The 60,107-nt window shown below is 32.3% G+C and overlaps 3 protein-coding genes across 5 annotated transcripts; 1 reads left to right on the forward strand and 2 right to left on the reverse strand.

Annotated features, from left to right (window-relative positions):
- Nucleotides 1–1,931: 1,931 nt before the first annotated feature.
- Nucleotides 1,932–10,511, reverse strand: LOC133700824 (single-stranded DNA-binding protein WHY2, mitochondrial). The gene is made up of 8 exons (XM_062124509.1): nt 10,351–10,511; nt 8,596–8,696; nt 8,419–8,504; nt 8,246–8,338; nt 7,875–7,969; nt 7,656–7,729; nt 3,648–3,736; nt 1,932–2,238 (listed from the first exon to the last, which is right to left on the reverse strand). The coding sequence occupies exons 1-8, from the start codon at nt 10,383–10,385 to the stop codon at nt 2,122–2,124; spliced, it is 690 nt and encodes a 229-aa protein (XP_061980493.1). The 5' UTR covers nt 10,386–10,511; the 3' UTR covers nt 1,932–2,121.
- A 15,718-nt stretch (nt 10,512–26,229) lies between these two features.
- LOC133701905 (MMS19 nucleotide excision repair protein homolog) lies at nt 26,230–42,280 on the forward strand. Of its 3 annotated transcripts, XM_062126085.1 has the most exons (19): nt 26,230–26,394; nt 26,647–26,709; nt 26,797–26,851; nt 27,178–27,275; nt 28,716–28,871; nt 29,033–29,092; nt 30,143–30,331; nt 32,168–32,224; nt 34,285–34,371; nt 34,935–35,655; nt 36,608–36,987; nt 37,300–37,373; nt 37,844–37,949; nt 38,118–39,004; nt 39,962–40,037; nt 40,125–40,236; nt 41,173–41,249; nt 41,439–41,519; nt 41,768–42,280. In XM_062126085.1, exons 1-19 carry the CDS (start codon nt 26,323–26,325, stop codon nt 41,858–41,860), a joined length of 3,444 nt encoding a protein of 1,147 aa, XP_061982069.1. In that variant the 5' UTR covers nt 26,230–26,322; the 3' UTR covers nt 41,861–42,280. The 3 variants fall into 3 exon arrangements, with proteins under 3 accessions (XP_061982069.1, XP_061982070.1, XP_061982071.1); XM_062126086.1 differs by lacking the exons at nt 26,230–26,394; nt 26,647–26,709 and having other exon boundaries at nt 26,836–26,851; nt 28,720–28,871; XM_062126087.1 differs by lacking the exons at nt 26,230–26,394; nt 26,647–26,709 and having other exon boundaries at nt 26,836–26,851; nt 28,720–28,871; nt 30,174–30,331.
- Nucleotides 42,281–50,757: 8,477 nt separating this feature from the next.
- On the reverse strand, nt 50,758–57,836 carry LOC133702417 (protein PAF1 homolog). The gene is given in 14 exon segments (XM_062126769.1): nt 50,758–51,351; nt 51,437–51,580; nt 51,705–51,776; nt 51,861–51,929; nt 52,080–52,166; nt 52,613–52,718; nt 53,439–53,558; nt 53,663–53,739; nt 53,826–53,857; nt 53,860–54,005; nt 54,098–54,205; nt 55,236–55,304; nt 56,593–57,437; nt 57,614–57,836. Coding segments are annotated over 13 exon segments (1,983 nt in total). The 5' UTR covers nt 57,408–57,437; nt 57,614–57,836; the 3' UTR covers nt 50,758–51,213.
- Nucleotides 57,837–60,107: the final 2,271 nt, after the last annotated feature.

Raw genomic sequence — 60,107 nt, forward strand, 5'->3', positions numbered from 1 at the left:
TTTTACTGTAAATTGTAATAATAGTTTTACTTTTCATTTCTCATCTTTTTACAAGATGTTTCTTTGACTTTCTTTTTTTTCCATAACGAATGGATGGCGCCTGCGCCATTAAAGAGGCGCGTGTGACACTTCCCGGTGGTCAAATCTGGCCATCTCCCGTCTCACTGGATGCGCAATTGTATCCTCTCCCATATGGTATGGCACGTGTAGACAGTTAATGATTGGATTGCCGCCGGTGATCGATTATTTGTGTTTTTTCTTTATTTTCTCTCTCGTGACAACTAGAGTGCACAATTGTTCTCTTTGTTTGTTGTTTGTCAAATCAGACATGTTTGTCATACTCAAATATCTTGAGTCTGACATGGTTACGAGACCCACGTATCTTGGGTCTGGCATGGATGGCAGACCCAAGCGCTGGACTTAGCAAGCATGCCAGATCCATGCGCCTGGGTCTGCTAGACACGCGTGCCTGGGTTTGCCAACCTGTGTCTAGGTCAAAAATTTTAAAATTTTTCAAAAGAACAGTTGGACTATAAAAACAAACGGTGCCTCATTCAAATAGAATTTTTCATTCATATGCAATAGAATTTAACTACAAACTCTTTCCAACTTTTATAAATTTCTTATATTTGAAGAGGAAAGAATGGGAAAAAAAAATGTTGAGTTTTAAGTGATTTATTTCAAGTCTTAAAAAATAAACTTTTCTTTCTTGTATGTATTGTGGATGAAAATATTAATTTTGTGCTTAGGATTTGCATAATATTTTGAATTGATACATCATGTTGTAGGAAAAGAAAATATTGTATATATAAAAAGACTTATTGTCTTTTTTACTATCATAATTTGTGCAATTTTGTAGATGATTTCTTCACCAAAATTAGAGATTAATAAAAAAAATTGAGTGAACTTTAAGGATGCATGTGGTTAATGTTCCAAAATAAAAGAAAAAAATATAGAAAAGATAAAAATATATTTGGTTAAAAAGGCAAAGATAAAAATACAAAATAAATATTTTTTAGAACAATTATAAGTGAATTCCTATATTTAAAAAAAAATATGCATGGATCTAGCATAATTGGCAAGTCGGGGCGCTTGAGTTATGCCAGACCTAGACGCTTAGGTCTGTCATGATTGTCATATCTAAGCGCGTGGGTCTGACTTTTTTCTTAACAATACATTAGAAGTCCACAAGGAATTATTAGTTAGATATCCTGAGACCATTCTACTTATTTATATGAGTATTTTGATCCCCAACAAAACCATTATCTTTGTCTGACTCATGAACATTATGCAAATCTTAAATGTCAGACCCAAAATACTTAGGTCTGACAACCATTCCAAGCTCAAGCGTCTTGGGTCAGCCAACCACACCAGGTCCAAGAGCCTTTAGTCTAACAACCTTGCTAGCAAAAGTATCTTGAGATCTGATCCGAGCTACTTGAATCTAGCATTCAAAAATTGATGCATGAGCATGGCATTGTTATCGATTTCAGACACTTGATCAAAAATAAAATTCAAAAATATTCAAAAATTACAATTCAAAAACAAACCTAAATCTATATTTTAAAATTTTAAAAATCAATTAACTACTTTTATTAAACAATAAAAGAAAAAAATGAATTATAATTAACACTCTCAAGCTCACTTAATATAATTGTTAAACCTAAAACACTCAAGTCTAGCAAAGAGTCAAGTAAAAATTTCAAAATTAATCCATTTAATTAGATTTAATAACACTATTAAAATATTCTTCATACTCTTTATTTTTTAAAAAAATTAATATTAACCCAATTATACTTGGTCATTAATGACATGGAGCAGACTAACTGACCAAATGCCTTTTTATCTAACCCCCCACGGGTAGAACTACTAAAATTGGAACGATCAAAATTAAACTGCGTCATTTACCAGAAAAAGCACATCTTGGGACATTCATAAACAGCAATTCTAATAAATTTCCAAACAGTAAATCACAAGGAAGTGAACAGAGTTTTCGATTGCATAAAACTAAACACAGAAAATGCACTACAAAGAACAGCATGCAACTGTCCTATTAATATGCAAATCTGAAGGCCGGAGCATGAAGTGGTGCAGACAAAATTCTGGTGGACATGTATGACTTCATTTATCCCATTCTAAATCAGGCATTTGTGGATCCACTTTTGACAGCTTTGGTGCTAAGGTTCCAGGCAGTGGAGTAGTCAACCGATCCCAACCCATGATGTGGGGCAATGCAAACTGCACAAGAAACAACCAAGGAAGATCACACAAGAAAACAACGCAAGGACATAAGTTTACATGCTCCAGTAATTCTGCATTACAGTGAAAGATCAGACAATAGTCAATGTACATATACAGAAGACGTTTGTGTATGGATGCATGACAAACCCTTCAATTTAAACAATTAACAAGCAATTATGAGATCAGATATTGTCTACCTGAGATTTTAGGTTTAAAAAAAGCAACAGAAAGAATCAACAAGAAACATGATTGCAACAGACAGCATATTCAGTTAGGTTAGTGGAGAAAAAAGAGGGGAGGGGGGGCACCTTGTTTTGAGGATTAATTCGTACTGCACTAAATTGTCTGTCATCACATTTCTCGCAGCTTAATACTCTCAGCATTTTTCAATATCCATCAGAATGCAGAGTACACATTATTTCCTCAAGGGCAATGCTCACAGCTCGCTAACTTAAAACTACAGATATCATTCTTTTTCTTTAGTTGCCCCCAAAAATTATCATACAATCTCTAGATGCCACTTCTGAAGGTAAGCTACCGCCCCATCTCATATTTATTATATGCAAGTTATATGCAAGTTATATGCAAGTTTCTGTAGCAGCATAATCCTGCGCTAATGGTACTAATGGTTTCTTTCTCATCAATGAACATATAGACTTAGGACCAGGAAGCCATTTGGACACGTGTCTTTTATGCCAAATATTCAACACTCGGTAATATGTGGGCACCAAATCAAAAGAATGATCCAGAGATGCATCTATCAACTCTGGTAAGGGATTTTTTATCTTTGTCTAATGGGCATGTACCCACACTTGCAGCAACATTAGAAAAGGTGAGCTTCTTCTACTTGTGATTTTGACTGTATCCAGCAACTCACAAGAAAAGCAGGAAAAAAAATGCACCGCAGTGATTATGAAGAAGAAAAAGGAAAAAGGAAAATTCATGGTAAATTGTCCTCAGTCATCTATAAAACCAGGCTGCAGTTAACAGTGACAAGAAAACTTTTTTTTCCAGCTCTTCCCACGGTGACAAATAAAAATGATGCTTGTTACATAACTAGTATCACCAAAACATGCAAAGAAATTTGTCTAGCCCCAGATGTCTGTGCCCTCTATTTTGGAAAAGAAGAAAGCGATTATGCTATTAGTACATATCTTCATAAAAACATAACCAACTGCCTCTTTCTTTGCATTCCAAAATCTCCCTATCAAACTACCAGTCAGATTGCAAATTTTCTAATTTCTTCAGATTTTTTATAATCTACTATTTTATAGTTATGAATTCATACCAATTGTCAAAGATAGCCATTTTCTAGTATATTTTCCTCTTCTGCCTTTTGTTTTCCTAAAACGAAATCCAGCTAAATGGTAGAAGCAGAAATTAAAGAAAAGAGTCAATTGTCATACACTGCAAGCTGTCTTCAGAACTGTAAATTCAGCAGTCGTGACAGGAACAGTAAATCGTTCGGTAGTTTTCAGGATGTTGTTGACAACACCTGCAAACAGTAATTGCATATGATATGATGTCAGGTGGAAATTCTACCCAAATAAACTTTAACTTAAAACAACAAATTAAGAAGCCACACAAGACAAGAAGGAACTATCAAATTAAGAAGCCACACAAGACAACAAGGAACTATCAACATCAAGTTATCATGATGCACATGCAAAAGAAGAGACTAGTGTAGGCGAAAATTTTCAACTCCAGAACTCTAAAACCAAAACTAATGCAGCAGAAGTGGCATGGGCTATTCTGAAAAAATAGGTAGGTTAGAAACTCTTCTCATCATTTGGTATCAAAGCAAGTTCTAGTCCTTCTTTTCCCATTACTCATTTATTCCCTAGACTTCTCTCCATTCAAGATCCTAGAATTCATATCTAGGCTCGCTATACAGATCAAACCTATTCTAGGCAGCTTCAGTCACAAGATTCGATCAATTTGTTGTGTTGTTGTGACCAGTGCAAATTTAATCACTTTTGCTATATTTTTGTTCAAGATTTTGAGCTTAAAATGGCACAAAGACAAAGGGGTGGAGCAAGGTGGAGTCAAATGGATGTTTGAAAAGGAGTTGAAACCAACCTTTAGTAAGGAGAATGGTGGACAACAAAAAGATGATGATAGTGTTCACAAGATTGTTGAATTATGAAGACAAGTTAAGCTACTTACAATACAACAAATGTTCCCTCCTAGCAAGGTTGATCGTAAACTTGAGGATTCTCATTTTTGAGTTTGAGAATCCTTCTAATGCAATGCAGTTTGACAAACCTAATATTAATGGATCCAAGCCACAACTTGAACAAAGCTTCAAGGTTGAACTTCTAGTTGAACCCGGATGACTTTGTAGATTGATTGAACATTGTGAAATGAGTTTTTTACTACTGTGATGTAGTTGATAAAAGAAAACTTAAACTTATAGTTATCTTAAACTTATAGTTATCTGCCTCCATGAAAGTGCTTCAGCTTTGTAGGAGCTTTTGCAAGTCTCTCGTCAAGGAGTGGTAAAGGTAAGAGTAATAATTGGGAGAAGATGAAGAAAAAGTCGTGTGAGCAATTTTTCTCTTTTAACTATAGTCAAATCCTCTACAAAAGCTTGCTAAACATCAAGCAAGTAGGAAGCATGGAAGAGTACACCAATGTATTCTATCAACTCATTTCTAGAGTTGATTTGAATGAAAATAAGCAACAAAAGACTATAAAAATAAGCAACCATTTGTTGATAGAACAACTTGAAGATAAACAACTCATTTCTATAAAAATATGCCTTTGAAACATTCTACAAGCTTTGCAAGACAAGAACATCTTGAATTGAGGGTTTAATCAACTCAAATAATAAGCAACCATTTGTTGTTTATTTTCATTCAAATCAACTCTAGAGATGAGTTGATAGAATGAATTGGTATACTCTTTCATGCTCCTCATTTGTTTAAGGTTGTGTAAGGATTTGTTAAGGGTTTATGTTCCTACCAAACTAAAGCACTTTCCTTGAGGCAAGTAATCACAAATCTATTAACATCAAACCTGCCAAGCTACATTGCACCAAAATGATTCTCAAACTAGGAATGCGAATCCTAAAATTCATAATCAACCTCACTAAGAGAGACCATTCATTGTATAAGCCCTACTAAGGAGCTTAACTTTCCTTTGTAATTCAGCAATCTTGTCAATTCTACCATCATTTTGTTGTTGTCCACCATTCCTCCCTACTTAAAAGGTTGGCTTCAATTCCTTCCCAAACATCCATTTGACACCCCTTTCTCCACCCCTTCATCCTCTCCCATTTTGTGTCATTTTAAGCTCAAAATCTTGAACAAAAATCCAGCACAGGTGATAATCTACTGATCAAATCTCATAACCGAAGTTGTCTAGAACAAGTTGAATTTGTATGGGAAGCCTAGATGTGAATTCTGAATGGAGAGAAATCTAGGGATCAAATGATTAATGGGAAAAGGAGGACCAAAATTTGCTCTGATACCAAATGATGTAATCCTAGTTTGGAACAAAGGAAAGTTGGAAGTAGAAATGCTAGAATTGATAGGAAGTGAGAAAAAATACAGAAACTTTAGAGAGAAACTCTTTTCTTACAATTGAGATTACCATATAATATTCAGGATTGACCAAGAATACAATCTAAGACCTAATTTATTATGTTTTCTACAGCTGTAAACAACCAACAACAATAGTAAGGGGGGAAAAAAAAGTACAGCCATAACTTAACATTAAAAGAGATAAAAGTGAAGAGTTACGGCTCAATCCAGCCGTAAACCCAATCACATTCAACCCACAAATCCTGCAAGGAATCAGCAAGGAATCATCAATTTAGTCCACATTTCAGCTGCACACCATTCTAGATCTTGCTGGAAATCAGCAAGGAAATCAACAATTTAGTCTACATTTCTAGTTGCACATCAGCTTTAAAGGCTAGTATAAAAAACTAGGTAGGTTAGTCAAATAAATAAATAATATAAAAATGGTTTGAAACTAGATGGGATGAATAAGAAAGAACTATTGATTAATAGAGAGGATAAATAGCATCATTAGACTCTTGCTATGAATCACCTACTAAGTTACTTCCGCATGAAGTACTTTAAAGCTAAGTGATTAAAGCAAATAAAATCAAGGTGTTACCTACCTTGATTAACTATTTCTCATCAAAGCTACATCAATCAATCAACCAGTTGGCTATTTCTTCTATGCATTTCAAAATGAAGAATATAATGTAATGCCATCAGGCTTACAAAGTATAAGTTACAGAATCCCACTGGATGCCACACCCTTTCAAAACCAATTGAAAACAAAACAGTCATCGATTCATTACACGGTGCTTAAGACACGTCAACTGGGAAAAGTCCACATTCAAAATATATGGTCCAAGAATGAAACTCGATTAAGTAGCCTGTGATATTGCCAATCTCAATTAATTTCAAAGAGAGTGCTGCATTCAGCAAAGTTTGAGAGTGCAGCCACTACAATCAAATGCTAGTGAGTGCCTTAAAGCCTACAAGTTATCAGCCCTTGTTTCCCATCCCATAATAGTTTCATCAAGGAGTAGGGTACCCATCAAGGATATTCACAAGCATTCCTCATTAGGTAAAAAAGATACGTGTCTGAACTTAGAATAGGATTTTATTCTTTTCAATAAATTCCAAGATTTCAAAGCTTAGAACAGGGTTTAATACAAAAGCAGAGTTGACAATGGCATAATGTCTGTTTTTCTTTGTTCCAAGCTTCTTCTCATACATTTTAGTCATCTAGAACAATTTGCTTCTAATTTGAGATCTCATATTAAGAGCAACAATGTTCGCAGATGAATCAAAAATTTGCAGCATGAATATAGTTACGTAGAAATTTCTTAGTTGAAACAAATTATGCATAGGACTAAATAAGCATAGGTTAGCTTCAACATGATTGTTAGTAATGGCAATGATGTTCCATTTGAGAACATGGTAACAATATCCAAAATGTAATAGAAAGTGGAAAAAAGTAGTCAATAAAGAGAATTTCAAAGAGAATAGTTTTCACACATCCTTTTATTTAAATCCATTTTAGGCTTAATTAAATTACAATAAAAAATGATGGCATTAATGATTCTAAGAATCACTTCTGTGGAACTGTAGTAGATACTTTGAATGGTAGACTAACAAGGTTAGCTCACAAGTCAGCTGGCAACAGCTAAGGAAAGGGGGAATCTCTAAAGCATATAGGATTTCCTTGATATAACAGTACTCGTTCAACTATGAATAAAAATTTTATGTAGTTCTTAAACTTGCACAAAATATTTTATGTTGGTCCATTAAAAAATCTATTTTTGGATTTAAAATATTTAAGAAAATCCCAAAAAATCTAAAATGAAGACAAGACAAAAGGAGATCAAAATTTCAAACCAAACAAGATCATGAGCAGGATCAAAAGCTTACTTAATGAAACGAAATAGCCACTACCATCTGCGTGTGGCTTAATTGATAAGTTCTTTCTCACTTGGCCAGCATTGCTGTGGAAAAAATTAGCTGCTTAGAAATGGATGGTATCACAACAGAAACAATAGCATAACTGTCTTGAGAAACAGAGCATGATCTTGAACTAGTTGTACAGATTACCCACACACACATGTGAATATGGTGATGCAGAAAATTAACCTTGACAACATTGAGGGATCATGGAAGAATTCACAAGAATCTTTGGGACCCGTGCTTATCAAAGATCCCACTTCTGTTGCTGATAGAGCAAACTTCTACAAAATATCAACAGAACTTGTCATTAAGCTTCATAGAGCTTGCAGAGATGCAAATGAGGGTGGGGGGATTTCTAGGTCATCTCCTGATGAGTCAATGGCTAAAACTAGACTCTTTACTATGCTCAAATCTGGTATGAGTGATTTGTTTTTAATAGAGTTTGAAGAAAGAAAGATGAATGGGGAGGTCAAGTCTGTCCTGTGGTGAAAAAATCACATGGCATGGGAATCATTTATGAGTAAGATAGTAGTGAAGGAAAAATCAAGAAAATTTACCTGTCTCTTTTCATAGTCATACTTACGCTCACCTATAGCAGGCAAGAAAGTTAACATCATAGAACCACGTCGGTCAACTCTAAGATTCCCAGACTGTTAAGAAAGAAGAAAGATGAGGAGCAACCCTACTTGAGTTAGACAGAAGTATATGAGAAACATAAGGTTAGACTTACACCAAACTTAGAGAAAGTTGGAAGAACAGGTTCAATAGAGAGCGCAGCTTTACCCTTGAAAACAGAATAAGGAGCAAATACACGATCTGCAAACTTTCCAGTTTTAGTTGCATAACAAGACATAGTATCCAAACTTGCAAGACACCTAGGAAACCATTTGTATGGATGCCTCGGTACCTTGAATAGAACTCTTCCCACCAGTAGAAATGCCAGCCTGGAAAGTTAAAGCATGCAATGCTGAACCATCTCTAACATCAGTACCTTTCCCAACTACATTCCTGTTTAGACAATAAAAATCACCATAAAGTGCAGAAACCAATACAACCAATAATGCAACGAACTCAAAGAGTTTGAAACAACTCCAAAACACCATCAGATCCATGTATTACTTCAGACAACATGTTCTGTTTAAAGGATATTTAGCTAAAATCAAATTGAATAAAATATATATAATAAAGAAACAAAAACCTAAACATTTCAAAAGTTAGAAACAACTTCTATATATGGAGCAGCATTATAAGAAATTAGCTACCAGCAAGAGAATGGTAAAAAAAAATTAACATAAAAAGATTGGAAACCATGATATACATTGTACTTTCAGCAGGTAAGGTATCAAAATGTTTATAAATCCTCTTTATCCAGAAATTAACACTAGGATTCCAAAGATGGAGTAAAGAAACTCCAAAAACACAGGGAGAGATGAGGAGGGGAACCTTCTAAAAGCACCATTTAAGTTGACATTCAGATGCAGAAGTTTCAAGGCTTCCAATAAAGTAAAGATTCATAAGCCAACTTTTTAGTAGCACATCCTTTATCAGTTAAAAAGGAGGAAGAGCAGGACAGGAATTTTTGATAGGGAAGAGAGAAGAAGAAAGCAACTTCCTAACCAAATTCAGATGGAATAGCATTACTCTTACAGCCATATATCCAAAGCTATTGAAAATGAACGGGAAAAAAAAAAAGAAAAGAATTATGACCACAATTACCTCAATATTCTAGGATTAGTGAAAGAATAGTTTTCAATCAAAGGGACTACAACAGGTGCATGCTTAAAATTACAAAAATTCTCTCCTGCTGGTTATTTGTGTGCATTGTACTATACTCATGCATATAAGTACGAAAAATGTCAATCAAGTTAAATCCCACTCCAAAGTGGCACTCTCATGGACTGAAGCCAAGCTGAAAAATCTTCGTGTGTTTCCATAAGTTTTTCCCCTTTCAAAATCACTGCCAAAGTATTTATTAACATCGAGAATTATGTTAACACAAAGGAAATAGAAAGTCCTAATAACGTTTTCAAGGTCTAAGAATTATGCCTTCTAATAATGCTGGGGTTCAACGGCAAAAAAACTTAACCTTGTTCCCCACACACCACTACTGCTAAGATAATAATATATTTCATACAATGTAGAATTTCTTGTTCAAGGTGTAATAATAATGGGAAAACGAGGATATAGATTTCCTCCTATAGAACTTCTACCAAAGAGATCGTGCAGGCAAGCAGCGCTTTTTAGTAGATGGGAGAACCCAATTTATTTTTATTTTATTTTTTAAAAAAAAAAAAGTAATCAAGAAATGAAGAGCAGCGCTTTTTAGTAGATGGGAGAACCCAATTTATTTTTATTCTATTTTAAAAAAAAAAAAGTAATCAAGAAATGAAGAGCATGATTTATGACAAGCCAAACCCAAAGTCCACCTCAAAGAAAGATTGAGAACCAACTAGGCATTCCATTTAAACACAATCATAAAAGGCATTGAGTAAAAGTTAGTCCAATCTTCCACATTTCAATCTAAAAACACTAAATTTTTTTAATTTGCGTGAAAAAGCAGGGAGGAGAGCATTTTATGAGGGATGGAGAGGAAGATGAGAATGGAGCTAGCTAACTAGGATTTTATTATTTTCAGTTATAATAATAATAATAATAATAATACCTGTTGGAGTTCAGAAATCTCGATAGTTTCATCATCTTTGATGCAGAGAGTGAGAAAGGGGAGGGTTTCGTAGAGTGTGGATGAGTTAGGGTTCTAGAGTGAGGTTGGGCAAAACGAAGAGAGTGGAAGCGGTAGCAAATGGGCCGCGCGGGTCTGTTTTCAAAAACTTATTTTTTTTATTTGTGATCATTGGAATAAGTATTAATAAAAATAGGTTAATTAATTATACAAACTCTTTATGTAAGTTACGTTTTTTTTTTACCTCAATTCCTTTAAAATTATACTTTATATCTAATATTTTATAAGTTAATAACATTTTATAATCTCAATTACTCGCGCAAAGAAAAAAAATTAATAAAAATAAATATATCATTTACCTAATTATATTATATTATAATTAATTACTAAAAAGTTTTTATATTAAATATTATAATTTTACCATCAAAATAAAAAAATAATAAAAACCGGAACACTATCTCATTTTTTTTTCTCCTTCCTTTCTAGGCAAAACAGACTACTTGATGTCAATTAAAAATATTCATGAATCTCAAATCTAGAAATTCATTAATCTCATATCCATGTACAATCTCACATTCTCCATCCCCTATGAATAAATAGAGCACAAAGATGAAGCTAGAAAACAAAATAGCTTCAACTTGTTTCATCAAAAATATATTTAGATTTTAGTATTGCTAGAAATTATATGATTGTTAACTTTAGAATTTTAGAGAATTAGTCGAGTGCGTATAAACTGCCTAGACATTCACAATTAACAAATATATATATTCAAACCCAAATAGCTCTAAGTCATCCAAGTCCAATACAATTTGCTCGATCATGCTAGTGAAGTTAGAGAGAGTAGGAAGACACAATGACTCGTGTTTGATGGCATTGGTGATGGATAAAAAGGAAGACCGGTCTGCTGTTGGACACATGTTGGTTATTGTTGTGGGGATTAGGGTTAAGTTGTGATGGTTGTGTTGATTCAGTGATAGAAGAAGAAAGATGAAGAGGGGTTGGTAGGTTGGTTCAATTTAGGTTGATTCGATGGTGGTGGTGTGTTGATGTCGAGCTGATTGGTTGATGAAGGTGGGTTGGTCGATGGCGGGTGGTTGTTATCTGTGGGTGGTGGTGGTCACAGCAACGTCTACTCCTCTCTTTAATGCTCTCTTGTATGAAAACAACAAGCATCATGATTCAAATATAAGGATATCACTTTTAATTCATGCTATATTTTTGCTCAAATCTTTGTTACTTCCATGGCGAATACCATTGGAATTGACCCAGCATCGTTGGCCCTTTAGAAATCTCCCATTATTTTCTTTTAGAATCATTCATGTTTCATCTGGTGAAATAAAGAAAGAAAATTGGGTTGTTAAAAAGAGTCCAAAACCCAATTACGGATGTTTAGGTAGAGATACAATCGTCGTTGTGGAGATTGCTTTTATTAGTACATGTTGAAAGCTTTAAGTGTGTTTGGTATTGTGATAGCTTTAGTAGTTGTGGTTTGAAAAAAGTTGTTTTATAAAAAGTACTTTTAATTGAGGTTGGTTTGTTAAAATATATGTTTGGTTAAAACTGTAATAAAATTGAGGTTGAACAAAAAGTTGTTTAATGTGTTTGGTTAAAAATACTTTTGAAATTGAGGTTATAAAATAACTAAAAAAGATATATTAATATTGATGGTTTTTAATTTCAATATTATAGACTTAACTACTACCATTACATCATGAAATAAATAATACTTTATATAAAATATTTTTTATTATTCCATTAAACTATCTGTAATTCCATCACGTACGAAAATCCATCCGACAAGGACTACAGTTTCCATGGCTTCCTGAGCATGCAACAATATCAGGTAAAATATCATCGGAACAAAATTAGGATTGCGATCAAATTCTGCAAATGCTACATCATCATGCGATTTCCTTTTAATGTAATTATGTAGTGGCATTGATTAATGTTAAACACTATTTTTGTTAATAAAACACAATATTTGAGAAATTGTTTTTGGATTTTTTTTATTTTACTGGGTCGAACCGGTCCAACGCATTTAGGTTTGGGTTAGACCCGGTCTGACCATGAACAGTAGAGACACTCTCCACTGTTCACTTTACAGAACAATGGAGAGCAGCCCAAACAAAGAAGAAGGGGAAGGGAAAAGGGAAAAGCAACGCGGCGTGATGGACTGAGGGACGGTGGAAAAGCCGGAGGCCGGTCACTCTTCACTGTTCACATGCAACATGAATAGTGGAGAGTGAATTAATTCACTCTCCACTATTCACGTTGCAGAACAGTGGAGAATGCAGAAAACAGACGAAGGAGAAGGGGAAGGGGAAGAGCAGCGCGACGGTGGGAACGACGGAGGCAGTGGTGAAAAGGAGTTACTCTCCACTGATGGACGACGGTCCTTCTTTTTTCCTCTGTTTTTGCTCTTCTCCTTCTCTCTTTCTTTCGGCCTCCTGTCTGCAAAATAAACAGAGTAGAAACGTAGCATTGCGAAAAGCATGTAGAAATAGCTTCTACAAAACTAACTTTTGAACGCATTTTATGGTGAGGCCAATGCATGAAAATTGCATTATGTTTTGTAACCAAACAAGATGAAATCACGATTAAATAAAAAAGTTGTCGCAAATGCATATATAGCTAAACCGGCTCTTAGTAAAAGATTCTATCATGGATTTATTTCTTTTTTTTTTTTTAAGGAGTTCATTGTTTTGTGGGTTGTGGAATGAGTGGTTTCTGGCTCAAAAATACATAAACCTGACAAAAAAAAAGTTAAGGATCAAAAAATCAAACAACTTTCAAAACACAAGATTCTCGCCAAAATTCCTAACTTTTATATAAAAATACAAAAGATTAGGTTTTGATTTTGGTGAGATATTTTGTTCTGAGAGAGGAAAGAAATAAATTATGCATAAAAAGATAAATTTTATTGAACTAATTTGTTATTTGTGGTATTTCTGATATATTGTATATGAGGGTAGTTTTTTTATGAATTTAAAATTTTAATTTAACTTATATATAAAATGTAATTTTTAAAAAATAAAAATAACATGAGAAATGAGTGAACTACACTAGACTTAATGTAGTTTAGCTAAAAAAAATAGTTTAAATTAAAAAAATGTTAAAGTAATAAAAGTTCTTATATTATGAATTATCACGTAAGAAATTATAGATTGTGTTATTGAATATATTATCCGTTACTTCACAAACATTATTTTTTAAAACTTATCCGTTACTTCACAAATATTATTTTTTAAAACTTTAAAGCTTTCCTTATTACTTGGTTATAATATATAATGTTGGTTTAGAAGCTACAATTCAACGTATATGAGTGTCTTACTTGATAAATAAATTGGAGTTTGTTGTCGAGTATCCAATGAGATTATTTTTGTTGTTGTTGTAAATGGATATTCGAACCAACTTATATAAACCTCGATCTAGCAGATCTTTTTCTTCTTCTTTTAGGGGGTGGGCTAATCTCGACTCAATCAGGATGAGCTTGGCCTATATAGCTAGGCCAGGCTCAACCCATATATTTTATAATATATTTAATTATAATAATGTATATTATAATATTATTAAAAAAATTCTAAAAATCTCTAAGGGTCATTTCAAAAAAAAATTGTGATTTTCTCTCATATTTTTCTATCAATTTTGCATAATATTGGGTTGTTATATTGTAAGATACATATCTAATTTAATAATACTTGGTTTTCTCCAAAATAGTTCTAAAAAATTTAAAAATTTTAAAAAAATCTCAAAAATGTTAAATTAATTTCCCCTTTTAAAAAACAAAAAAAGATGTTTTGTTTTCATGCATACGGTCAAATCTTAAAAAGTATGTAGTGGCAAATGGCATGAAAGAAATGGAAGGTGACTTTGCGGAGGGGATGGCGCTACTATCACTGGCCTGGCATGAGGCGGGTGGAGGTGCTGGTGACTTAAGGCTGAGTTAAAGGAAGAAAAAACCATTGCAGGAGAGCCGAATAGGAAGAAGAAAAGGTTGGCGGCGGCGGCAGTGGTTTTTGTCGTCAGCGAGGAGCTGGGTTGGTGGAGAAGATTGAGCTGCTTTTAGTCACAGCAATGCTGTGGAGGAATGGCAGAAGGGGCAACAAATAGAGAAAAAAGAGGGAGAGAGATATTGGCTGAAAAACAGAGAGAAAAACCTGATGGCCAAATTAGATCTGAATTTCTTCATGCTCAGGTCATGGAATCCACCCCTACTTATAGGGGCTGGAAGAGGGAAGTGTTGTCTTTAATGGTGCCAAATCTCATCCCTTATTTCGGTTGAAAAGGATCACAATCGTTGGTTCAAAGTAGGCACCATGAACTGTCAAATATATCAGTTAAGGTTGCTTGAGTTGGTCGCTTTAGGCCAACGTTGCAGCCGTTGTAGTGTCAATCGGTCTGAATGAGCCATACCTAGTTATAGAGAAATGTCAAGTGATCATTTTAGTTCGGGTGTTGTCAAATTTGGTGGAGATGTGAAACATTAAATGCACCTGAAAAGTAGACACCCGAGTAGATTTTTTAGGCAACAAAGAATTATACAATGAACCAAAAGATGCACATCGTCTAGTTCTTTTTTTTTTCAAAACAGCACCATTTTAACCTTGAATTAGGGATTTTGGCCAAAGTGCAATGTGGTCCTTCGGCTTTTGATTTCCTTCAATTTTACCCTAATTGACTCCAAAACTTTTGATTTAATGCAATTTTGCCTTTGCCTAACTTTAATTTTAACCCTGGATTTTAGAGCCTTTTTCACTTTGGTCCTTGGTCTCGGATTTATGCAATTTTACCCCTCAATTGACCATTAAACTTTCAATTGTCTTCAATTTCACCCTTGATTTCAATCAATTGGGTTCTCATAATTCGGCGCCTTTTGCAGATTGATCTATAGCTGTGAATGACTTCAATTTTACCCCCAATTAACCCTAAAACATTGATTGTCTTGCAATTTTACATATGATTTCAATCAATTGACTTGGTAAAAATTAAATTTGGTCTCTTAAAATTTTAATCTTCTCAATTAAGCCTAAATTGGACTCCAAAACTAAATTTTTCACTAAATAAGCCCCTAATAAAATTAATTTGACCCATTTAAAGTATAATTATGTCCTTGCATCTAATTAAATCCTTCAATTAGATCCAAATTAATTCTTAAACATAATCAAACTTTAATTTGGGACATGATTAAATCAAATTGACCTATTAAAAATTTAATTATGTCCTTGAACTTAATTATTATGCAGATTCGTCCAATAATAATTTAATTTAACTATGAATTTGCATTGTTTTCTTTAGTTTTGGGTGTAATAGGGTACAATTAGGCCTCATATTGCCTCTATAATTGCAACTTTGTACCTTGCTAATTTTGCAATTGTGGTTTTGAAACAAACTTGGTTTTTGAGATTTCAGTGATTTTGCTAAACTTAAAGGGTAAAGAGTTATTTCTAGGCTTTTAATCTTGAGATAAATGTGGTCAGCCCTTGATAAGAACTCTCTGAGAAGGTTTGAAGGGTAAACACATGAAAAATATAATGGTTTTGCAAAATGGGTGTCATAATCAAGACTGATTAAGTTGACCACTTTCAAATAATATTGATTGTAAAGCTTTGCATAAGGTGAAATGAGATTTGAAAAGAGTTTCAAATCATATTCAAATAATCAATGACTATAGTGTTGAGAATGAACATAATTTGAAAGAGTAGACATATTCCATACTATAATGTCTAAATCAAAACATTATTGATAAAATAGATAATAATTGAATTGGAAAATTAGTTACTGAAATGTTAAGTCAAACTACTTATGACTTTCTTAATATTTTAAAGATCATGACATCTTATAAATATTGCACTTGATCTTCAAAAATAAGTAAATTAATTATTGAATTGATAATAAATTAATTTATTTAATCCTATTTTATTTAGGATTATAATTTAAATTTAGGACAACTTATTAGGAAACCTCATGGGTCACACACATAAGAACCATTGGTTAGAAATTAAAATGAGATAATTAATTAAGTGTGACTTGATTGTAAATAACTTTTAAAAATTAAGGATTAAAATATAATTTATATAAGGAATTACAATTCTAGACCTAGAAAAATCAAGTAGCAACTTGATTGAATAAATTTTTAAAATTATCCTGAAATAATATATATGATATTGTTCAGGGAAAAATTGATATTTATTTATTTATAAAGTTTTCAGGTTTTTTTATAAATAGAATGTTATGCCTTTTATTTTTAGTACAATAATAAATTTACACAGAACACCTGAAAAACATAAAAGAAAAAAACTAACACTTAAAAGCATAACAATCCCTTTCTTATAAAAGGGTTTAAGAGATTTATCATTGTTGGTTCATGTGAATTATCATTACAGACTGGAAACTTAGACAGCTTATAGTTTGCGACAACCTGGCTTTTAAGCAATTATTCAAAGATAAAAAGAACATCTGATTTTTTTGCGATCTTCGTATAAAACCTAAATAACTCTAGATCTGTCTAACGAGATCTTGAGACTTCTATTTTTTTCAGTTTATCATTTTCATTATATATATGTATTTCGGGGAAACCTAGTAGTGGTATTAGAGCCATCATTAGATAATTAGGCTTGTTGATTGCATGTTTTAATTATTATTAGCATTAATTGTGAATTAAATTTATGTGCAAAATTATTTTTTCTCTCATGATGTTTTGACCCTAAATAAAAAAAAAAGCTTTTAGGTGGCTGCAACAACTATTAGTTGTGGCGCAAATGTCGCTAGCGCGTTTAGTTATGTTATGTGCACACCCAATCACTACTGGCAACAATAGTGTGAGGTGCTGTTAGGCAGCCATGCATGAGGCTATTGTCTCATGTATGGTGATTGTGTAGCGCAACGCAGCGACATCCAATCTCTATAAAGTGCAATGACAACAATTGCTATCACTGTTGGGGCTGCTCTAACGGTGGGCAATGTGCCCATTGTCGACAACAACCAAGGGAAAAAAAGAGATGAAAGGCAGAATTATGATTATGGCACTAGGTACTTATCTAGGTTTTTAAGGGTAGAATATAAGTCTACCTCTACACCTTATAACTTATTGTAGTAGGGTTTTTGGGGTGTAATTTATATATTTACCCATGAAATTTATTTTTTTATTACAATCTAGTATATAAGATAGAACTATGATTCTGCCCCTTCATATATAAAATATTAATTTTATATTTTAAAATTGAAATCTAAATTAAATTAATTACAGAATTAATTGTTCTAATTGGATTGAATTAAAAATATTGAATTCATGATTTTGATTTTTTTTATCCTAAATAGAGTCGTATTTAATAAAAATATTTTAGAATGTTTTTCTAAATAAAGAGAGTTTTTTAGCAGGAAAAGTTTATTTAATTGTTCCTAAAATAGTTTAGGATGTTAATAGGAGTTTTTATATGATTAATTTTCTTGTTAGACTTTTAAAAATGGTTTTCCAAGAAAATTGTATTATATAAAATTTATTATGTTTTGAAAATTATCAAATTAGATCTCATTTGATATTTCTAAATGTTAGAAATATTATTTTAAAAATTGCACTTAAAACCATTAATTAGAATTGAAGTATGAAATATATTTATTTACGCATATTAATAGATTATTATATATGATGAATGGTTATAGGCATTTGAAGACCACTATAATTGTGTTTTTTTTTATGGTTGAATGGTTGTGATATTAAATAAGGTTTGTGTGTACTACATTTTCTATATTTTTTTCTATGTTATAAAATTCTTTTCTTATCTATTTTTCATTTAATGTAACTTGATATTTCTTATACAATTATATAAATGTTATATAATTTAGAAATATAGGAATTTAGAAAGGAAAAACTATTTTGTAATCTAAAATGAAGAAAGAATGATGGTAAAGGCTACAATTATGGTGCTTGCAAAGAACTTATGAGAATTTGCAACAGTTACCTAGATTTTGACCACCTAATTCCCTTAATGGCTCAAGAGAATTAGTTTAGATATGTCCAAAATCATCCAATTAGAATGGTATATTAAGGGTGTACATTTATGTCACTAATGTTATGGAATGAGACTTAATTAAAATAAAAAATCTCTCATTTATAAATTAAGTACACAAAATCAAAGTTCTATTCATAGATAACTTGTTGAACTACTCAAGATTATCATTAATTGAATATGTTTAATGTTATAAAATTAGTTCCTATTTAACTAACTTATAAGATTTGGATTATGTTAGCTAACATGTCACTTAAACTTCAAACACAACATGAGAATATAGATGCTCATATAATAATTATGCATCTAAAAAAGTTGTTTTATGCTATTAGATACATTAAGAGATATGAGACTTCTAAGGAATTATTCCGCTGTAAAATGACAGAGAGTTCTTTAGTGAATACATGTGTGTTAAAAATGATTGGTTATTTTAAAAAATTAGGCTAATGACACTTTTTTATGGACCATGAGTTAAGTATTGACGTAGTCTTACAGTCCAATCATAGAAGGCTACTTGGAACATCAAGAATGACAAGGTAGCTTATCATCATTGTGGCAATAAAAGCTATTATAGAAGGAACTGCAAAGATTATCTTGCAACCATGAAGGCTAAGAAACTTATCAAAGCTTCTACTTTAGGTATGTTTATTTATTGAAAAAAGATAAAATAGACCTAAATGTAGGCAATGAAGTAATGATTGTTGCATTAACTTTGCTAAAGGGGCTGATATTAAAACTTGATAATTGTTATTTTGTTATAGCACTTTCTAGAAACATCGTATCCATTTTTTAATGGATTTAGATTTATTATTAAAGGTAAATATTATTCCTTTTATAATAATGATATTTATTACAGATATGATAATATAAATAGTTTGTATATACCTGATTTTGAAATGCCTAAGTTCAATATAAATTGCAAGAAAAATAAATTAGATAATCAATAACCATATTATTTATAGCATTATAGATTATGTCATATCAATGAAACAAGAATCACTAAGTTACATAAAAAAAGGATATTTGATCCTTTTGATTAGTTATTAACCAAATGAAACTTGTAAGACTTATTTATCAAGTAAGATAACCAAAACACCCTTTACTAGAAGAGTAGAAAATCTAATGAATTGTTAGGTCTAATACATACAAATATGTGTAGGATAATAACAATTTGTACCATAGATGGATATACATGTTTCATCATTGATGGCCATATTGGATATGATCATGTGTTTTTTTTATGAAAATCTGATTCAATTGAAAGGTTCAAAGAATTCAGAAATGAAGTTGAAATATAAATTGACAAGGAGTATTACGATACTTTGATTAGATCAACGCAGTGAATAATTCAGCTAAGTTTTTAATATTATCTAAAAGAGAATGAGATTCTCTCATAATAGACACCTCCTAGAATACTAAAAAATAATAAAGTTTCTGAAATGAGAAATTGTACCCTATGGGATATGATACAGTCTATAATGAGCTATGTAGACCTTCCATCTTGTTTTTAGGATTATGGCCTATAAATTACTACTTACTTCTTAAAAATGGTTCCATCAAAATCTTTTGATAAGAATCCATATGAGATATGGAATGGTAGGAGATCAATCTTATGATACTTAAAGATTTGAGATACAACACTTATATAAAGCATGTTGTATCTGAAAAGTTAGGGGATAAGTTAGGGGATAAGTTAGATAAATATAAGTTTGTAGGATATCCAAAAGAAAATATTAAATATTATTTATATCATCATATTGAGCAAAAGAGTTTTTCTCAAAACATGCTACCATTTTAGAGAAGGAATTTGTTCTTGAAAGGAGTAGTGAGAGGAAAATAAAACTTGAAGAAGTTTCAAGAACTACAAACTAATATCTAAATTGAAACTGAGCCTTAGGCTATAACATTGGATATTCAGCCTAAAGCTCAAGAAATATAAAAACTTTGTTGATCTGGTAGGATATATCATGCACTTGTGAGATTTAGACTTCTCATGAAAGCTGAAAAATAACTCGTTATTCATACTTGATGAACCTACCAATTACATGAAACCAATATGGTATTAATTTTAAGAAATGGTCTGGGGCTATGAAATTTGAAATAGATTACATATACATTAATAAGGTATAGACCTTGGTTAATCCACATGAAGAGATAAAACTCATTACATGTAAGAGGGTCTTTAAGAGAAAGACTGATATAAATGACAATGTAAAAATGTACAAAGTTAGACAAGTTGTCAAATGTTATAAACAAATAGGTTGACTTTGATGAAACCTTCTTGTTGGTAACTATGTTCAAATCCGTAAGAATTTTACTTGCTATGGTTGCATACTATGATTATGAGACTTGGCAAATAATGTCAAAATTATATTCCTGAATAAGAATCTTCAAGAAATAATGCATGTGACAACCTAAAAGTTTTGAATCTAAGCAATTTACCAAAAAAATATGCAAGCTATAAAAATCCTTTTATGGACTTAAACAAGCTTCAAGAAGTTGGAATGTCCATCTTGATGAGATAATCAAACAGTTTGATTTCATAAAAAATATAAATGAACATTATGTTTATAAAAAAGTTAGTATAAGTGGAGTTGTTTTCCTAATATTATATGTAAATAACATATTATTAGTAGGAAACACAATTTCTTTACTTCAGTTGGTAAAGATTTAGTTGTCTAAGAGTTTCTTCATAAAAGATATGAGAGAAGCATCATTTATACTAGGAATAAAGATATATAGAGATAGATCTAAAAAGTTGTTTGAATTATCCTAATCCACGTGTATGTGTGTGTGTGTATAAGATGCTAAAACGATTTAGCATAGGAGAATCTAAGAAAGGATACTTACCTATTTTGCAAAGAATACATCTCTCTAAAGATATATGTCCTAAGATATAAATTGAGAGAAAGATGATGGAAATGATTCCACATACTTCAGATATAGGATTTATAATATGTGTGATGTTATATACAAGACCAGATGTATCTTATAATTTGAGTTGATAAGATATCAATCTAATCTAGGTGAAAATCACTGAAAAGATAGTTTAAAGCACTCTTAAGTACTTGAAAAGAGCTAATTTTCTGGTCCATGGAGGAGATGAACTAGTAGTTCATGGTTATTTAGATAGTAGTTTTCAATTAAATATTAAAAATAAAAAAATCAAATTTGATTATATTTTACTCTAAATAATGGTGTTGTGAGTTGAAAGAGTTCTAAATAAAAAACCAAAGTAGATTCTGTAATTAAAATTGAGTGTATCTTTACATTTAAGGAGACAAAAAAGGTTGTTTGGATTAAGAAGTACATCATTGAACTAGGTATGATTCAGCATTGTTGATCTAGTAGCCCTATATTGTAATAACAATGGAGTTATTGTACAAGCAAAGAAATCAAGGTCTCATCAATGATTAAAAAATGTACTTAGACAATTTCATTTTATTAGAGAATCATAGAAAGAAAAGATGTAAAGATAGAGTGAGTACTCACTAAAGAGAATCTTATAGATCCTTTAACTAAGACATCGTCTCAGTAAAAGCATTATCGTCAAGCAGAGCGATATGATTTTCGATACATGAGTTATTATCTTTAGTGCAAATGAGAGATTGTTAGTGTATTTACTCTATAGCTAATTGGTTGGTTGCACGTGACATTGACTTTGTTCATGTAACTAAGACATTGTCTCAGTAAAAGCATTATCGTCAAGCATGACGATATGGTTTTCGATACATGAGTTATTGTCTTTGGTGCAAGTGAGAGATTGTTAGTGTATTTACTCTGTAGCCAATTGGTTGGTTGCACGTGACATTGACTTTGTTCATATAAATATATTTATTTTTAATAAAAGTTTTATTTATCTTTAATATTCATTAAGTATTTGATTAATGAATATAATATTTGATTAATGAATCTAGAGTAAAGATAAAGTCTTTAGGATAAAAATACTTTGCAAAATAAACTTAAAGTTGTTATAATTATAAGATTCTTAATATATCAAAGCATTATTTTAAAATATTCCTGGTCAAAGATTTATTAAGACTGAATATTAATAATAGTCATTGAGACTATTACTTATTATGTTCTTTTTTGATGAAAGAAATCATTTTTTTCATAAGCTGAGGTATGAAGGATATTTAGAACTAATAAATAAGTTCTTATTTGATGATATGTACATTGAACTGACCTGCATAAGATTTTCATATAGAGAGATCACATGTGTTTATAGAAAGATTCATATGGCGGTTGTGTAAGTGGTCTTTAAACTTGATATCATTAAGTTGTCTTATATATGAAATGTTATATTTTTATCCTACTACATATTATCCTAATAAAGGGTAACAAATGAGAAGATATTATATATAACATGAACTATTAAGGTATTTGAGTAATTAAGAAAGGATTCATCACCTTAGGTGAATTAGGAAAATATTTCATCTATTTTCAAATAGTATTGATTGCAAATCCTTGCACAAGGTGAAATGATATTTGAAAAGAGTTTCAATTCTTATTCAAATAATCAATTAATATGGTGTTGAGAACAAACATGATTTGATAGAAAAGACATATTTTATACTAAAAAAGTCTAAACCAAAACATTGTTAATGAACGTATAATAATTGCATTTGGAAACTAGTCACTAAAATGTTAAGTCAAACCACTTATAACTTTCCTAATATTTTAGGGGATCATGATATGTTGTTAGACATTATACTTGATCTTGAAATATAAACCAATCAATTATTGAATTGATAATACATTTATTTATTTAATTTATATAATTTATTTAATCATATTTTATTTAGGATTATGGTTTATGTTTAGGACAACTTATTAGGAAACCTAATGAGTTACACACATAAGAACTATTGGTTAAAAATTAAAATGTGATGATTAATCAAATGTGACTTGATTGTTAACACGTTTTAAAAATTGAGGGTTATAATGTATTTTATACAGTAAATTACAACTCTAGACTTAGAAAAATCAAGCAAGGACTTGTTCGAATAAATTTATAAAATTATCGTAAAATAATATATATGATATTGTTCAGGGGGTAAATTGATATTTTATCATTTATAGGATTTTCATGTTTCCTTATAAATTGAATGTTATTCCTTTTATTTTAAGTACAGCAGTAAACTTGCATATAATACTTGAAAAACATAAAAGAAAAAACTAAACACTCAAAGGTATAATAATCACTTTTTCCTAAAAGGATTTAAAAGATTTCTCACTAATGGTTTATGTGAATATCGTTAGAGGTCGGACACTTATATAACTTATAGTTTACGACAATCTAGTCTTGAAGTAATTATTCAAAGCAAAAAAAATATTAAATCTTCATGTAATTTTTGTATAAATCCTAAATGATGGAACCCAAACGACACCAAGAGATCTGTTAGAGGTTTTAGTTGATTTAATGACAAGACTTAGGGCTAAGAGGTTTAATAGGTTTTCAATGGACTTCTACAAGACACATGAGTCAAAGTAGATTTCAAGGAGATATTAAATAATGAAGTATAAGCCTTGATTAATTTAATTCTTGTTAAAGAAGAGCTTATAAGTGGGCATTCAGACATTACAATAAGATTCAAATATGTTAGTTTTGACATTTAACTAATTTTTGGTTATAACTAAAGCTATAAAAGGCATTTTAATATGATTCTAGTTGTATTGGAAATTACACATCCATATCTTTCTAATGACTTCTAATTCATTAATACGAGAGAGAGCCATGCATTTGAAGTTGAGATTTAATTTTGCCAGCAAATTATAAAAATTACTTTAATCTTATTTAAATTAGTTGATATATTTTTTATTTATCTTTTAGTTACTAGGCCTTTTAGATATATTAGTGCCTTATATTTAAATTTGGGTTTAATTAATTATTATTATTATTATTATTTATTCATTAGGTTTATCCATATTCATTAGGGATATTTTACTAGACTTAAGATTCTTTCTAATACAAATATTTTTTTACAGAGACTTTTTTAGGGAGATATAAAGACTATTTTTATATAAAGAAACTGACATTCTTGTTATCTTTTATGTAAGTAAGTAATTCTCATACTAATTCTTGATTAAACTTGTAAACTCTTCAAAAGATTGATCAACTTCGTTGTAATTTTATACTATTCATTCACGTCTTTTTATAGGCGTAAGGTATGGGTGATCATTGCAATAACTTTGGTTTTCCAAGACAGTTTCTTGTTGGGTAAAGTTGCAAACCATTCAAATATGATTTTAGTGTATCTTGAGAGGTATCCACATCACTAGACAACTCGACATATGTTTAATAGGATCTTAGAACTCTTGAAAAGAAATTAAATTTATTATTTTTGTTAGGTATATGTATTTCAGGAAACCCAACAGATACGTAAGCAATCAAATGTTTTTGGGAAGGTCATAGATATATTTTACTATTATAGTGAATAGTAAATGTGTCTATGGCTATGGTGATTTTGCCTTCAGCTTTAGTTTTTTTTTTCTCCTTATTTTATACCAATTAACAACTCTCCCATTCCCAATCTTAAGACTGTTGCATTACTTTATAAACTTTTTTCTTGAAATTTTTTATCTTATGACTGTTTCGTTGTTTTTTTAGATAAAATGGAAAATTAATAGACTATTCTACACTCTTCGATAGAAAATATTATGTCTACATTATCACACTATACTTATTAAGTATATTAGGGCTGAAGCTTAACCCCGTTACACTTATATTAGGGCTGAAGCTTAAGGTATTTTTTAGGATAGCTTGAATCATGTGTGGAGACGCATATACATTACAAACTGCAAACTATGATATGGATGAGTATTCTATGAGGAGTTCACTTACTACCATACCAATCCATTGTTGGCATCCTAAAACTATTTAAGATTAGTCAGACCTGTTTGTTTTTGTGTTTTAAAAGTGTTTTTGAAAAAAATAAAATTTTTTATTTGCTTCAAATTAATATTTTTTTGGTGTTTTTAGATCATTTTGATACACTGATTTTAAAAATAAATTTTTTTTAAAAAAATTATTTTGATACATTTTTAAGTAAAAAACACTTTAAAAAACAATCATAACCACACCTTATTACAATCTTGACCTGTCAATTAAATTGAACTATTATATAAGCGATTTTAGATGTTACTCTCATTAAATTTGGGTTGAATGTCAAAACATAGTCATGACTTATCAATGAAAAAAATAAAATAAAAGAGATAATTAATTTATCAAGGACTTAATTTATTTTAAATTAGTTCATTGAACTACTCTTTGCTATAAATTAAGCAAATTTTTTAAATTATAAAAAATATTAAGAGGATAAATATTATTTGACTATATCATTAAACCTATAGGGTGGACCATTATTATTTTATTTAATAAAAAATAAGAATAAAATCGTGTGAATTCATGTAAATTTTAAGTTTAAATAATTTTTTTAAAATATGTATTATAAAATTATATAAATTATATTTTAAAATTCTATTTAATAACTTGAATTTTTAAATAATAAGGTTATATATATATATATATATATATATATATATATATTAACTTGTGACATTTATTGTAACAGAGAGCTTGATGGAAAAATAAAGAACTTAAAAAAATATAGATAAAACTTATAGAAAAATATTGTTAAATTTTTTAATTAGAATTTATTTAGAAGTGTGATAAATATTGTTTTTAAAAATTATTTTTTATTTTAAAATATATTAAAATAATATATATTTTTAATATTAATATATTAAAATTATCTAAAAATATATAAAAAATTAATTTAAAATTAAAATAAAATTTCATTTTTTTTAAAAAATATGATTAAAATGCAATGCCAAACAGTGATATAATGAAACGCTCAGTCGCTCCTTCAAACTCACCAAAACGGTATAAACCTCTTTTCTTTTCTGTTAGCTCCCAAAACCCTAAAATTCTCTCCACTCACAAACAATGGCAGAACCGAGTCAGCTGACTCAGCATATTGAATCTTTTGTTGACTCATCATGCTCCTCTACTCAGCAGGTTCAAGGCCTACTCTACTCTTAACCGCACAAGCTCCTCAGTTTTGAACTTTTACCTCTTCATTTTTTAGCCTTTTAAACTCTTCAACTGGCTGCACCATGTATTCATAGGAAGCTTAATTTCTCAATTATTGTTGAATATTTAAAAAACAAAATGTAAAAAAAAAAAAAAAATCAGATATTTTTCCAAATTTAGAATAGTTTTGGTTTTGTTTGTAATGTATTTAATTAATAATTTGTGTCTTAAGTGCAGGCTGCAAGTTTGGATGCAATAGTTTCCTTCGTGAAGAATGATGTAGTAACTATATCATCACTGGTATAATTCACTTTTTTTTTCTTACAATGTTTTTCTTAGTTATGGTCGTTCGGTGAACTATTGTATTGATGCTTGTGCTATGCTTAGGTTAGGGAGATGGAGATGTATCTGACTACAACAGATAGCATAATCCGTGCACGAGGTACTTTTTGTTACTGTAATACTTTATGTTTGCTTATGTTGATTAATGTGCAAATAAATGATGAGTACCAATCCTTTCTGAAAAATGGTTCTTAAGCAAATTATATGGTATATGGTTATAATGTGGGGACATTTTTTTCATTTTGGAGCATGTTTACGGCATTATGGGGTAAACATTTTGTGATTGTTTTTCGGCTATAGGTAATTTTAAACTAATTCAAGCATGCTGGTAAAAATTTTGCTATCCTCTTGTTTATTTATTTAATTTTTTTTTGAAACACCATACTCTGAGAAGCTCTTGGAATAATTTTTTTTTAACTGTATCAGGCATCCTTCTGCTTGGAGAAGCACTTAAATGTCTTTCATCAAAGCCGCTGGATGCTGCTACTATTCATAGCTTGATGTCTTTCTTCAAAGAGCGACTGGTGAGTTTGTCATTTTGCAATGCATATACATGTACATGGAAGAGGCTGCAATATATAATAATTTAACTTTATGTTATTTAGGTGTTTCTGGTGTTTATGGCTTATCACATGGAAGAGGCTGCAATATATAATAATTTAACTTTATGTGATTTAGGTGTTTCTGGTGTTTATGGCTTATCTGCTGTTTTGTTTCATTTTACCCTGTAAAATTAGCTGCACACCTTTGATACTATGCTTGAAGAAATTTCTTCTTGGTTCCACTATATTGCACAAAGTCTTGTCCATTGTAATTTTGATCTCAATACACTTGACTGGTGATCTGGGAATCCATTAGAGAATACATGAGATTGTGCACATTTAAAGAACAAGTCAAATGAAGTATTTCTAAGGTTTGCTTATTCTGGAAACATTCTTACCTATGTTGCCATGTGATTGGTTCTGTGTACCTCCTATAAAGTTGGATAGGTTTTGTTGGACTCTTTTTTTCTATGTTTAGATTCTCCTTCCTGAGATGAGTCTTGGTTTTACTTTGAAGCCTTTCTTTGAGTTTCTATGTGGTAAGGATGGAGTCATTCCAGTGAAAGATGTCTGCAAGCACAAATGCTGGATTGTTGGTGCAATACAAAATCCTTTTAGTCATTTATTTTTTTTAGGAATATTTGTTTATACTGGTATGGTTACTGATTACAATTCTAGAGAGAACTCAATCATCGTTTCCTTACAAGGATTCAATTATGGTACACATATAAATAGAAAGAATAGATCCAATTTGGTATATGCTCTGGTTACGCACTCAAAAGCCGGGATTGTAAGAACCACACTTTTTCAGAAAAAGGGGGAAGCTTGAAATGGCATTGGCTAGAAGGAAAGCTGGGCAGTCCACAGCTTTGAGCTCTTAAGCTAGGAGTTTTCCCTTCTTTCTTCTGGTTAGGAGGATTGAATTTCCTTCTGGCTGAAGGTAAAGTAGCATTTGAGTTGAGTTACTAATGGAAGAGTACTGTAGGTAACTGTACTACACTTCCTTAAAATAGCTTTATATCAATAGATAGAGTGGATGCTAGAGTCATCCCTATGTAATGGGCTTTAAAGCTCAGTTATAGACTACAGTTTTCTAAATTGTAGTGATTACCAGGTCTTTAGGAGGTTATGAAATGCTGAATTGGTGGTTTATTTTACTTACTATGTCCTTGCCATATATTTAGGTCCTGTTAATGCATTCTTTGTTATGGCCTCGCTTCTCTTTTCATCCATAAAGTCCAGATTAGACTTTGAAACCTATTTGACGGTCCATGCTCACGCTCATTACTATGAGTGCTGATTAGTATGGGTTTCAACAATCTAATCCTTTTTTCATTCTTTTTATTTTGGCCAGGTAGTGATTTGCTATATTCTTTATTATATTGCATCAAAATTATAAAGATGATATTATCCTTATATCAGGCAGATTGGAGAGCTTTGCGTGGTGCACTTGTTGGTTGTTTGGCATTGGTGAAAAGGAAAAGTGGTGGTATGGTCACTAGCAGTGATGCTAAAGGAGTTGCAGAGTCTTTTTTGCAAAACTTGCAGGTTCAGTCTTTAGGACAACATGACAGGAAGGTAGGATTTGTCTGCACATGTAATTCTAATTCCAACTCTTCCAGAAGTTACAACAGCTTTCTGTCTGGATTAACTTTGCACCCTGGTTTTTCTCTCCAACTTTTTAGTAATTTCCTTGTGAAATTTCAACTTTAGAACTTACCATTAAATTCTTCTTGCAGCTTTGCTTTGAACTTATGGAATGTCTGCTAGAATACTATCCCCACGCTGTTGCTTCTCTGGTATCTCTTCAGTCTCACTTTCCCTTAACTCACTTTCCAGTTTCAAGTGAATGACTTGAAAAAGTTAGAAAAGAGAGAGAATAAAAGTGGATTCAACCTCAGCCAAACTCGGAACTAGGTTCAAGCTTGTATCTTAATTGTGCAATGAAACAAAAAATTGTGTAATAGGGGAGATGCCAAATTTTGTCTCCTGAACAATGGCCTTTTGTCATTGTTAATTATCAGTGGTTGTTGCTTAGTGGAATGGTGATGTTCTGGGAAAATGTCTATTTCAGGTTTTTGTCCCATGACCTATTTCATGAAAGAGTTGAAGAGTAGGATTGTCTCCCGTTTCCCCTCTTATGACCTATTTTGATGTAGTTGTAACTGGGAATAACTTTTTCTATGATGTAGAAAAATATGAGAAGCTGAACAAGGGTTTTGTTGGGTTCAAAATGATTTTTATATAAGCAGCACAAGGTTATTTAGGATATTGCTCATGATGAAACATAACCATGGAATCCATTTGCTTGCTTAAATCAATGTTAGTTGTACCCGTGAAATTCATAGTTATTCTGATCCATAATTTAACACTATAGATGCAACCCACTGATCTTATTGAACGATATTTATTTGAAATTTTGGGTATGTTGTCAATTAAAATATGATTGGCAGAGTAGATCCTCGTATTATCCTAAATGTTAGCTTACTTGAGTTGTTTCTAGCTCTATCAAAATCTTTTAAGCTACTGGTCAGTAGCCATCTTTATGCAATTACGAAAACCTTATGTTTGCAAACACAAAGTTAGTCTTGATAGCACCAACTTTGTGCAAAAGTGCTGAGGGATAGGTCTATAAATTCTACTCTCAGAACCCCACCATTACCACCTGATAAACTTTTATGGCATCTTTACAAATGGGATTGCTATTGGTGTCTTCCCCCCCCAATACCTACAAGCACATACAAACACCACTTGGTGTCTGTCACCTAGTGTTGTAATTGATTTTGTTTTTTACAATGTCTTGTACTTTTCATGTTTTGATATGATCACATTGTTGATTGTGATTCTAGGGTGATGATCTTATTTATGGAATTTGTGAAGCTATTGATGGAGAAAAGGATCCTCAATGCCTAATGCTAGCATTTCACATCATGGAGGTTCTAGTGCAAGTGTTTCCTGATCCTTGTGGTCCCATAGAAAGTTTTGCTAGCGATCTATTTGGCATTTTGAGCAGTTACTTTCCCATTCATTTTACACATGTAAGCTTCATATACCAATCACTCTTTTGTACGGGCCAGTTGTCTGGATATGATTGCTTTTCACTTATCTAGTTTTTTTTTCCCTTCCTGCAGCTGCCTTATTAAGAGTCTCAGGTTTAGCGTTGTGTCTACATGTATATACATGATATTCAAGGAGCATTTTTGAACCTTGCCTTTTAAATGACAAGTGATGCATGTCTTAGGCTTATTTTTTGTTTTACTTGGATGTTGTAAACTCTTTTTTCTTTTCATGGGGGTGCTTAAGTGACCGCTTGAAGTATAGGGAGTTTACCATCTAGTTAAATTCTCTGGTCTATTGTCTACCTCGACAACTTTTTTTTTTCATGACACAAAATCTTTATTTTGAGAGGTTTCAGAGGCCTCATGTATTAGATTTGTAGAAAGTGCCTTCATCTTTTCTTATGTAGCCATACTTGTTCTCTTAGTGCTGGATGAGATGCCTGTAGTAGTTATTTGCTGTATTGGAGTTTTTGGTTCAGCCAAATGTTAGTGTTTGTGAGTACCATTTTACTTGCAGTCAATCATACATTTGCCAATAAGGTTATGTTGATGCATAAGATCATAGTTCTAAATCTTGTAACAATGCTAAGCATGGTTTTATTTGGATATGATCTCTAATTCATGTTGTTTCCATCGGTAACCAATGCTGGTCTTAAGACACTTTCAAAAATAAATAAAATTGTAGAATGTGGTTGCTTTATCATCTAGTTCCTGCACCACAACAAGAATATCTAATAGCTTCAGCAGTTCAACTACTATTTCTTACCAACACTTTGAATTATGCTAAAGTCTAACACGTATTTCTACATGTCTATGAATTTGATGCTCAAGTTTTCAAAAAAGAAAAAAAACCCATCTCTTGTTAATAATAAATCAACTTGGAAAGGATATTGATGCTTAAGCTTTAAGATGCCTACAAAGTACTGCCATAGTTGGTAAAATTTTCCAACTCAATTCAACTGCACTATAATTTGTTGGGGAGGAGGTTGTGTTCTGTGAGGGAGGACTACTGCTTGCCACTGAACCCAGAAAAAAAAAAATTATAAATAACAAGAGATTTGCTATACAGTGAGAAGGGAAACTAGGAGCAGGGAATTCAGTCAACTTGCATGGCATTTTAGATCCTTTGGAATCAAGTCGTGAAAACTTTTGGAAGCTGGAAATGCTTGAAACACTTGACAATTGATTGCCAGATATTTAACTTTCGCTTTTGGTTCAATTGCAGTTATTGCAGAAGTTAATTAAACAATGAAACTTATCAGATGTTTATTATGAAAACATCAATCTGAGTCATACTACTGTGTTAAGGTCTGTTGTCCATCAAACTTTGGGATAATTTGAAAGTGGAATTAGTTTCTGGAAATTTGTGGAGAACAGATGGTATTCTGAAACTGTGTTCGATATAAATCCATAAGCATAACCAGCGGGGAAAGGAAGTAATGTAGCTCATGGGGTTCATTTCATTATGGGCACTGGCATGGGTTAACAGATAAAGCAAAGTGTCAGTGGCCTTTTAAGGATAATGACAGATTTGAGCCCATGTTGGGTGCAGTGGAGGAGGTTTCCTGAGTGTAAATTTATGAAAGAAAATAAGAAACTTCAATTTTGGATTTTGTTTTTGGTGTTTTGGAACCATCAATAACTTAAGAGCCTTAATGCAGAATCTTAAGTTGTATTATTAAATGCCCTTTCCTGTTGCTCTACTTGTGAATGTGAAATGAATTTGATCTTATTCTGTTACTCATTCTTTATATTAATATGGTTCTGCATTTATTGATTTCTGATATGCATTATTTTATTTCTTTGCATTTCCAGCCAAAAGCTGAAGAGGATGTTGAGGTGAAAAGGGATGATCTTTCAAGGGCATTAATGGTATCTACTGCTGTCCTGTTAAAACTTTCTGGCTTGTAGTAGATTTTTTCTCTCTTAAAATTTCCTAGCTATATTGCTCTGGAAGTAAATCTTATATTTTATTGGCTGCAAAGTAAAGCTGGTTTTGTTATTTTCTGTTAAATCTCTATCATCAATTCCATAGTTGGTAATGATACTGTGCTTTGGTGCAAGCCTGCAAGAGCATAAGAAAGTAAATATTTGGCAGGCTCATATTACTCAATTAAGCTTTATTCGTATCAAATATATGGTGGTCACACCTTGCCCAGTTTTCTTGGACATTTCATGTTTGAGTTTAGATAGCATTTTGTAGTGAAAAGGCACTGTGTAGATTGTATTGAGATTTGCTGCACTTGCAGCTGAATAGACTATTTGGAAGGAGCAGAGTTTATGGATATTTTGATGACCATACTCTTCTGAGGCAATAATAGCTCTCTTAGCCACATTGTGATGCAGGACAAGTTTGGGGGCTGTTCTGGACGAGTTTCAGGAGATGTTTGGTGCTGTGAACAGTGCAGCTTACAGTGTTTTAGGAGATTTTAGGCTGAACCTTTGATTGGTAATTGTTTTAGGGTTGACTAGGTATGTGTGAGAGTTTGTTTAGGGAATTTAATGAGTGCTTTAAGATTAGATTAATGGGATTTGCTTGCTGGAAATTGTGGAAAGTGATAGTCAGACTAACAAGGTTTCTAGGAGTCACACCTTTAGTATAGAAAAAACAAAGCTTCACACCTGGGATTCTTAGCAGTCACACCTAAGGGAAAATTGAATCGCACAATCAAAAGCAAATTGCTGAAAATTTAATCTTAAACTTCAATTCAAAAATTGAACATTACATAACCTTTATATAGAGTTGCTAGTCCTCCAAGCCCAACAAGACACTTATTATTCTAGATAAGAAAATACTACGTCTATTTAGAAAAGGAAAAACCTAATAAAGCTAGTTACTTTAGAACTGGTAGAATACTGAATGTAAAATAAAACCTAGACTTAAATAATTGTCCAGATTTTCCAGAAAATCTGAAATTAGATAAATACCATTGACTACAAATACACATTAATTTTTCTTCTTTTGTTGTCTGTGCCACACTGCGGACTTCTATTTCTTGGCTCTGGTAGGAGTCTCTTTAGCTGTTGGATAGCAGGATCAGAAGCCCTAATGTCGCTACTTTTAGCTTCTTACTCAACAGAGGATATCTCCTTCCCTGATTGTGTGTACAATCTCTTTAGGTTCTTAGAAGATGTTGCAGGTCAAAATTGCTGTTCATAGAAATTTCTGGGAGTAGTAGAAATAACTTACTAATGTTTATGTTGTTCTCTGCCTTTGGAAGGATAGTTATATGCTAGAGTTGCATGTCCTAGACAAGGTTTGTGGAAATCATTTTGCCAATGATGTAAAGTGCATGTGTTTATGAATTTGAAGGAATTTGTTTTTGGTGTCTTGTGGGGGGTTTCAACTTTCGATTCTTAAAATATGACAATACTAAGATTAAAATAAATGGATCATCTTAAAACTAACAACATACAAGAAACTATCTAAGAACATGCTTTCATGCTCAAATAATGCAAATCTTACATGTCCTATGAAGGTTAATTATACAACGATGAGAACAAAAATAGCAAATGGTGGGGGTCATAGAGGATGCCTGTTGATGCTTTTGGCTGTTGGACTATTGCTGAAAGGAGTTTGTCTAATTGCAAAAGGGAAATAAAACCATATCCTGGAAGGGAGCTGAATTCCTTCCATTTGGAAGATATGTTTTCTGTTAACAAGGTGAAACCAAGTGATATATTCCTTGAAGTGTGGTTTAAACAGATGTAATTTGCCACTTGAAACTTTTAATTAGGTGAGAGAGCTCCCACAAACGAACGTGGTAAAAGTTTGCATATAATTTCCATCCTACTTTGCTATGATGTTTCATTAGGTTTATTGCTTTGGGTTTTTTTTTTTTTTTTTTAACTTTAAATATTGTATAAACTGCCAAAGATCATGTTGAAAGAGCGACCTTTCTTGACTATATTTTCTACTCTTTTTTTTACAGCTTGCATTCTCATCCTCGCCTCTTTTCGAGCCATCTGTCATTCCATTGCTTCTTGAGAAACTTTCTTCCTCCCTATCATCCGCGAAGGTCAGCTCTGTTTAACTTAAGCTAGATTTTAGCAATTGATGATTATGCAGATAGGCTTACTCGTATGCTAGCTGAACATGATTTTGGAATGTTAAGGTCCACTGCTTAGTCAAAATACGTGATTTTCCATCTCCATCTTCTGTTTTTCCTTTTCAATGCAAAACTAGAAAATGTTTTCATTTTGTTAAAATAGAAAACTTTTTTCAAATTGTAAAATATTACACAGCAGGCACAAAGTTGATTCATAATGTGGAGGGTCCTTTGGAAAAAAAGGAAAAAAAATATAAATGAAAGCCTTGTTGATATTTCTTTGTTTTCCATGTGGTAAACACGAGCAAATAAGGTTGGTTTTTATGAGGGAAATGTTGAAAACAACTTTGATAGTGCTCTCGTAAACCCAATATAAACTTGGAAAACTGCAAATCAAGATTTGGAGTTTTGTGTTTTAAAATAATATTTGAATAATAAACTCCAATTCTTACTTCTCCATAACTTTCCAAAAAGGTACTTGTTTTTGAAATCTGTAGAATGCATAAATATGTATTCTGTTTATGTGTTTCCAGGTTGATTCTTTAAAGTACCTTAGCTATTGCACATCAAAGTATGGAGCAGAAAGAATCGCAAAACATGCTGGAGCTATTTGGTCTTCACTGAAAGATGCAATATTTATTTCAGGACAATCATTTGTGTTATCCTTTACCCCAGAATCCCTAGGTGGTCTAGGCTGTCAGGAGAATGAAATAGCAGCTGAAGCACTGGCTCTACTGGAAAAGGTTGTTAACCAAAATAATGATTTGTTCTCAAGTATGATTGTTGGTGATGAAGAAATAAATATGGTTTTGAATTCCATCACTGGCTGCCAGAGTTACAATGAAATTCCCTTGCAAAGCACACAGAAACTGTATTCAGTCGGTCGTATCCTTTATGTTTCTGTGAAGGCATCTGTTGCTTCCTGCAGTAGAATTTTTCAATATTTCTTCTCCTGCTTGATGGAGAGCATGGGGCTTCCAGTTGTGAATGGATCTGGGACTTGCTCTTTTAATGATGACTGCATAATCTCCAAAAGACCTAATCACGGATCTCTTTATCTCTGTGTTGAACTTCTTGGAGCATGCAGAGATTTGGTCATCAGTTCCGATGATCTTGCATCACAATGTGTTTCCGCAAATGAGACATGGTGCTGCTTGCTTCAGAGATTTTCTACCTCTTTAAGCAAGATTTTCAGTTCAATCCTGGCAACAAGTACAGACAAGCCTGCTCATGACGCGGATGTGTATCTTGGAGGTAAATGCTTTGGTTTGCAGTGCTATTGAGGTGGTCATTGTTCCCATTTCTTTTTCTATTTTAAATTGCAAGTTTTTGGATATTTCTCAATAAGCTTGCCTTGGGTTGTCTACCAACTCGAGTAATTGATTCTAGGTTCAGAACCAATGGAGATCTGACATTTAGGTTACCTAGATCTGGGTACAAGGAGTTGGACCTGAGAGTTCTAATGTAAATTATATTTGATCCCAAAATCTTCCTATTGCTGACTTGTTTAGTGCCTGAACACATTCTGTACCATGGGTGAGTTCAAAAGTGTGAACTTTGGGATTTATTTTGTAAGAGTTGGTTTCCCTTTGGATTTTATAAAAATCAAGAAGAAAGGAACCCTTTCTGTCCGTGAACAAGAGAATGTAGTTTCTTATCGCCACATATAATGTAACTCTCGTTTTCCTAATTGATTTTGATATCCAAAACTAGTTTTAGAGTAGGAAGATTTTCCCCACTCTTGGGTCTGCCTGATGCACCTGGACATGCATCATGTGTCCAATGTGCCACCCACCATCAATAGCCTGCCATTTCCAGGAAGGAAAACATGCTTGCAGTACCTGTGCTGGAAACAAATAGAAAACATACTTTTTTTTTTGGGTTTTATGAGATGTAAATGTGGACATATTACAACTCCTGGAAACATATGCAGTGGTATTATAAATCAAGGAATATAAGTCTGATATATGGTGCTAAAACTAAAGCACCACTGAGGTTTTAAGAAAAATAGTTGTTTTCAGTCTTTGCCTCCCATTAGTTGTCAAGGAATATAACTCTGATATATGCTCCTAGATGAAGCACCGATCAGCCTTTTCCTTCCATTAGTTGCTGTTTGGACTCTCAGCATAATTTGTTGACCAGTTACAGGAACTCAAACATAAACAATTCTGATTGCATGCTTTTCTATTTTGTAATTGATGTGCAGTGAAGGGTTTGCAAATTCTAGCTACATTCCCTGGAGGCTATTTACTAGTATCAAAATCTACTTGTGAAAGTATTTTGATGACCTTTGTATCTATTATCACTGTTGATTTCAATAAGACATTGTTGTGGAAACTGTCGGTGAAGGCACTGGTTCAGATTGGCTTGTTTATTCATGGTAGTAATGAGTCTGAGAAGTCAATGAGCTATATGGATATTGTTGTTCAGAAGATTGTTTCAATGATATCATCTGATAATCATGATATACCATTTCAACTCCAACTGGAAGCCATCTCTGACATTGGCACAAGTGGGCTTCAATATATGCTGAAAATTGTTACTGGATTGCAAGAAGTTATACGTGCCAATCTAGCTGAGGTTTATGTACGTATGTTCAACAATCTCTAAACGCTTTATAAGAGCTCAGGGAATGTCCCCATTGAAAGAACATGATACTTGGACACCCATGCACCGTCTTATTTTTTTCTTTTTGTGTGCGCTTAAATGTCGAAAAAAAATGTCTCTTCTAAATTCAGTGAGTGATTTCCATAGATTGCATTACAATTGTGCCTACTCTAGCACTGGGGACATTTCACCGGGTTCTTCTGTTAGTTTTAGTTTTCTCCTCCCTACAATCTGATTTTCATATCTGGACCTATAGATCTGATGGTACAAGTTTCTGTTGTGCTTCCATAGGTTCAAGGAAATGTGAAATCAGCAAAGGTCATAATTCATCTTTTGGAATGTTATTCAAATGAGTTGCTTCCATGGTACAACATCTCTACCTTTACCATCCCTATCCTTTTTTGCTAAATTCATTATCTGTGTTTGTATCCTCTCAAACTACAATCTGTTACAAGTATTCCTACTAGTCACTTGTCAATACTGGCATGGCCCATTACATCGCACCTTTGTGCATGCAAGTTTAGAAATGAAAGATGTTATAAGTGTTTAAATAAGTAGTTCTTTTTTTCTTTTTTGTTTCAATCAATTCATTGTATTATGAGGTTTGGTTGCTTTTTCACATAAGAGGCACGTTTGATGTAAGGAGGTGGAATACTTGCCTACAATTAACTATCCTCTTTCCTTTTTGTGTGCTTATAGCAAAGATATTTCCCCTTTTGAGACTTCATTTCTTTTTTAAGGGGTGGGTTGCACGGGGGTTTGGTTAGCAATGGGGTGGGGTTATTTGCTGTTCTCTTTTTCCTGTTGATGTAGATTTTTTTTGGAATGGTCTCAGGATTCAGAAATATGAAGTTTTCGAGGAAGTCTTGCTCCAATTTGTTGTCAGCATATGGAACCAAATAGAAAATTGCATGGCCTTTCCTGATGGGATCTTTGAAAAAGTGAGTATTACTACTACTTTCAGGAATGTTAATTTCCATTTTAATATGTAGTGGTGCTAAAAAGAAATTTCTGGTGGTGGCTTGCATCAGAGAAGATAGATGTTAGTTTGAGATGCAAAATCTTTTTCTTTGAGAAATGGCTTTAACATATAATATTTTTGACTTCAGGAGCTTCTTGATGCTACAATGAAAGTGATGAAGCTTGCTGTTGCTTCTTGTTCAGTGGAAAGCCAGAACATAATAATTGATAAAGCTTATACTGTACTCTCATCCAGCACTTTCTTATCAACGAAGGATTCCTTGTCCTCTCTTCAAGCTCAACTAGAAGAGTTAGAAGATACTCAAGAAACGGACAAATTTTCCAGTAGAGATGAGTGGATTCATTCTTTATTTACATCAGTAATTATAGCACTTCATCCTCAAACACGCATTCCGAATATAAGAACAGTACTGCATTTTCTCATGATTGTGTTCCTTAAGGGCTGTGTTACGGCTGCTCAGGCATTAGGTTCTCTAGTTAACAAATTGGATCTAAAGACTAGTGGAACAGAGTATTCAGGTGGTTGTACCTTTGAAGAAGCAATGGATATAATCTTTGGTAAAAATTTAAGTTCTTCTGACCATGTTCCTGCTGGGAGATCTGGTATCACAGGCTATTGGAGTGAGACAGGTCTCACTAACTTATGCCTTGGTGCTGCAAACAGTGGTTTGCTTAAAATTCATTCCATTGTTGGGTTGGCATGGATCGGGAAAGGTTTGCTTATGCGTGGACACGAAAAGGTTAAAGACATAACTATAGTTTTTTTAGAGTGCCTGCAATCAAATGGCAGAATGGGTGCCTTGCCATTGGAAGAAAATAATTGCAACTGGGATATGCGCCTGTCTGCAATGAAATGTGCAGCAGACGCATTTCAGGTTCTTATGAGTGATTCTGAGCTTTGCTTAAACCGCAAATTTCATGCAATAATACGACCACTTTATAAGCAACGATTTTTCTCCACCATAATGCCCATCCTGCAGTCTTTGATAATTCAGTCTGACTCATTACTCTCAAGGTAAACTTCTCAAAACTAATTGCAGATTGCTTGTTTCCCTCACTTCTCTTGTTGATCCTGTACTCCTTTAGATGTTGATGGATTTTTCTTGATAACTAATAAGCAGAACCCACTTTAATATACTTTTGGTTTCATTTTATTGTTCTATTAGTATTGATTTGTTGACTCGGTTCATCAAAAAGTTCCAGATAAATGCCAGATCATTCCAGAAAAAATGACGTGTCAAGGATTGGTCACTAATTTTGTTTCACTTCAAGAGTTTTGAGTAACACCGCTAATTTTACAATTTACATTCAACTGTCTATTATATGGTTCATATGATATTTTACTTGCAGACATCCAGATGCATGGCTAGTCAAATTGATCTAGGAACTTTTGCAATTTTCTTTTTTATGTTTTTTGCAATTTTTATTATTATCTATGCATATGTTTAAAAGCTGTCATGACTTGGTTAGAATTTAGCCTGTTTTATGCCAGAAATAATACGGTGTTGTTAAATCATACTTGTTTTTCCTGTGGTGTCCATTTGTTATGGTTATTTATTAGAAATATTGAGAATATAAAAGATTAGTCATGCTCCATCAGTGGGAAATAAAAAAGGATTAGTCCTGTTGCTGGGAGGTCCAAGAAGTTTCAAGGAAAAGATTTGAGCAGTTGCAAATTGTAACATCCCACAACATGATGAAAATTATCTGCTATAGTAAGCCAAATAAAACCTGTAAATCTGGGTCTCTTGCTTGAGCATCCATGAGTTATAGTAGAAGTTAGTTTTGCAGATGAATCCCAATTGACATGGTTGATGTAATAGCATGATGGTCCAAAATAGATGGTTATGATTGATTGGGCAGTATCTTGATTCCTTGAGAAGTTCAGATCCTCGAGAACTGTCTATAGACCAAGTTCATTTGGGATGTTTGGTCCATTTCTTGATTGATAATGCAAGTTCTGTGATTTCAGATCTATGCTGTATCGGGCTTTTGCAAATGTTGTAATTGGCACCCCATTGATTGTTATCTTGAATGATGCAAAAAAGGTTAGTTTGATATCTTAGTCTTCCAGTATATTTGGTTCACATCTAGCAAGCATGCTTACTAGTAAACTGAAGCATGCCATTTTCCAGTTAATTCCAATGGTGCTGGATAGCTTAAAGTTGTTGAGCAAGGATGTTTTGGATAAAGATATAATGTACAGCCTTCTGCTAGTCCTGTCAGGCATTTTGACAGATAAAAATGGTAAGACTCTCTGTATGTCAACATAATTATCTTTAATTTTAAAGGGGTGTATAATTTTTCTAACCCTTTCTTTGGTAAAGGAAATAATTGAAGTGAGACTCTCTGACCTTAACTGCATTGTAGTTGTGCATATGAATTTATGTGTACTCCATCCAAATTTGAACTATTCTTCCAGGTCCTTAATTCTTAAAATTTCTTCTTGGGGCTTTGTGAGTGATCTCTCTGCCTAGTTGCTACTCGTGTAAGATTGTACATGTCATGGTGGTTGTGGGGCAGTGGTACCGGTACTTTAGTGAATGATTCTTCTCTTTTATGTTTGTGACCTTTGGTAAAGTATATAAGAAGATGTGTTTCACTACTGTTCGTTTTTCCTTGGGTCATGGTGCAATTATTGCTGTGCTGGGATTTTGAAGCAAGAGATTTGATAAATGCTTAGGCCTGTTGTTGGTTGTGTTTCCTGTAAATTACTTGAACATAATTCATGTTTTTCCTCACCATATTAATGTATTAATTAGTGCAAATCTGGAAATTTTCTCTCTTTATATACATACATATATATCACTAGGTATGCTTTTCTGAGTCATTTTACTTTGCAAGGATTATCTGGATACTAGTCACTTGCAAGCTTCTTAGAATCGACTGTTTAGCAGTTATTAATCACGTTTAAGCTCCCAAAGCATTTACATTAAGGGCCTTTATTGTTAAGCATTCGGAATTCTTCTTGAGCTCTCTTTGTAATATTACACAGCAAATCCTTGTTATTGCATATTGTCTTTAATCCATGAAAGATGAACCAAAACTGTTTTCCCAACTAGTGGAAAATGCAAGTTGTCTCCTTTTATGCACAAATTGTCAAATAGGGACTATCAGGTTATGATTTATGTGTAAATTGAGTCTCCGTTAAGGTTATAATCTCTTGTATGCTTGCACATGCAGGACAAGAAGCTGTAATAGAGAATGCTCATATTATCATCAATTACCTCATTGGGTTTGTCACCTACCCTCATACGATGGTAACAGCTTTCCTCAAAAGAAATTCTAATTTAATTATCGGCTAATTTGTGTCCTAATGTGCATTTTTGGATGTGAATTCAAATTTGTGTCCTAATTTATTTATTTCCTGCCTTTCTGTCATAAATTTCTGATCCTTGCTATCAAAACCCACAATTAAGATACTTGGATTCTTCTGCTAACGTTCTCAGCTTGTCCGAGAGACAACAATTCAATGTCTTGTTGCCATGTCAGAGTTGCCTCACACAAGGATTTACCCCATGCGAATCCAGGTTTGTTAAACTTTTGAGTTGAACAAATTCAGCAGGTTTATTTCAAATTTTCATTCTTGAGCTCCCCGCTCAACTTAGTGGTGGAGCCATCAGCTAATATGCTCCTAGCAGGAGGGAGCAAGTCATGATAATTATGACATTGGCCTCTTTGCTGTACCAATTTATGACGAGGCTTTCGCGTGCAGCTTCTTTCTCCATTGTCCATGCCTGAATTTCTAAATCTAAATTTGTATTCTCATAATTTTCAGGTGTTGCAAGCTGTATCAAAAGCTCTTGATGATCCAAAGAGGGCTGTTCGTCAAGAAGCTGTTAGATGTCGGCAAGCGTGGTCAGTGATTTAGATATATACTTCTGTAGGTTGAAACGATGTATCTACATGTGCACGTTCTTGCTTGCACAAGTCGATTTCATAGTGGGAATTAATTACATCGTAATTGGTTCCTCTGCCAACATAGGGCATCAAATGCATCAATCCCAAATCTTTCTTGGCAAAATGAATCTGTTGACATGATTGTTTTCATTATCATGTCTCTTTGTAAATATCTTGCACACTGAAAAAAATGCTTGATATGTTTTTCCCAATTATGATGGACATGGAAGTTGACCATAGATATATAAAATAGGTAAGTATATGCCTCTCCCTCCCCATCAGATTGCATGGATTTCAGTTGCTTCTGCTGCCATTTGACACGTTGCGCTTGTATCATGATTATGTAATAACCGATTTCGTATGCTTCTATGAAAATTCTAATTTTCTGCCATTACATCGTGTTTAGTTGATGACTTGTCTTCCCGTTATTTAGGTTCTAGTTTATATACAGAGATATACTAGTTAGTAGTTACATGTCCTGTGCTTTATTGCATATCGGATCAAATTTATTTCGACGCAAAAAATTAAATTAAGAAAGAAAAATTGAAGGTCATGGTGAGATTACTTTAGCATAAGACACAAAACAAAGATCACAATTCACTAAAATAGTGTAATAGGGATGATAATTTAATTTGAAATTGATTAATACTAACCAGACATGAATGAGTTAATGTTTTTTGAACTTAATAGATAAGGGGTAGGATATGAATATTATTAAATCTAATCTGAAATTCACCATAATATAACTAAAAATGCATAAAATATTTTGGTAGAATATTTAGATTTTTTGAATACAATATACTTTAATATTGACATTAAACACATGAATAATATTTATTGTTTAATAAATATATATACACGCACGTGCTTCAAATATATATTAATTATTTTATTTTTTATTGATTAATAAATAATAGTAGATAATGGATATTCATTGAAAATTTAAAACTTGATGGATAATTTATGAATATTTAAATTTTTTTATAAATATCAAGAAATCTGTTATCCGGATACCTATTATTATCCATAAGTGTAATTACTCTTTTTAGCTTCTAACAATAAAAACTTAGGCTTGGTTTTAGAGGTAATTTGGTTTTTTTAAATTAACCAATTTATCATTGTGTTATTGATCGGCGATGGTTTTACCTTTACACCTTTCAAATGCATAGTAAAATGATTTTATTATTTTTAAAAGTAAAATTTGTTAAAGGGTTGATTGAGGTTAATTCAATTTTTTTATTTTTTTAGCATAGTATAAAGACTTGTGCCCTTAAGAATAAAAATAAAAAAGTTATAATTGAGGGACATTAGTGTCTTTTTAAGTTGGTTTTCCTGTAATTAACAGGTTGGGTTACGACTGATTTAGTTTTTTTTTTGTTTTTTTTATATCAATGAGGATACTAATAAAAAAAGTTGTAGCCATGTGCTAGTGAGTGAGCGGCGCATGCAATGCTATCCTATGTCCTAAGTTCCTAACACTACTTTCCAGAATAGTGTTCAAAGCGGCTTAGTCACAGTTTTTCCAATGATGTTGTGTAAGTGGGCAAATGAGGAGTGGTTGGGCTTTGATGATTTTTTCCCTCTCGTTTCTCTCTTTTCCTTGTCAAAATATAAGGGTGTTCTTTTATTTGTTTTTTGTATCCAAATTTGTCATTATTTTAATTGCTATACGTTTTGTTTTTTTTTATATAGATTTTTTCTTTGATTTTATCCCTCATCATTTGATTTCATTTAATTCTTATATCAAACTTGGTCTCATTTTTTTTATTGTTTTTGTTTTTTCTTTTCCTAATTGATTTTTTTTTCAATTTAATTCTTCAACATTTGATTTCAAATTATTTTTATATCAGATTTAGTCTCCATTTTTTTTATTATTTCTTTTGTTTTGAAGCCTTTTTTATTGCATTTTTTTTTTCAAATTTATCCTTAACCATTTTGTTGATTTATAATTTTTCTTTGTTCTTCTTTAGAGTTTGTATTTGATGGGGTTGATCCCGGTCTCATGACCAAAGTCACGAGTTTTGAAGGTTAACACGAGTTGACTTGAATTTTTTTTATTAATATTTTTCTAGTTTTTCCATTGAGCATTGAGTTGTTTGATAATTAAGATTTATAGTTTTATTCGGTTTGTTTTGATGGAGTTACCCCGATATCACAACCAAATCATAAATTTTGCATGCTTAACATGGATGGGTTTGGGTCATTTTTTTTTTTACATTTTTTACATTGTCAAGATTTTTTGGTTTTATTTATTTACGTGTTTTTTTATTCATATTATTTAAATTAGATGAATTTATTAAACCTCAATCGAGTCAATGACCTGAATCTCAGATTTTGTTTTGCTTTTTTATAAACACGCGTCACTTTAGCATCCTTCTTTGCATTTAGAAAATTTTGAGGTGGCTTGCAATATAGCGCGAGCTCTCTATCTAGTATTTTCTAAAGCGTGTGTTTAATAAAATTAATAAAGGCTTGTGTTAATAAATATTATTATCATAATGTTATTTAAAAAAGAAACAACTTAAATCATGTGGTTTAAATTGTGTGAGAGTTGAATTAATATGACCTAATTGATTTGATAGGTCCAAGTATCACCTTGTTGACTTGGTAAAGACCTAGTTTGATTATAAAAATAGTATACACTGTTGTTTTATTTTATTTTATTTTTATAAATATTAACTTACATGATGTTTTGGGTGGACTCGTGTGTCGCGTGCGCGCGCGGCATTGCGACATCAGGATCAAGGAATTGTCACCTGGTTATTTGATTCAGGGTCACTAGGAGACTCAAGTAGACTAGTCTTATCTGAAATTTCAAGGTAAGAGACTGATTATAAATTTCAAGGTAGACTAAATTTCAAGGTATTAGCACCCCTAGCACACCTTACATGAGGTAAGTTGTATTGTGTAATCTAGATGTGGTTTAAAGGTGTTGATGAGGTTCCTAACTAATGATTTGTCTATGGATCAGAACAAATATTTAAGCTCATGAATAAATCTAACATTTTAAATTTATTATGGGCTCACATGCCTAGGTAAAGTTTTATAGGAAAAATCCATATAAGTGCTCTAATAGGGTTCACCTATTCTAAAAGGCAAAACTGTTTTTCATTACTTGTATATTGTGATGAAAAAAATACTCCAAATTAAAATCAATGAATATCTAAAATAATTCTAAGAATTTTCTAGATAATTCCTGATACTTAAATATCAGTTTACTGGTAGGTCAATCATTTTTATCAGAATATTAACCATTAATTTATAGGAATTAAAATTTTAGGGTTATTGAAATATTGACCAAATCCTTAAGAAATTTTACAAACTTATTGTAAATTTCAAAAATACAAAAAAAAAGAGATTTTCTGAAAAAAACAATGTTAATTTTTCTCCTTTCTTTATGAATAAAATGCAATTTGTTTTTGTAAGGATTGAGCCCTATGCAACTAGAAAAATATTTTTTATTATTATTTATTTCTCTAAGGCCATGTTTTGAAAAATTATCTTTTCTTTTCCTAGAAAACTGCCAAAATATATTTAAGGGTGTTTACCAAACATTCTCTTCGGTAAAAAAATCATTAACAAAAGGATGTTCAACCAAACAAAGCCTTAAGTACTTGGTCCAAAACAAAACCAAACGGATCGACCCAAAGACACTGGTTAAACCACGAATCGAATAAAAGACCAAGGTTTGACCCGAAAACTAAACCAAAACAAAGGTTTAAACTGAAACAAAATCGAAGTTGAAAATTAACACAAAACATAAAATCTTTGCACACCAATAAAAATCTTTAACCTACATAAAAGAAGCTTATTGTTTTATTATAAAATAGATTCAAACACCAATCAAAATACTTCAAATACATTATCAACATGTTATTAGGCTAAAAACATTGAATCAAACAAGTATCAAAACCAAGAATCATGCATTTAGTGCTAGCTTCAGTAACACATTATTGACCAAAACTAAAATAAACTATCATAACAAAAGCTTGAGCATTCTAAAACATGCTTAAAACACTAAAAAAAACAAAATAAACCAATAAAAATCTTTAACCTACATAAAAGAAGCTTATTGTTTTATTATAAAATAGATTCAAACATCAATCAAAATACTTCAAATACATTATCAACATGTTATTAGGCTAAAAACATTGAATCAAACAAGTATCAAAACCAAGAATCATGCATTTAGTGCTAGCTTCAGTAACACATTATTGACCAAAACTAAAATAAACTATCATAACAAAAGCTTGAGCATTCTAAAACATGCTTAAAACACTAAAAAAACAAAATAAACTATGCTAAAAACCATCAGATTATTCCATCACCAAAATAAAACAAAATAAATGCAAGATAAGCTCAAGTAACCTAAAAAAAGGTTTAAGCTTTAAGAAAGCATGAATAGAAAGGCCACATGAACTCCACCTTTGAACTTTTATATGGTTATACCTTCTCCAAGCTTGTTGGCCATGGATTGTTGTTTTCCTTCTCTTTTCTTTTCTTATTTTCCTTTCACTATCTTTTCCTTCCAAAGCTTGTTGGACCTTCTATGTTAGACTCTTGAACCTCCACACTAGGATCTTTTCACATTGTGTTTCTCCTGTCTTTTTTTTTTTCATTTTCAGGGGGTATTTATAAGTTTTTTGATGGATTTAAACATAGATTGATCAAAATTTAGCTCTTTGCTTAAAATGAGAGAGTTTTCTACAAATGTTAACAGTTGAAACCTATCATTTAATGGTTTTGGGATGGTGGTTTTGTAACAAATTTGTCTAGGTGGTTTTGTTTTGTTTAGAGACAAAGGCATGCATCCCTCACCTTCTGATTTTGGATGAAAGATTTATGACCCTTAATAATAACCCTCTGAGAATTTTAAAGTTTGAACATATAAAAAGTTGAGTGGTTTTGCATAAATGAGTATCTCAGTCAAGGCTTCACCGGAGCAACTTTCATGTAAACGTTATTAGAGACCACCTGAAATTGGTAGAGGAGAAGCATACCTTTCGATTGGATCCATTCTTGCTCAATTTGGAGATCTGTAGCTAACTCGATCAACCAAAAATATAAAAATGTTATGATGGTTGATCATGGACAAGATGTTGTAGAGTTTGTTGAAGAAAATAAGATATAAATGTTTCATAGGAGTAGTTAATCTTTGTAAAAGAGGTGTTTCTCAGTTGAATGATGGTGGTTACAGTTCCAGAGGTGGTCAGAGATGCTACATTCATTCGCCTGAAGGTGCCTCCTCGATTAAGCAAAACTGTCAAGAAGAAACTAAACAGTGGTTGAATGATGATTTGTCTAGGTTAAACCTAGAAATTAAGGTTTTTAATTTAAGATTTGACAAATTTCACTTTATTCCTTATTTTTCTAATTACTTTTAATTGCATCCGTAATTTTCTCTAAAACTCTTAATTTCATGCAATTTCACCCCTCTCAATTTAATTATCATCCCCAAAGTTCAACGTTATTTTCATCTTCGTCCTTGGTTTCTGATTTGTGCATTTAGACCTTTAATTGACCATCAAACTTTTAATTGTCTTCAATTTGGCCCTGATTTGGTCAATTTCAGTCTTTACAATCACACGTCTTTTTCAGTTTGGTCCTTGGTTTTGGATTCCTTCAATCAAGTTTCTAATTGCCCATCAAACTTCAATATTCTTACAATGAAGCCCCTGATTCGTCCAATTAAACCTCCAAAAAAACTAATTAAGTCTTCAATCTTTAATTTACTCCAATTAAGGTACATTGACTCTAAAAACTGATTTTTCCTTGTAATCAATTCCTTAATAAGATTAATTAAGCATTTCAAAATTCTTATTGAGTCCTTACCTATTCAAATTTGTATTTTTTTACCTAAAATAAAAATATTTTCACCAAGGAGACCCTTTTTCAATCAAAATTAGGTTGTTAATTTTGTCAATCTCATATATTTTGGTCCTCTAACTTTTCTACTTGTCATTTTGTTCATTCACCACCAACTTGGACAATCTTCTAGGCTTTTCATGTATATCCTCTTGTATTTTGAATTTTTTTTTTCTATTTTCCTTTCTTGATTTTTCATGGGATCAAAAGTAAGTAACAACATTGTGTTTTAAAATGTGGCCTAGCTGAGCAGACACTTGGGGAAAACCCAATTCACTTATTTTTATTAAAAATCTTTTAAAGCGATGTCGATACAATGTTTTCTTAAAAAAAATACTGGGGCGATGACATTTTGATGGACCTAGATCAAACTGGGTAAGATTTTCCAACTCATGATCTAGGTCATAACCTTGTCTGGGTTTAATAACGTTGTTTTTAGAATCTTTTTTTTTATTTAATTGAATGATTAACAATCTTAAAAAAGAAATATGAGAGTGAGTTTTAATCAAGATTTAAATAAGAAATATAATGCAAATTAAAAAAATACATTAAAATTAAAAAAGAAGATTCACAAATTTTTTAAAAGAACAACTAAAAAAATACATTAAAATTAAAAAAAAAGAATTGTACTTAAATTTTTAAAGAAAAAGAAAAAAAGTTCTATACCAAACTCAATTATTCTCGTAGGCGGGCAAAAAACCCCAGCCCATGCATATCTGGATACTTAAAAAGCCTAAAAAGCCGTGCTTGGGTTTTTTTTTTTGGTTTAGAAATAGATAATACGAGATGACATGCCCGCGCGCTGTTGCGGGCTTATAAAATAAATGCATTTGATAGTATTATAATTGTGAACCAGCGCTAGATAAGTAATAAAAACTAAAGGTATGATGGAGCAAATATTTCATGACGGGAAAAAAAGTTGTGTTGGTGATAAAAAATTTAGAGACTGAACAAAATGATTTGTAGTAATCTATAATGTTTTGTGATGAAAGATACAGTGCTTTCGCCACATGATTTAGATTTTCTGTTAATAAAAAGAAAAAAAATTACAAAACTAAATTATCTACCAATTTAATATTAAAAAAAACTAACAAAGATAATTTTGGAAGGAAAAAAACTCATGAGAAAAAACGTTGTAGCAATTAACAATGATTTGTGAGGAAAATTACAGTGTTTTCCCAATAAAATAAAATAAAATAAAAAACCATTTAGAGAAATATTGTAGCAATCCACAGTGTTTTGTGAGAAAAACAACAGCGCTTTCCCCATATGATTTAACTTTATTATAATTATAATTCTTAACCTACTCAATATTAAAAAAGAAATCAACAAAGATAATTTTGGAAAAAATATATGGAAAAACACTACAACAATTTATAGTGTTTTTTTTAAAAAATTATAAAGTTAAATTCTTAATTAGCTCAATATTAAAAAAAAATCGACAGAGATAATTTTAGAAAAAAATAAAAAAAACAACAAAAAAAAGAAAAAAATCATGTTGCAAACACTGTAGCAATTTACAGTGTTTTATGATGAAAGCTACAATGCTTCCCCACGTGATTTATCCTTGTTTGTAATGACTTGTAATTGTAATTCTCAAACAACTCAATATTAAAAAAAAAAATTAACAAGATAATTTGGAAAACATTATAAGAAAAAAAATCATCTAGAGAGTCACTGTAGCAATCTACAATGTTTTGTGAGGAAAGCTACTGTGCTTTCCCCATATGATTAAGCTTTATTACAAAGTTAAATTCTAACCAACTCAATATGAAAAAAAATTGACGAAGATAATTTTGGAAAAAATATTACAAAAAAAAAAAAACACAAAAGAAATTGAAAAAACACAATGTGAGGAAAAACTGTATCAATCCATAGTGTTTTGTGAGGAAAAACTTGTATTTACTTGTAATTACAATTCTTAACCAATTTAATATTTAAAAAATAAAATTGACAAATAATTTTAGATAAAAACATAACAAAACAAAAAAAAAACCATTTGGAAAAACACCACAGCAATCCATAATATTTTAAAGGAAAAAAATTACAAAGCAAAATTTTTAACCAGCTCAATATTAAAAAAATCAAAAAATATAATTTTGAAAAATAAAAAAATAAAATAGAAAAACTATGTGAAAAATACCACAACAATCCATAGTATTTAAAGAAAAAAAATTATAAAGCGAAAATTTTAACCAGCTCAATATTTAAAAATTAAAGTAAAAAAATTTTTGAAAAAAAAATAAATGCAAAAAAAAAAACAGAGAAAAGTTGAAAACAAATGAAAAAAAATTTAAAAAAAAGAAAGAAAAATGCATTATGAATTACTATTTATAATTCACAATAATTTTGGTGCGAGAAGAAAAAATACAAAAAAAATACACTATAAATTACTGTTTGTAATCCACAATAATTTGGTGTGAGGAGAACAATAGTTCTCCCCTGTCATTTAGATTATTATATAATGTTATCCACTTTTAAAAAATTAAATGACATTTCATTACATGTCATTCATAAACCCCAAAAATAGAGGAATCAAGCAATGAGATTGTTGTTCCTCAGTTTTCTTTTCTCGCCTTCTTTTAGCTTCAAGTACAAGGACTTCTTCTCCAGTATAGCAATAAGCTCACCATCCTCTTTGGATGTTTATAATTCTTAATATGGATCACATTTAATACTCTTAAAGGTGATACAACGAGTAGGTTTGTATCCCCTTCAAGGCTGACTTTACACCTTTCAACCCAATGCCACTTTTAACAGTGGATCCACACATCGATTACTATTGTTTTGATGCACTGAATTCCATCTGGACCAGTTAGTTACCTGCCAAGAACATCTATTTTCCAGGCAATCAATTTGAAGATGAAAACTCGAATGCACAACTGTAACTGACACTAATTTTTCAAGAGACCTGCAATTGATTTAAAATTTATTCTTCCAAGGGCGCACAAGATTCTGCATGCAAATGGAATATGGACGCTATCAAAGAAATGCGACAAGTCCTTTGCTAAGAAATTTCATTGATCAAGAATTGTAGAAATGTACAAAATCAAAGAAAGATTAAAGAACCAGATGTGGGTTATTAACTATTTTCCACGCCTATCAACACCTAACCAAGCAAGCGCTTACATTTTTAACAACGAGGAAAAAGGAAACAAAAGCATTTTAATGTTACATGGATCAAAATTGAACACATTAGAGGAAATGAAACTCGGTTTATATGATGTCTAACCTTTTTTACAGCTTCCTTTCTCTATCCCTCTTGATATCAGAAAATCTGTATAAACTAAAACCAACTACAATCTGGGGGGCAAAAAGGAACTTCCAACTGCCGGCACGAATGGCAGGGGTAAATTACTCAGTTTTTCATTGCGAGCATCTGAATACACAATCTCCACCTAGTCACCTGCCAACCCAAATAGGCAAATACAGAAGTTTCACAGCATTTGCATCAAAGGATCACTCAGACATCTCATCTTCAGCTCCACTAGAATGGTGAAGGTCCTCGTCTAGAGCAACCCTCTGTAGTCTTCCAAGGCCATCCTCATCCTCAAACCTTTCCATCCTTGAATTGTTTCCCCTTGAATTTGAAATAGCCTGAAACCATTGTTTAAAAGTAATAGAGGAATAAACAACACAGTTTAAAAAATGAAAATTCGTATGGATGATTCCATATCATTACCCCCAAATCTCTCTGTTCAATTGTAGCAGCAACAGCTCTTTTCCTCACAGTTACTCTTGAGGGTATAGGAAAATGTTCAATCTCGTCACCTGATCTACCCTCCCTGGCTCTCTTCTTTCTTAAACTAATCTTTGTGGGAAGAGGCTGCATCATAAAAATAGTGTAAAGTCACAGTAATCAATGTAAAATGTGTGCACTGAGAAAATGTGTGATGATGATAATGATGATGATGTACACTGAGAGCGAGTGTGAGAGAGAGGGTTGATACCAAATAGCGAGCTTCAGCTTCATCAAATGAAACAAGGAACGTTGAAGGGTCATCGACATCATCCCCCCGTACCTGATTGAGGTGTTATGAAGAAAAGTTGTGTTCAGCAGTTATAAAGAAGCTTGCTAAGTAACATTAACAACCAGAGACACTTACATCCCAATTATACTCGCGAATCCAAGAATATAAGATATCCTCATTTTCATCATACATATCCTTTGACAGCTGTTACCATAACACAACATAAAAATAATGACGACAGTGTAGTATGAAAACAACCATTCATTGGAATTTTGAAACATAAGGAGAAATCCAAAACTTAAGTGCTGATATGCATGTAGAGCATTTGGAATTCTGGATAAAATACAATCTTACCTCATCTGGAGAAGGTACTGTGTATGCCAAAAACTTCTCTGGGTTAACCGGATCTGAACCTGATGCCACACAAGCTTTCATAATAGCCTGTAATAAAATATCAAGAACCCACTCAACAAAATGCATCATTAAGTGTTTACTTTTCAGGACTATCCATGCCAAATTCCATGGGTTAATGATAAGTTATGGTTTAGAACAAAATTTCTAATTTGTTTCCAGACATACACTTTTCATTAACACAAAGAATTTATTGTCTTGCAGTGGTTCACTGCATTCTATTACTCGCTTTTGATTATAGTCCTTCAGCTTTCTATTTCCAAGTTGAATATTTCTTTTGGTGCTTATTTCTCAATTACTGGTCCTAGTCATTAAATGATGCATAAAAATAAACCTGCAAGTATGTTGCCACTTATATTTCTGATTTTCATTTTGCCTACACATTCACCTAATTTATCCGAATAGGCATCACAAATATTCTAATTCGACTCTCATCTGCCTGGCTCCCATGCAATACATCCACTCAAAGAACTTACCCGTGATTCATAGGCATCACGGTCAGATGGATTGAACTTGCTGTAATTTTCTGCATCAGCTGTAGGAGCACCATCAAATGCTACTGTGACAAATTTATCTCCATACCTGGTACAACGTCATAAAGCTGTGAAAGTTAAAGATTTGAAAGTGAAAAATGCTGGAACTTAATTTGGCCAGTCACCAGCAATTCTAATTCTTTTTATTTCAGAAATGACACTCTTGACATTCCACACGTTGTCCTTAATTTATATATTACGAGTGAAAATGCTGGGATGCAATATGATCATCCACTGTTTTACAAGTTCCAAATTTTGGTCGGTCATCAGCAATTCTAATTCTTTACATTTCAGAAATGACACTCCCCTTCCATCCTACACAGTGTCCTTATTTCTATATTGGTTACTCAAAATGCATATGTAGTCAAAAATTTAATTCCTTAATGTTACTGCATCCTTTACTAATAAATAATATTCTTCACAATTGTTAAATAAAAGTGTAAGAGTTGTGGAACGGAGGGGGGTGTAACATAATATTTGAAGCAGAAGAAAGCAATATGTGCTACTATATCATTCTATGCATACATGTATTTATGTGTAACATATGTTTCTAAGAAACACAGAAAAAAATAAAAAAAATTAAGCAGCATAGCTTTTTTCCCTGACCAAGAACGAGGAGGAAAAGAAGGAAATCTACCAGCCAAACTAGCAATCATTGAAGACCTTTACTTCACTCTTACATGGTAAATTAATAGGAAGAGACACTCTGCAAGGAGAGATTCTATTTTCATACTTTGTAGCACAACATAAAAAGCAACAATCACCATACCGATCAAAATCAGGTAGCAGAGGCAGAATCTCGACTGGCTTTAAGTTTTTATTAGTTGCATGCACGGGGGGTAACTTGTTTGAGGCAAACGATGCTTGAATTTCCTTGATTTGTCTCTCCCTGAAAATATTACTAATGCTTTCAGAAAGTAAAGCAAAAGGGTCATATAATTTCTTCTTCTCTTCCAACATTTTCTTCACATAGGCAAGGTAGAAAAAACAAACCTTTTATTGAGATTGTCCAAAAGCTTGCAGCCTCCCTTCATCTCTCTCAGTTCTTTAGCTTGTTTTTCGGTCAGAGACTGAAATTCAAATGTCTCTAATTATGCTACAGCTTTCAGCAATTTGTGAAGCAAATAACAAGCAATGAACTGCATGAAAAGCATACCAGTTTAGCTGACTCCATGCTAAGAGGAGATTATACTGTGTCTTAACTAGCCAAGAAACACCTTTATCTGCTGGCCTTTCTTTTCTTTTTATGCCGTCTCTCTTTACAGGGGTAACTGACTCATCATCATGCAACAATTCCTCATCTTCAGGAGCAAGAAGTGGTCTAACACTAGGAGGACTAACAAAACCAGTAGAAAAAAGGTTGCTCAGGAATGTCATGTTGTATAAATTACCTAGACCCTAAAAAATTAAGCTGTTGAGAGATTATACTTGTATACACTGAGATCAAGAAGGTCAAGAGGTATCCCAAGATCTGGCTCAACATATAGTTGAGGTTTATACATTTTCTCCAAAGATGTGATTGTGTACTTAGTAAATCTGCAAATAAGAACACTGACATTGACTATAATAGTTTCATATAGAAGTACAGCATGATATCCAAGCATATCAACAGAATATTAGGTGACTGGAAATTCTGCAGCATTTTTTTCTCCTTTTTTAGCCAAAGCCTCGATTGAAATCGTTTTGTAAAAAAAATCTGCATGGCAAACTTCATAAAAATCAATCATAAGCTGGTGTATGATGGAATAGAGATCAACTTGATACAAATAAAGTCTTATCTGCTAAACAACATGAGTTCACTGCAGTTACGACATACAAGAATGACAGAAACATGCATGGCCATACTCAATAATCACTAGGTTGTCCATCTATGGAATTCTAAATTCTATTAGCACATCAATGCTTTCTTCAAACATCAGATAGCCATATCCAATACTATAAGATATCAGCATCGTTTCAAGTTTTCCATGTGTGAATTACATGTATATTGCTTGCCTAGAGCATTATATAACTTCGTAAAATTTATTATTTATGCTATCTGTCTCACCAATTTACCAGTCATCTTTTGACATAATTTATCATGTGCATGCTTTAAGCTTCTTCCTGTTCGTACCACCAATTTGCAGGATAAACAGGATCGCAGCATTTTAGGAATCATGCAAACACTGAAGAAATTCAATAGTTATTATATCCTTTCTCAAACACCAATAAACTAGATGCAATGCTTCCTACTGACACCTCTTCAACGAGATTCTTCCTTCTAAATAATTGTGATAGTAACATCAGAATATTTGATGTATGTGTGTTGGGGGGGGGGGGGGGGGGATTAAGAGAAACAGAGGAATGACTGCAATCTAAATTTCATACAAGCCTCATCTAATGTAAATAAACTCACACAAGAGTAGAGTTAAGAAATTAATCCCCTCCCTCAACACTCTCCTTGAGCTGGAACAGGTATCTATCACGTCCACCTTTTGGGAAAGATTCTAGGCATGCCTCAACTTAAACTTTCCTGCTAAATTTCTTAAATGCACATATATAAAACCCTCATGCCACATGCACATACCGATCTTTCTCTCTCTTTAAAGGCATCAGCTTCGGTTGAGCACTCGGATCAGGAAGTTCATTCCGGAATCTTCAAATAGCAAGCAAGCAAAAATAACATCAGTACTGGAAATATGCAAGTAAATTTCAGTTTAAAAGAAGCGAAAACTAGCATGTACAACAAACTTTACTTGCCAGTCATATGGATAGTGTGTCTAGAGTATTAAATAATACACATACTAGAAATCGGTCACAGGATCCAAAAATGAAGAAAAATAAAATATACCCACATGCTGGCATTAGATAACATAGGTTTCCCAATTAGAAAAATGGGATTAAAGGCATAGTAGAACAAGAAAGATGGGCAAAGGAGAAACTTCAAAATTTGCAAGGAGAACCTACCTAATCCACACAACTAAGTTACCAACAGATTCAAGGCTCCCATAGCAAATAGAAGTGGTTTTCAGATGACACCCAATTAATTTTCCTTATTTAATATCTTGAGATATTGGTGTCCCTCTCTGTATACTGGAACACCCATATAGTACAGCATGATATCCAAGCATATCAACAGAATATTAGGATCTTAGATGTCAAGAATGCACAAGAAATTACCAAATCAATAACAGAAAACCTATCACACTAGTAAAATACCCGCTGTCTTGCAAACTTGCAATACAGTTTGTTTACTTTTCAGCAAGTTAGATTATGGTACGCTGCAGCATTTGGTGCTTCTAATATCTTTGAACATTCATTTCATGACTTAATTTAATATAATTCAGTTTTGAGATTCTAAAAGTTCATAAGAAACCCATCACCATTTTCCAGCAAAGTAATCATGGCATTAGTTAATAAAAAAGAAAGCTGACATGTATAATGAAGAAAGAAAACCGTTGATCCTTGGGTTTAAAATCAATGTTGCTGCTGCTAAGTTCCAAAGGGTAGAAACATTATGAAAGACAACAGGAAATAAATATCATAGAAGCAGAGTTTGATGTTGATAAATTGCTGTGATACATCATGCATTGGTGCAAGTCCCAGTAACACCTAATTTACAAGGAAATAAAAAACAAAGTAAAAAAATTCAAGCAGAAACATGAGGCCCCAAAAGACATAACATCAAACCACATTAGTTGATCTACCACAGTTAATAATAGTACTAAAAGTGGTCACTGGAGGGCTAAAGGACCAACAAGTTGAAGATTATTTTCAAGAAGAAGCCCAAGTGTTTCAGTCAATTTCTGTCAAAACAACAATAGCAGGCTGGAGACTTCACTAATAAAAGCAGGCTGAGACACATTGGCAGCTTTTGTTGTTATTCTGATTTTAGGACAAGAAGAATCATTCGTGACTATTTAAACTTAATTCAGCATACTCACTTCAACTTGCACAAGAAGGTCGTTGGCTTCTTCAACCTATTCTCAGCCCTCTCCCCACCCAACAATGGAGTTGCCACCCTATCCCCCAACCGTGAACCAACAATGGAACCATGCCCTTTTTGAGAAGAGATCACGTGGTTCTTTAGCAGAGCAGGGTTCTGAGACTCTTTCAATTGCTGCCTACGGTTCTCCTCCTGCCTTTGCTTCTCAAACTCTCTCTTCTTCCTCAACCTCCTCTCCTCCTCGGTCTCCACCCTTCCTGGGTGCCCATTCGCCTTCTTCACCACCAGAGGAAGCTGCGACTGCTGCTGCTGCTGCTGCTGCCGCTGCTGATGTTTCCCATGATTGGGATGATCATGTTCTCTCTTCTCCTGAGACGCCCCTTTATCTCTTTCAAATGCACTGTCCTTAGGAGGGGGTGGGGGTGGGGAGCTGGGAGGGGGTGGGGGTGGAATTGAAGAGCTAGGAGGAGGAGACGAAGGGGGTGGAGGTGGAGGCTGAATTGGCTGCTGCAATGATTGATGAGAGTAATGTGAAGTGGGATAGTACATATTAGGTGGCGGCGGCGGCGGCGGCGGCTGTTGCTGTAGTGGTGCTGGTGGAGGAGGAGGGGGTCGCTGATAAGGGTATTGTTGGTGAGGAGGCGGGGCGGGGCGGGGCGGCTGAGGGTAATGTTGTGAGTAATTCTGATAGTTTTGAGGTGGTGGGGCCAATTGAGGATTGTAACTTTGAGTATACTGATTTGGTCTTTGCTGTTGTTGTTGCGGTGGTTGTGGCGGTTGCGGTGGTGCGGTGAATGGCCTATAGGAGGCCATTGTTGCTTCTTTTTTTCTTTTTCTTTTTTTCTAAATTCAATTCTTGAAATTCAAATCAAAGTTGTAGAACTAAGTAAGTATCAACTAATTCTCTACCACTACTGCTACTACTAACAGAGTTAATAATCTAAAATTCTCTTGACGACCCAACAAAAACCCTAAATCCCATCGACAGTGAAACAAAAACCGGAGAGAATTGAACTCACCGGGATATCTCAAAATGAATCAATCAATTGAATCTCATCTGCCTGATTTTTGCGAGAGAAGAGAATGAGAGGATTTTACCTTTATATAGAAGAGAGAATGATAGTGATTTTTCAATGCTTTGTTAGTGACTGTATGATTTTTATTTTAAAATGTGTTAAAGTAGTATGTGTGCGTGTTAAAAACCCAAATCACATATTTTCAACAATCTGTATCATGAACTTGAGAATACAAACTCCAAAGTCAAATATATTTTCATTAGATCGGCAACTTCATTTCTTTCGATCCACACTTGTTCATTCTTCGCATGCCAATAGTTGTATATTTTTACTCTATATGTTGCATTGACAGTGTTTAACTATTCATATTTTTTAATCTATGTCTGCAAGAATTTAGGGTTTATCTTCTCCACTTCTAGCATAAGCCATTAAAGCAAAACCAATCTTCTTCTTGGGTGTATCTAATAAACCCTAATTTTTACCTTTCTATATATTACAAACTCCACCACGCATTCTACGCTTCAATGCTCTTCCTTCAATCTATATAAATTCTTTTAAAATATTCTTCTTTAATCGCTATCATATTTTCTCGACTGTTCTTCAATACTGTACACGGTACTTGTGACCTTACGAATAAAGTCTACCAAATAAATTTTTTTTCAAGCTTTGATCCGTGCCTAATGTTGCATAAGGTACTAGATTATTTATCCATGGCTTCGATCGATTCTTTTTTATGAAAAAAGTTGTTAACATGTTTAATAATAATAAACTTAAAATAGGATGAATATTGAATGAAATTTTTTTAAATATTAACACGATAACATATTTAATAATATTTATTTTTAAATATTAAAATAATGATATATTAAATTGATTTAGGTTAACTTGTTAAATCTTTAACTCAGAAACCGTAATAATTCTATAAAAAACAAATTAAATTAAATCACGAAAGTCAATTCCTAATTAACATAACGTTAAATGACAAAATTACAAAATATATTAAATTAAAAAAGAACAAAAAAATACTTAGGTTAACCCAAGTTAACCTGCAAAACTAATAACTCAGGTCATGGGATCAGAATAACCTCATAGAAAAAAATAAAAAATATATATTATGAAACTTAATTTCTAACCAACCTGAAGTTGAAGGATGAAATCTAAAAAAAAAAACAAAAAACAAATCAACTCGGGCTAACATGTTAAACCTGAGACTTGAGTCATGAGATTATGATAACCTTATAAAAAACAAATAAAAAAATTATGAATCTTTAATCCCAACACATCTTGTGATGAAGGTTGGAATCGATAAAAACAAATCCATCAGACTATGATAACTTTACAGAAAGAAATTTAAAAAAAATATAAAGCCTAATTTCTAAATAACCTAACATTGAATGATGAATTGAAAAAAAATATTCAATTAAAAAATGATCTAAAAATATAAACAGAGTTTAATGTTGAAGGATAAAATCAAAAAAAAAATATAGAAGATCAATAATTTGTCAAATCTGTGACATATGTTATGATATTGAGATAACCATTTAGAAAGAAAAAAAATACAAAGTCCAACTTCCAATCAATCTAATGTTGAAGGATGGAATCGAAAAAAATCAATTAGAAAAAGCGGTTCAAAAAAATAACTCAAGTCAACTTGTTAAACTTGTAACGTGAGTCATGAGATCAAGATAAATTCATGAAAAAAAAATAAAAAATAAAACAAAACCCCATCTCCAATAGATCTAATGAAGCTTGAAATTGAAAAAAAAAATATTGATGAGACCAGTACAAAAACCAACATAAAAAAATTAAAAAAAAATTATGAAATACAATTCTTAAAATAACATAATATTAAAAAATAAAATTAAAAAAAATAAAAAAATAAAAAACTAGGTTGATGATCTATTGGAGATATTTAATAGATTTTTCCATCACAATCTTCATAAAACATTAAACAATTGTTTATTAGCACAAACATGAAAGAAATAAGAAAATACTTAACTAATCCTTATTTTCATAAATCGAGAGGATCTCGCCACCATGATCTCTTTGCTTAAATTCTTTCATGACATATCTCTACTATGATCAAAGTCCAATATATATAAAAAGCCTAACCTTTCATTTCACTACTACTCTTCTTAATTTTTTCATTTTCTAACAATACTAAACTCTCTCTCTCTCTCTCTAATTAGTTATTCTAATGAAAACTCTAAACTGTATCTCTCTCTCTAATTACATATTCAAACTTTGGTGGTCAACTGTTTTATTTTTATTATTATTATTATTAATTATGACTTCTTATCACTTGATGGACTGCTCCTTCAACTCTAGAATGACTCTTCCAACTTGATTTTTATCTCTCTTCTACTCTGTGACGAACAATCATGGTTGATTTTACATGGAAGAATAGCACACGTTAAAGTAGAAAGTGATGCCATGTGCTATGAAAAATCTTGGTGTCAGCCCCATGCGTGCATTTTTTTGCTGCGTAACAAATGTT

The sequence above is a fragment of the Populus nigra genome, chromosome 8, assembly GCF_951802175.1.
Source record: "Populus nigra chromosome 8, ddPopNigr1.1, whole genome shotgun sequence".
Taxonomy (NCBI): domain Eukaryota; kingdom Viridiplantae; phylum Streptophyta; class Magnoliopsida; order Malpighiales; family Salicaceae; genus Populus; species Populus nigra.

Excerpts from the sequence above, each read along its gene's own strand:
- LOC133700824 (XM_062124509.1), bottom strand. The coding sequence starts at position 10,385 with ATGATGAAACTATCGAGATTTCTGAACTCCAACAG. Across the intron at positions 8,505-8,595 it reads TGGGAAGAGTTCTATTCAAG|ATCGTGTATTTGCTCCTTAT; the intron begins GTACCGAGGCAT and ends GAAAGTTTGCAG. Across the intron at positions 7,970-8,245 it reads ATGACTATGAAAAGAGACAG|AAGTTTGCTCTATCAGCAAC; the intron begins GTAAATTTTCTT and ends GATATTTTGTAG.
- LOC133701905 (XM_062126085.1), top strand. The coding sequence starts at position 26,323 with ATGGCAGAACCGAGTCAGCTGACTCAGCATATTGAATCTTTTGTTGAC. Across the intron at positions 26,710-26,796 it reads TAGTAACTATATCATCACTG|GTTAGGGAGATGGAGATGTA; the intron begins GTATAATTCACT and ends TGCTATGCTTAG. Across the intron at positions 39,005-39,961 it reads TCTGACTCATTACTCTCAAG|ATCTATGCTGTATCGGGCTT; the intron begins GTAAACTTCTCA and ends CTGTGATTTCAG.